Below are 72,089 nucleotides of genomic sequence, written 5' to 3' on the forward strand. Positions count from 1 at the left end.
TTCGAAGGATGTGAAGGAATGACCTAGAACTCACACATGTAAGTAGGGCTGTAAACGAACCGAACGAACACGAACAAGGCCTTGTTCATGTTCGTTCGTTAAGGAAATAAATGTGTTCACGAACGGCTCATGAACACTTACCGAACGAGATTTTATGTTCGTGTTCGTTCATTAAGGAAATGAGCGTGTTCGCGAACGGTTCACGAACACAAATGAACATAAATAAATTTGGCGAACTCGGCGAAGGATAAAGATAGATGGCCCAGAGAGTAGCACTCGAACTTGAATCCCTTATTGTGGAACGGAGGTCCATCGTATTCGTGGATGTAAATAATGCGAAATGAAAGAGAAATGATGCATAAACAAGGTGAAAGTGGGTTTCCTAGTTTAATTGTTAGGGAAATAAAACAAATAAAAGTTTAATAATATAAAAAGTACAAATAAAATATAAGAAAGTACAAAGATCTTCAATTAAAACACAAACATACGAACATAAACGAATGCAAATCAACGAATGTTCACGAACACGTTCACAAACACCTTACCGAACGTTCACGAACACAATCAAACGAACGAGACCTCTGTTCATGTTCGTTCATTTAACTAATCGAACGAAATTTCTTGTTCATGTTCGTTCGTTTATTAAACGAACGAACATAAACGAACTTCCCGCCGAACGGTTCACGAAGTGTTCGCTGAACGTTCGTTTCGTTTACGGCCCTACATGTAAGCACAACTCGAGTAGATATGTCCTTCACATCTGACCCGTCACAATAAACCACTATACCTTTGACTTTATTCTATTATATGAGATTTCATCATCATTTGTTTTAGTTACCTAAAGTTTTTCAATTAGGTTTAGGGCTGGATTTGAAAATTTGTAATTATATGTTATGGAATAATACTATTGAAAGGTATGAAACTTGTCTCACGTCGATTGTATGAGCAACCAATGTGGGGTATGGGCTCTCTCACCCACCAGAGTAGTCTTTTGGGTTGAGTTCTCTTGTTTGGTATGTAATATTGGTATTAGAGCCAGAACTCGAAGTAGTGGCCTGGAGAGAGCCAGCCGTGACCAACGTGGCTATGATCAACGGGCTTGGAGTGATGGCCCATATCGCTTGTATGGACAATATAGACTCTAGTAATGTATTTAGAGTTGAGTTTAAACTTAATTATTATTTTATCTTTCATAGTATGGTTTATACTTTATAGCAAATGACCTAAATCAGTTAAAAAGCAATTTTAATCAAATTCAAATCAAATTAGTATACGGTTTTGGATTGGTTTCAAGAGTTTTAATTCAAATTTAAGTTGGTTTTCGAACAACATATGAAACTTTTTCGAGAAACAAAAAACCTACTCAACAAACAATCCTAGTAAACATGCATTAGATTTCAATAATATCCCTTGGTTTCTTTTCCTAAAAACTCTAAACTTATCTTTGTTAATTGTTTCTATTAAAAAATGTAGAATTAAAAATCAACCCTACCCTGATCTTCTTTACCAATTTAATCACCTTTGAAACTTAAAACCACGTGAATGCTTTTAGTCCTCATTTCGAAAGGGAGAATCCAAGAGTGGACCACGTGACCCCCACACAAAGCTTTCCTAGTGCCTTCAATAAGAGGTAAAAAATGTATAAAATATGTTAGTGTTACTTATGCTAACTTTAAATAACTACAACAATCATAATCGTAAAAAGTTTTTGCCAAACTCATGTCGTAATAGTTATGTGAAGTATTGTTTTTGCAAAACATTTGGTTGTTTATATAGTGTTTCGGGAGGCCGAAGGGGTATTTATTATAATTAATATAATAAAAATAGCATATAAACTTTAGAAAAAAAAAAAGAAAAGAAAAAGTTCTATCCAAGTCCTTAGTTTTATACACATTGGATGTCATATTGGTATAAAGCGTCTAGTTTGACCGGTTTCAAGTTAAAATTGTCAAAAAGAAATTATAGATTTTAGTAAAAATAAATAAAATTAATTTTTCACGTATTCTTTATGTTTTAAATTGATAAACTATTTAATCCATTGAAGACGATTAGAATTTGATTGGACTAATGTAGTTATGTGGCATAATAATATTCATCCATATTTTGCTTGTTAACCATTAAAGTTGGTTACCGATGTGAGGATGTTTTCATCAAACAGTGCAAGAATTAAGATTTGGAAATTTGGTTGGTGTGAACTTATTAATCGTATTCTACTTTGTGTAATGATTAATTCAAATCTTACGACTTTAGTCGGCCAAAAGTTAAACATGACACTGTATTATAAAACTTTAGTAATTTGTTTATCTATTTAATTTAGTTTTTAGCCCATGTTAATTTTTTTCTATTGAAAATAATGGTTGACTAAAACTACATCAAATTTCCTAAGGGGATATGTGGTGTATTTACTTATTTAGGGTGGACGGGGTGACCCATTGAAACCCACTCAACAACCAATTATTGGTGTACACCTAATATTTCTGATTTGAACCCGTCGAAACTCGCATCCACTGAAGCCGGTGTTGCCCAGCTACCCCCTCCCCCTGCGCCGTCTTCAAGGCTCAACAATCACAAACACACACAACACACACTCCTACCCGTATCGGTGAGTAGTACCCGTGGAGTGAAACCAAACGAATGGGAGTGGAGGGTGGCAATGGTGTTGTCGTCGGTACCCAAGAATCCGCGAGGGGTACCCAAAGGCGTCCCGTCCACCCTTATACTAGAAAATCCAGGAATTGATGTTTAAGAAAAAAGAAAGGACACCAAAATTTTACCTTCCTTTCGATATGATCATAAGCGAACCTAAGCAATCAAGACCACTGCCACACCATGTGACATCTAAACTTTACATGTTATATTCTATCTTTTTTTGACAGGCAAACAGAGCAAGCTTTATTCCAAACAAACAAAAGCCAACATAGCAAAGCACTACATCGGGGACGAAACAAAGCACAAACAAACAAAACATAATAGAAATTAACATCGTAAACTGAATTTTCTACAATCGCTCCATGTTATACCTGTAAGATTTGCTCTTATAGAAATCCATTCATACGATCTTTCTTTTATCTCCTCAACCACTTTGTAGGCGATTACTTCCTTCCCCTTGAAGACCTCTTCGTTCCTTGCAAACCACATACTCCATAACGTTTGTGAATAATTTGCATGTATCACTTTCTTCCGTTTTTTAGACACCTTCAACTCTTTAATGCCTTGTAGAGCCTCCTTTATCGTGACCGCGCAAGTGTTTGTCAATACACCCATCCACAAGTTAATTCGTGCCCAGATATCTTTAGCTTTTGACAATTTATCAAATATGTTGTATACTATCTAATACTCGTTTTTAGGGGTGCAAACAAGCTAAGCCGAGCCCGAGCTCAACCATGCTCGAGCTCGAGCTCGTTTAACATATGAAAGCTCGAGCTCGGCTCGAAGGTAATTTTTCAAGCTCGAACTTGGCTCGGGCTCGACTCGTTTAGTATTTATTAATTGTAATTACTGTTATACATATAATTTAGTTATTTTTTATATTTATATAAATGGTAAATATTATTATTTAAATATATGTTTAATATATTAATAAAAAAATATATAAAAAGAAAGCTCGTTAAGGCTCGCGAGCCGGTTCGAGCTCGATAAGCGAAGCTCGGGCTCGGGCTCGTTTACTAAACGAGCTTGTTTTTAGGCTCGGACTCGAGCTCGTTTAAGCTCGGCTCGTTCAAGCTTTTTTTCGAACCGAGCTCAAGTAGCTGGTCTCGTTTGCACCCTTACTCGTTTTCCATGTGTAATACGTATCACACAATTAAACTACACTGTTTTAACCTTATGTTTCCTAAGAGTTAAATCATTAGAAAAACCATAGCCATGATAGTCCTAACATAATTTCACAACAATGAGAAAAAAAAAAACTTACAACTATTCTAAAAAATACTTCAAAAACATTGTTTACTAACTAGCAATTGGTTATCTCCAAGATTTGGTTTTACAAATACAACCGCACACATGGGTTCAGAAAAGTTCCCAAATTGATTTGTCCAAGATAAAGTTCCATAATTTGGAATCAAGTAAGTACAAGAAAAGGGGGTCGAAGATAAAATAAAGGATGCGAGTTGTGGTGCTGATTCTAAAGGGATGAATAACAGCTAAGAGCCAAGCAATTTCACTGTGGGAAGTGCGAACATTCTGATCTAACATTGGCTTTTTGCGATAACACACTGTTGCTTTAGTGGCTGGCAAAGATTACCGACCACTCATCTTTTTTCTTCTTGTCTCTATTCTGTTCTTTGTTTTCCCCCTATTTTGTGCCATTTCTTTTCCTTTTTTCTTCATTTTTGGTCTCAGCTTTTGTATAAAGATAAGACAGTTAAGTGGAGGGTGGGGTTCCCGTTGTTTGTGTTTTGTCGCTTAACTTCTTTTTCCCCTTTTCCAATCGTTAAAAGATTGCACACCAACTGTTTGTGTTTATGCCTCTGAGACCCTTCAACTGTTTGATTTCATCTTTGCTGCTGTTGGTTCTCTTATTGGGTCTGTTTGTTTTGGTTATATATTCAACTTCTCTCTCAACTGGGGTTTGAACTTTGAAGATAACTAAGGTATGTGTTATATATGTGTATGGATATATGGACATATGCATGTGTTTGCATTGTTGTTTGTATTCTTTACTGCATTATTGATAATATTTTAAGTTTGATACTGAAATCAAGTAAACTTGTGAAGGAAATTTGTTGTTTTGTAATTAGTTTAAAGTACCAAAGCAAGTTGATGTCTACTAATGTGGTGGTGTATTTTAACTGATACCAAGGTTATGTTGGGTGTGTGCTGTAAATTCCCATTGGTAAGAGAAAGATTTTATGGAGGAATGTGGATTTGATTGTTGAAGTTTGAGGAGAGAGAAAGAGATAAAGAAATATATAAGGCAGAGAGTGGTGGATGTCAGTGGTGGTGGTGGTGGTGTATTAAAAAGTCTGAAAGTGTGTTTCATTTGTACCAGTGTCTCCTTGCTTACCCCATTTTTAGGCTTATGATAGCAATTCCAAGGTACACAAATCTCATTTGGCTTCTGTTGATTAACAATAAATCTTGAATCACTCTCTATTTCCATTTTTGGGCTTACTTTTGATTGTCTTGAAGGTGAACTAAGTAAGTTCCAGCTGTTCAAGATGAAGTTCATGAAACTTGGATCAAAACCGGATTTGTTTCAGTCCAATGGCGAAAATACTCGGTCAGTATGTCATCATTTTCTTGTGAACTTATGCAAATATGTTGTTTTAGCACTTTGTTAAACGTGTTTTGAACTTTACCATTTGAATCGTTTTGTTCTTGTTCATGTTCAGATATGTTGCAACTGATCTGGCTGCTGATATGATTGTAAGCGTTGGAGACGTTAAATTTTACGTCCACAAGGTTTGCTACTTTCTACTATGTTAACAAATCACAAAACTTTCCTTAAATGGTCAAATGAAACATTACTTTCTGTTGTTTTTAGTTTCCGTTGCTGTCCAAGAGCGCCCGTTTGCAGAAACTGGTTGCCGTTTCAGAAAATGGAAACAATGAAGAAATCGAAATCAACGATATCCCCGGTGGGCCCACTGCATTTGAAATCTGTGCTAAGTTTTGCTACGGCATGACTGTCACACTCAACGCATACAACGTGGTCATGGCTCGATGTGCAGCCGAGTATCTAGAAATGTACGAAACTGTCGACAAAGGAAATCTTGTTTACAAAATCGAAGTGTTTCTGAATTCAAGCGTTTTCAGAACATGGAAAGATTCGATTATTGTTTTCCAATCAACAAAGGGTCTTGTTCCATGGTCTGACGAACTAAAAGTGGTCAGCCATTGTTTAGAGTCGATAGCTTCAAAAGTTTCGGTTGATACGTCTAAAGTCGAATGGTCGTATACTTATAATAGAAAAAAACAACAAGTTATGGTTCCAAAAGATTGGTGGGTGGAAGATTTATGTGATCTTTCAAGTGATTTGTATAAACGAGTTATGATCGCGATTAAGGCGAAGGGGAAAACGAGTTCAGATGTTGTCGGTGAATGTTTAAGATTTTACGTGCAAAAAAGATTACCTTGGTTTGGGAAAAGAAACCGTAAAAACGACGGGGATGGTGTAAAAGCCCGTTCGTTGATTGAAATGATAACCGAACTTTTACCGGATGAAAATGAAAGTGTTTCTTGCGGGTTTTTGGTTCATTTATTGCACGCATGTGTGCGTTTAGAGTGTGGAGGAACACGCAAGAAGGAATTGATGAGAAGGATTGGGAATCAGCTGCAGAATGCAACGATTTCCGATATTGTGATTCTAGATGTTGATTTGGTTCAAGAACTGGTTGCTATATTTATGATGCGGGATCAAAACAATGAAATTGAGTTATCGGAAGTCAGACATGTTGACTCAGATGCGAAAGTCAGCGTTGCCAAGATTATCGATGGTTACCTTGCTGAAATCGCAAAGGAGCCGAATACCTCGTTGCTAAAGTTTGCCGATCTTGGGGATATGGTGTCAAGTTTACCAAGATCGACGCATGATGGGATTTATCGTGCAATCGACATGTATCTTAAGGTCGGTTTAAGTACCAGTATTTCATTTCTTTTGTCGGGTTTGCCTAATCAAACAACTGATTTTATATTCACAATATTTACAGGAACACCCTGGGATAGGAAAGAGCGAAAAGAAACGAATATGCAGGCTAATGGATTGCAGAAAATTGTCACCGGATGCTTGCAAGCACGCGGTTCAAAACGAGCGGCTCCCTTTACGGGTGGTGGTGCAAGTCCTCTTTTTTGAGCAGTTAAGAGTCACATCAAGCGGTGGGATGGCGGCGGAAGCCGCCATGGGTCTGGCGCCAGGTGGAAGCTCGAGAACTAATACGGAAGAAGAATGGGGATCGGTTCCTACAAGTGAGGAGCTCAAGGCACTTAAAGGAGAGGTGGAGAAAGATGGCGAAAAGATGAATAAAGCGAAGGGGGCGGTGATATCGAAACGAATATTTATGAAGGTGTTTTCTAGCAAGGACAAGGATAGTGATAACGGGAGTTCGGATACATCGGAGAGTCGTTCGACAAATGCTGAGGAGACAAAGTCGGGCACGCCGACATCGAGGAGCCAGAGGCATTCTTTGTCGTAGATGTCTTGTGTAAATTGGTTGTCTTTTAGGATGTTTTGTAAGGGAGAAAGGGAGTTTTGAGGGGTTCGTATGTTTGGAGAAGTACCAGTCAACAACTGATTTTTTTTACTATAAAGTGGTCCAATTCTTAAGTTTTCAATAATAATGAAAATGTTAAAATGGAGTGCAAGTGATTATATAAAATGCAATTTACATTTGGGTTACATCACAACTGAACTGAACACATCTTTCAAATTGTGCAAGGTGTAAATATAGAAGTGTTTAGGAGTATGTTATTTGCTCTTCAATAAGAAAAACCCAACTAAACACATCTATGTCATAGTCGGAAAGTATTACTTTTGAGGCATGCCTACGTAAATTGACTATTATGCAAGGCTAAACAACCCATGGTGACAACGATGGTGTATCTAGAAATTATTTGCTGGCGGTGTGGATGAGTGGTTCAAGCGTATTTTCAGGGGGTGCGGTCGGGTTTTTTGCCTAAAAGATATACTAACTTTATTTTTTCAAGGGGTGCGCCCGCCTACCCTGGGCTTCACCTAGGTCCGCCCCTACCAGGCGGACAACTCGACTTATGAGTTATGATCACTTGCTAAATTGAACTGGGTTGTAATTATTCTCCATATGAATGTATTTATGTATATACTTCTTGCATTGTTTGAAACATTTTCCACTATTTGCTTCATTGAGAGTTACATGAGATACATTTATTATACACAAACAAACTTAATTGTGATCACTTCTTTCTTGTCATTTTCGCGTGTAGTTTAGTACATGTTACTTACTTTAATTGCAAATTAGTTAACTTTAGTTAATTTCAACAATAATCAGCTTCTTGGCTTTTTTATTTTTACAACAAACAAATCATGTAATACTAACCACATATTTATCGTGGATACGATACCCCACTTACCCTAGCTTTGTAGGTTAATGGAATTTTTGTTTGACTTGGTGATGATCATCAGTCTACTACAGCTTTTGGCCAAATTATATGAATTGGGTTTACATAATACTATATTTTGCAGTTTGTACTCACCTTCATCCCAACCAAATTTTCTTTCAAGTTTCGTAAATCCTAAGTTTTGTTCAGAAATCCATTTATATGTTCCAAGTATCCGTTGAGTATTCTGAATGTGTTATTCAACAAATTTGACCCACACAACCTATTACAAAGTTTAAGTTTTAGTTAGGAGTAAAATGCCAAAATGGTCCCTTAGTTTATGTCACTTCACTTTAAAAATAAAACTTTTTGTATTGTGATCCATAAGGTTTCAATTTTGTTTCATTTTCAATCCAAATCACTAACTCATTTAATATGTATGGTTAAGTCTATGGATGAGCATGATACCCGTTCGGTACTGAACCGGTACCGGTAACAAAAAACCGGGAAAATTAGTACCGGTACCGAATATACCGGTTTGGTACTGGAACCGGTAGTTATCGGTGTTTTACCCGTAAATACCAGTATCAATACCGAAAAACAAGAAAAATGGGTACCGGTTACCCATTTATTATTTTATTCTTTATATTTTTTTTATCTTTAAATAAAACAAAAAAATTAGTTACAAATATAATATATATATACAGACAACATTTATATAGACACACTTATTTTTTTTTTAATTTTCTTACTTACCTTTAAAATAAAAAATAAAAATTAACCATAATATATATATATATACACACATATATACACACATTGGCGAACTTTTATTGGGGCCAAGGGTTGCCCGGCTCCCACCGGTTTTTCGTTCGTAGTGATAGTTTTACAGAAAATTTATTAATTTTTTTGTAGTGTAAAATATTGGATTTTTTAAGAGTCTGACCCTCACTGAGTTTTCGTTCAAGCTCCGCCATTGTATACACACACCATACACACTCTTTCTCTTCTATCATTATCTCTTCTCCACTTCCATCACCACTACAACCATTGCCGCCACCACAACCACCCCCCTCTATCTCGGCACTCGTACCTTATCTTCCCTCGTCGACCCGTTGTACCAAACATTAGTACCACCCGTCTCTCCTGTTGTAGCAAACATCATTAATTTATTATTATTTTTTATTTAAAGGAAAATAAAAAAAAGTGTGTAAATATATAAATGTGTGTCTATATATTATATTTATAATTATTTTTATTTTTTTATCTAAAGGAAAAAAACAAAATTTATAAAATAAAAAAAACAAAGAATAAATGGGAAAGTGCCAAAATTGTCCATGACGTTTGAAAATTGCCAAAATCGTCTATAAGAATAAAATTTTAATGAAAATGAGAATAAAAATGAAACCTCGGAGACCTGGATACAAAAAGTTTCATTTTTGGATTGGAATGCCAAAAATGATCTAAACTTAGGGACCATTTTGGCATTTTACTCATTAAATTTAAAGAAAATTACTTTTTAAGTCCCTGTGTTTCAGGGGTGTTAACTAGGGGTGTGCAAAAAACTGAATTAACCGAATTATAACCGAATTAACCGACAAAACCGAACCGAAAAACCGAACCAAATAAAAAACCGGTGGGTCGGTTAATGATTTTTTGAAAACCGAAAGTAGCGGGTCGGTTATTGTTATCATTTTTTCCATACCCACCATAACCGAACCGAACCGACATGTAATAAATCTTTGTAGGATTTAGGACTTTTCACCATATTTTCAATATTTGATGTTTTTGACTGAAGATTTTTAGTACTTGTAGGTTTTCCATATCATTTTGTGGTTTTGTTTGAATGTTTATTTGAATTTATGGAATGTATCATATCACTTTATTTGAATATTCGTTAATAATTGGTATTAATATTATAGATTATATGTATTCTTTAATATTATGTAATATACCAATATATACAAATATGCAATAACAATTTATTCCATGTTAAAAAAATAAGGTATTTTTAGCTAAGCTAAATACACGGTTAACCACCCATAACCGACCCGCTATAACCATCAAAACCAAATAACCATAACCACCATAACCGATCGGTTATGGTTATCCAATAACCGACATCGCGGTTATGGTTATGGTTTTTGGTCAAAGCCGACCCAACCCGATCCATGCACACCCCTAGTGTTAACAACTTGAGTCCAAAATCAAATGTTTAACGCTCTTAGTCCCTACAACCACTTTTTATAACCCTTTGAGTACAAATTTCTAACTCCATCCACCAAGATCTGTTAACCTTTTATGAAAAGACTAAAATACCCGTGTCATTTAAAAAAATAAAAAATCATATATAACCCGAAACACACATTTAGACTCTCTCTCCCTCTTTTTCTACACAGGAAACAACCACCACCACCACCATACAAAGATCCAAGCAGCATGAACATCGATTATGTGGTGATGAACATGGACTCAACGTCATTTTCTTTCAGATCTCAGATCTGGTTGGGGTTCAAATTTGAATATGTGGGGGGATGATGGTGGCTTTACAGTGGTTGTTTTAGTGGTGGCCTTGCATGGTTGTTTGGATCTGTTAGTGATGGATGTGGTTGTGGCAAGTAGCGGTGGTGGTTTAGGGTTTTCGGGGGTGTCGTGACGATGGTGGTTTATCTCGGGTGATGGTGGTGGTTCAGGGGTGATAGGATGGTGGTGAAGTCGTCGGGTGGCGTTGGTGGTTCAAGGGTAACGGGATGGTGTGGTTGCAGAAGGAAATGACGAGGGGATGGTGGTGTTGGGGCTTCGAGAGGATGGTGGTGTTGGTGGTTATTCAAAGGTGGGGGTGGTAGGATGGTGGTGTTGGTGGCAGTGGGATGGTGGTGGTAGGAATGATGTGATGGTGGTGGTGGTGGTGGTGCGGTGGGGATGATGGTGGTGCAGCGGTGGGGATGATGCTGTAATTGGGGTGGTGGTGGGGATGATGTGTTAATGAGGGTGGTGGTGATGGTGCAATGCGGTGGTGGTTGTAGGATGTCTAGAGAGAGATTGAAAGTCCTGTGTGTCAAATTGATTTTATATATAATGTTAAAATCATTATGCATCAAAGACTTGTTCATTATACTCGTGTGCATATAAGAGTTGTACTTTGTGTGTAAATGGTTAAATTGTCCTCGTAGTTAACAGACTTGATGGATGGAGTTAAAAATTTGTACTTAAAAGGTTATAAAAAGTGGCTGTAGAGACTCAGGGCGTTAAACGTTTTAATTTTGGAACCCCAACAAGGGACTCTAAAAGTAATTTTCTCTTAAATTTAAGGGTTATTGGATTTTAACATTCTTAAGTTTCACCTGTTATCCGATAATAATCTCAACTTTGAAAATTCTCTCCAACGATCCCAATTTGTAAGAATTTGGCCCACAGTGATCATTTTCTAACATAGGTGCACTTAAATCATTTAAGGAGTCTGCAGGTGCACTTGAATCTATTAATGGGGGTCAAATTTCTTACTAGTTGGGATTGTTGGAGAGAATTTTTAAAGTTGTGATTATTATCGGCCAACAAGTGAAACTTATGATTATTAAAATCCAATAAACCTAAATTTAAAACCAAACTTATCCATCTTGGCACTTTAACCCTCCATCTTTCTTAAGTTTGTGTTTTAGGATTATGCCTTTGCAATCTCTTCAACCCACACGCATGCACTTTAACCCTCCATCTTTCTTAAGTTTGTGTTTTAGGATTATGCCTTTGAAATCTCTTCAACCCACACGCATAGCAATATTTTCATAACTAGATCTATTATCGAATCAACCACCTTATTAGTTTATTAATCGGTTTGGTTTTGAAACCCTGAACACCCACATATCTAATGTAAAAAGTAGAAATATATATAACTAATTTAAAACGGACGATGTTAAGCAAACACTATTAGTGTATACTAACTTATATCTTTTGTATCATACTAGGTTATAACCCGTGAATACTCACGGGTTGTTAATCTATCTTTCTAACCAAATAAATATATAAATATATATTAATAAACGAAAAATTCTATGATGAATAAGGTGTATAAATAAAAGTTATGTTTATACTTATGATATAAATGATTTATGTTAGTTATCAAAAATGGACTGTACGGAAAAAATTATAATGGCAATCTGAGTTTAAAATACTAAGAAAACAAACGCATTGTACCAAAAACGTAAATATAGGGGGATCGAAAAGTAAATGTAAGATATATGTTTTTTCGGGTTTTAAATAAAAACTGAAAGTCTATTACTGTAGTGCTTCTGCTTGCTGGAGTTTCGTAACCAATAACTTGGAATTGCTTTTAGACCAGTTGAAAAAACAATCGTCACCTACGGAAATATGTTCAGCTTCAAGTATATCATGCCATCCAACAACACCGTACCTATGGTTGATAAAATATGAAAAAATTTGTTAGTAATACATAATAAAATAGGGTAATAGATAAATAATAAATAAGATAATAAATTGATTGACAAACCTTGTTTGACCATCAATATTGTGTGTACGAAGATTCTTAACCCAAGTATTTCCTTTAAGAACTTTGATGTTTAGTTCAGAAAACTCATTTAAACCACTTAAGTCAGTAATCAATTTGGGAAGGATCTACATTTTGTAAGAACATTAAAAATATGTAAATGTTATTAAATGTAAAACACTAAAAATAAAGAAAATGATAAACATAAAACAGCATAGTATAATACCAATTCATTAGTTACTGTCATTGCGAAAAAAAGATAGTTAGGATCGTCACTAACTTGTCGATAACCTTCCACATTGCTAATATGTTCATATTCTTGCTCAATCAAAGGAGTGTTCTTTAACAAAACTTGACGACCGTGTTTATTGAATATGGTAATATTAAAATGTTTCACGTCGTTTATTTTAAAACACAAAATATCACCAGGATTTAACCTTAGATCTTCAGTAAATTTAAACCAACCATCAGCAAAACAATAATTTGAACCAATCTTTCTAATACGGACTTCCCATTTATGATTCTCGGATACGTTAAGTATAATCATGTTATCCTTTAAAGGATAATCATAATGTTCTGAAAGAAAAATATCTGGTAGAACCTGTAAAAATGAATTATTACAAATTTATGCTTATTATGTATTTTTTTTAATAAATGGAAATAAAAAAATTAAAATCTATAATAAAATTACGTACCATTGGACTTTGTAAAGGATTTTGAATAATTTTACAAAACGGTTTTCCAAACTCTTTATTTGGATCATGACAGAAGAGCTTGAACTTGAAAGTACGATCACCAAGATAGTTGAAAATAATGAAGAAATATCCATGACCAAAGTAGTTTAAAACCTCAAGCCATCCATCCGTAAAGTAGAATACATCTTCTATTAATTTGATAACAACACACCATGAATGAGTTTCATCAAATTTAAGTCTAACAGTTGAGGATTGTAACTTATTCATCCATATAAATCTACTCATACATATAGGTATAGCCTGAAAAGAAAAAAAAATAAATAAATAAACGCAAAATTTCTATCCAATAAAAGATAAAACAATACAAATCATTAGTTTAAAAAAAATAATACTGAAAGTTATGTACCTGTTGAAGGGATAGTGGATCAAGTATAGTTATGGTAAAATACGGACCACAATGATACATGTTAACCCAAACACGAAAGTTCAGAAAGAAGGTTAACAATCGAATAGTACTGGCAAGACATAGAATGAAAGAAAAAATTATGAGTATGTATTTATAAGACAAAATTAGCAAATTATAATTAAAAATAGAATAGAATTAAAAGCTGTTAAAACTATATATGTAAGTTATTATTCAATTGAATATTCGGAAAAAGTATACAAATTAACGTAAATGTGTAATAAAAATTTAACAGATTTATAAAATCTTGCTATAAATTGAACGGATTTAACAGATTTATAAAATCTTGGTAGTAAAAAGCCTAACATCTATTTATGCATAATATACAAATAACTAATGGATAAAAATAATCAACGTTAATATATTATCATTAAATATACAGATACATACAAACTAAAATAACCAATACTTAAATATTAAAATAAAAATACCTAATACAATCATCACATATCAACTCATATCTCCTTCAACACTCATATTATCTTCAATCAGAAATCACACAGCTCAAGAAAAGTTATAAACGACGGTTGAAGAAAAAATTGGTAAAGTTAATTTACCGACTTATTTTCCGATGATTTTAACGGCAATCTTAGCTTTCATTTACACACTTATTATCCAATCACTTGAACGCCAAATATCGATTTGAGTTACTTTACCGACTTGTTTCCGGCGATTATTGAAAGACTAAAAGTGAAATCAGGTTTTACTTTCTTATGAAATTAAATGTTATGTATCTTATGTGTATCTAAAAGATATTAGATTGTATTGCATGTGTTTCATACTATAGAATTTCTGTTAATTAGATGATTTGGTTGATATATTTTGTGGATCTTGTTGTGAAAATTAAAATTTCTTGATTAACATTGTTATTTGGATGATTGAATACATTTTATGTGTTTTATACATTGTTATTTGTAACCCTAAAACAGATTACAAAACTAAGTAGATGTGAAATCTGAGTTTAAGTATTTGTGAAGAAAATCAATACTTAGTATGTTATGTAAATTAAAAAGGGATTATATGTATTGCATGTATTTGGAACTTTAGTTTTTTGAGTTTATAGTGTGATTTGGTTGAAATATTCTGTTGATAATCTTATGGAAAATTTGATTTTCATGGTTTATAGTTTGATTTGGAATATTAAATGGTTTTCGTTGATGAATAAAATTCTGATTTAAAATATTCTTAAATCACCTATATTGACATACGATTTTATTGAGCTTATGTATATATATTTTTGTTCATGAATTACAATATGTGTATAGCCTAATATTCAACAATGAATGTCATGACAAATGGGTTTGTGTAATTCAGATTGAATAAAAAGTCCTAATAATATTGGATATGTTTAAGTAATACATGAAAGTAAGTCACGTAGAATATAAATGTAACATCAAAAGGAATTACCGTATTTAACGTATGTATGTTTTTGATTACTTTACGGACCAAAAGAAGATTGCATTATATGTTATGACTTGATCTTTTTTGTTTAAATGGTTAAACGTTTTAAATGTTTGTTAGAATAGCTGGAGTTGAAAACGATGTTGTCGTCATATCAGATTCTGAAGACTCTTCGGCTGAATCAGAGGAGTTTGATGATGATGATATTGGTCCGCTTATATTTGTTGTGCCATACACGAAACGCTTTGTAAGTTCCGACATAAATTAAATGTTAATACATGTCAAATATGTTTTTATAATTTGGTTAACTATGGTATTTTTAAAATATCTCAACATCATTAATGGAAATTATTTTTATATTTTGTAACTTATAGCACATACCAGTTGAAGTAGCACGGATCACAGGAATTGACAAAACATTGAAAGTTAAGATCGCCAACAGGCAGAATGTGGAGACAAAACATGATGTTAGGCCGGAGCCAAATAAAAACAATATGAAGTACGTTGTGAAAGGCTGGGCGAAATGGCTAAAAGATAACAACATAAAAGAAGGTGATCATTGCAAGTTCCAGTACTTTCCGGATATATGTGTTTTGTTCCTTACCGGTGTTTTCCGCTAGCGGTGATGTTTCAAACTTTGAAACAGGTTTGACCCATAATATATAGTAATTTTGGCTAATGAAGGAAGCTACAGTAAGTTATGTAGTGTTAAAAGTTGTTTTCTAGTAGGTTAACATGTTTGGTACTTAACATCTTTATGTATTATGGACTTCTAGTATGTAACCGTGTTCATAAATATCAACTTGATATAGTTTTTGTTTATATGTTATATTTAATACATAGAAATATCGTCTTATATTGATATAACAATGAGGTTAAGTATATTCAAATAACAAAATTATATATTATTAACATGAAAATTACGAAATAGAAAAATGACAACATATCTATATATGAAAAAATAATTATTAAAAACAATTACTAAAACATTGATGTTAGGATAAATAAACTTCATAACATAAGTTTAATCTACAATTTCCCAAATATTTCTTTGTAAACAACGTTTGCAGTTTTATTTGTTGGTCTCCCATCTTTGTCGAATATTAAAACCTTAACGCCATCTTTAGTCTTTACTCTCGACAAAGCAACATAAAGCTGACCATGTGAGAACACGGGGTCTCTAAGGTATAGACCAACTCTCGATAGAGGTTGTCCTTGACTTTTGTTAATAGTCATCGCAAAACATACGGTTATTGGAAACTGCCTTCGTTGAAACTTGATGGGTATTTTTTTTGTCAGATGGTATCATGCTAATTCTTGGGATGTAAGTTCTTGAACCAACATTACTTCCCGATAATATCTCAGCCTCGATAACACGTTTACCAAGACGTGTGATTTGAAGACGCGTACCATTACACAAACCGTTTTGCTGATCAATATTCCTCAAAAGCATTACCGGAACACCCAATTTTAATACCAATCTATGATTTGGTAATCCAGATACTTTCACACTGTTTAACACATCTGGATTATATAAATCTTGATGTAACGCATCATTAATTTCCTCAGTCGGACATAAACTATCAGAGCTAAGATACTCTACTTCTTCACCGGGAAACAACGCAAGCAAACGATCATTTATCTCATGAACAACTTCATTCTTAGGAGCGAGTATAGCACTTTCAGAAAAGTAGACACGGTCTTTAAAACGATCCAGAACTGAAGGATATACAAAGTCAATCAAAGCTTGGATTGGATCATTTTCATCAGTTATTAAAAGATGATCAGGTATTTCAATATTTGAATCACCATCGTTAGAATCACCAACATTGCCTTCGCCGATCTCTAGAAGCCATTTACCAAATACATTTATTTCCTCGATGTTTAAGCTACTGGATCCTACCAATAAACGCATGTTGGTTGTCAATTTTAACACCTTGCAACTGGACCAGATGTGGGATGAACATAAAGAGGCGTTTACGATTTCTTGCCTGCTTCCATTTTGTACAACAAGTAGGATTTGTCTAAAGTCACCACCAAAGACAATAGCTTTTCCACCAAATGGAAGTTCTGAATTTCGTGAATCAAATACACTCAAAACATCCTTCATTGTACGATCAAGAGCCTCGAAAGCATGTTTGTGTACCATCGGTGCCTCATCCCAAATAATCAACTTGGCTTCGTTTAGAAGATTAGCGACTTCAGTATTAGGCTTGATATGGCAGACCGAATCTTCATTGAGATTAATAGGAATATGAAATCGTGAGTGAGCAGTACGACCTCGTGATAACAACAAAGATGCAATACCACTTGAAGCAACATTAATAACAATCTGTCCATTGCATCTAATGGATGCACCTAAAGTTTTCCACAAAAAGGTCTTGCCCGTACCACCATAACCGTACACAAAAAACACACCAGCCTTTCCACTTCGAACAGCATCCATAATTTCATTATACACTGCTTTTTGATCATCGTTTAGAGAGCTGTGAAGATTATTGAACTCACCCCTAAGTTCATCTGTGTCAAAAGAAAGTTCCTCATTTATCAAACGGTTGCTCTCGGACATTAGATAGTCATCATCAGGATAAGGCATCGGTGGGAACCTGTGCAAGCTGGATCCATTACGAAGAAGAAATTTTCGATTTTGCTCAATGTTATATTCTTTAAACGTTCGTCTGATACAACGAATCCTACAATGAAAACGAAAATTATTTAATATAACGAAACAATTTGTTAATATAACATCAACAAAATATAACAAAAAGGCTGAAAAACATACCGCTCATGCCAGTATTTTTCCGCATATTGTATAAAATGTCCTCGGACAATAGCTCCCACGTTTTCTCCCAAACAACTTCAGGTCTTGAAAGCGTATTAGACAAAAGTAGTGTTCCAAACAAAGAACGAAGATAATGACCGTTTCCAGTAAAACTGGATTCTTTAATACACTCGATATATTCATTGTCATCATCTAACAGGCCACGTGCATAACAAGCATCCCTAAAAGTAGGATAAACAACACCTTCATATGTTCTGATTTCTTCAAATGATCTTGGTCCTTTAACCTTGGTAAGAAGAATTCTTAGATAATAAGCCTCACCAAGAAAAGGAGACGCAGAATATATTCTCCCAATAACAACATAATTTTGGCGTGGCTGCCAGCAACGATCTTTTAACTTCCATACATATTTTGAAAGAAACTGAACATAAGTAAGTTCTCTTGCTTCAGGCTTAGAATTGTTCATCTTCATCCATTCTAAGAAAATATAGGAATTTACTTGAGGTTTGTGTAAGACATCCTCAATATCGTCGTCACAACTAAATACAACATTTTGTTGTCCTGGAAGATGAAAAGGTAATCTCATAACAGAAGGATACCTATAATGCACATCATTGGCAAATATTCTCCAGCTGGCTTCACATGCGGAAACATATCTAGCTTCGTAATATTCTTTAATTTCATCTTTTGGGATCTCCTCATCTGGACCTCTGTCTGAATCAAAAACAGCAACAGTGGCTCGATCAGGCCCTTTATTAATGTATTTAAACAAATACTTAATTGAACCCGCCTGATTGCTGATTGGAGTGTCGCGCTCCGGTCAAAGATAATATTTATAAGCCCTAAATACCCTTAACAAATAGCTAGTGGTAGTGAGGGGTCGAGCCACGAAGAGTATGTGGTTTGCGAATGGACTTTGAATGAAATGTAGAAATTGTCACTTTTATGAAGCTTGCTAAAATATGTTTTTGTGTTTTTGTTTGATTGGAAGATGTGAATTATAACTACTAAAATGATTAATTAAATTAACTACTCAAGATTACTAGATGCAAGAATTGGAAATGATTGTTTAGACAATAATGAGAAAACAAGGTTTACACCCGGTTCGGTAATTGCATTCCTAGGGTTCCTACACGTTTTAAGATTGATTCAATTGCAAAAACGACTAACGAGTTTAGTGTTACACGGCTTAGGTGCCAAGAGCTATCAACGTTATAAAGAACGGACCACAATGCACTTCGTTACCAAGAACATGTAAACTCTAACCTAGACAAGGCATAATTGCACATAAACATTTCATAAAGTCAAATTTAATCTTCACTCGACGGTTTATGAATTCAATACAAATGCAAGACAATTATCATAAGTTTCAAATCAAGAAGCAATTTGTCACAAAATCAATCCAAGAACAATGTTTTAACCCTAGACTTACAATTAACCTACACCGGGGTGAAACCTCCTAGGAATTAGCCGCTCATGATCGAAGGAACTTGATCACCGGATGTTGTAAACTTGAATTGGATCATCGTGGAGCTTGAAAGTGAAGGAATGGTTAGGGTTCGTGGTGGAGAAATTGAATGGGTGGAAGGTTGAAGAATGATTGGAATGGTGATGAACTAGGGTTTGGATTCGGATGAGAATTCGGGTTGTAGGATTGATGGTAGATGGAATGGAGATGAGATGATAGGTGATAATGGCTCCCCCTTGAAGTTCAAAACTCAAATTAGAGTGTAACCCCCGAATTGATGGCCAACAACCCCTTTTGATTCGTTCCAAACCCCCAAACAAACAAAATTCGCGATCCAACATTTGAGGAGCCGTCGCCGACGGCCTGATGCCCCGTCGGCGACGGTGCCTGTTTCTCCACTTCTGGCCGACGGCCTATCTCCCTGTCTACGGTGAATTTCAGGCGACGGACATATGTGTAGACCGTCGGCGACGGCCCCTATGGGCGTCGGCGACGGTGCTTGGATGTTGGTCTTTCTGTTTTTCGCCTTCCTTGCTTCCGGTTGACCCGTGTCGCTTCCCGGTGTTTCCGTTTTCGCTCCGGTGGCCCGAAAAGCTCCCGAAAAGCTCCTTAAACTCCAATAAACCTGCAAAACACAAATCTAATCAAGAGTAGGCAATTCGAAACTAAAACTTGTGTAAGAACATCAAGTTAAACAATTACAAGCACCGGTTTTCAACCACGTATCACATCCCCACACTTGTCTTTTGCTTGCCCTCAAGCAAATCTGTTTTTCACTTTCACTTGGGTCAAACAACGAATATACATCCCATTCCCGAGACAAAGGTTAAGGTCTAATGTCATGCTAAAGTTCAAACTCTTTACAATATTCAATGTATTTAATGGTAACGTGCTTTAGATACACAAATGGTTACCCAATATTAACACGTCCGTAAAACTAACAACTCATGCATATCCCTCACAATGTGCTCTCCACTCGGCTTAAAAATTTGCTAACATGTATAATGTATTAGCATTTCAACAATTAATCGCTCAAAGCCGATTAGAACACGTACAGGCTTGCAACTCAATCATTCTCCACTATCGAACACAAATACTAAGCACAAGTCAAAAGGTCTTTGAGGGGTTGTAACGGGGCTAGGCGAAGGGTAGGAAAGAGGGTATTTTATTGAAGTGGCTAACGTGATGAAAATTCGACCTTTTATTACAAAAGATTATCCTAAACAAAAGGAAACTATAAACATCCACTATGGGCAAAAACTTTCGCCTTTTATTCAACAAACTACTAGCACATCTTTTTGTGTTTTTCTCAATGCTTTTTCATTCTTTTTCGCAACATTTTCTGATTTTTTTTTTCAATACAAATGAATCACAACTATACAAACTTAAGTTCCTATAATCGAATTTTCATCACACGGGTTTAAAAAGAAAAGGCTTATGGTTATGGGCTAAGTGGGTTGTCAAATGAAAGGTTTAGGCTCAAATTGGGCAACTAGGGGACTTGTTTGGGTAAGGATAGATAAATGGTTTAAAAGGAAAAGGTTTACCTAATGCCTTAATCATTCTCGTGCTTGTATTCGGTCTATAGTCTCAAATGTATCAAAAGTTGCAAGTTCTACAATACGCAACTAATGGCCCACTCAAACAAAGAAACATGTGAATGTGAATCTATGATGTATAAAGGGCTCAAACCTCACGTATAAGGGTATGATATGTGATATGCATACATTGCTAGTTCCTTAGGCGAATTATTCTCAAATAACCACCCGCTAAATACCCGATATGCTTATTAATTTGAACTTGACCATGACAAAAGACCAAATGGGTTGTGACATCCCTCGTTGACTTGGTTACTTGTGCTTTTGAGATTGCTTTGAAAACAAGACATTTTTGAAAAAAAAAATTTTTGAACTTTTCCCCCATCCCCACACTTGAGGTAAACATTGTCCTCAATGTGTAGTATTTAAATGAACGGGTCAAAATCGAAAAAAAAATTTTACTACTCCCCCATCCCCACACTTGAGGTACATATTGTCCTCAATGTGTAAGAACTAGAGTTTTTTAAAGCACAAGGGATGTGACACGGCTAACCTCCCCAAAATTACACCCCGGAAAATAAAATACAATTTACAATCCACTTATTTGCTACTAAAAATCAAAGATAAAAAGAAACGTATGCACCTGGTTTTTTCGCTAGTTCCTCGGGTGCTCTTCATCTTTTCAACAAAGCGGTCGTCTCACGAACATAGTGTACCTACAAATCTTAACCCTTGTGTAGAAGCATGCTTCTCACAACCATCAAAATTTGTTAGTTACCTAGTTCTACCACTTTTATGAAATTATTACCAAGCCATACATTATTTTACTTTTGACTTTATGTGGAAAATATTTTACAACAACAATAAACCTAACTCACTTTCGTAGGAATCACGACGGCATTTAGCATATGCACGCAAGCCCTTTAAACCTCCCGATAGCTCGGGAGGACGAGTCGGTCTCGTGAGGGTTATATAGAGAACACACCCACAAAGTTCATTTAACTAGGCAATAATTTAAATAATCAAAACGAGAAAAATGAAAATAAACAAAATTATACAACAACAACAATAAAACGTACCTCGCCTCTACCGCTGATATCTCTCATTAGGGTTCACTGGCGGGTTCGGCTGGTACGGATAACCAGTAAGGGCCTCGAACATATCCCTATAGTTATCCAACGGGCTTGACTCTTGTTGGGGTGGCGGTTGGTATGGCATGGGAACGAAACTCGAGCCGACTGCTTCGGGCCAGTGAGGGATTGGATCGGCTGGCCCTCGCGGATGAGGAAGGTTGGGGTAATCAGTCCACCCCGAATGTTCAGCATATGGAAGCCCGACTTGATAATCTCGTTGATGGCGTTCTTGGTCATGGAGTACCTTGAAATTATTAATTGCCATCTGGTTGGAGAAAGCCAACGCCCCCCATCGGCGTTGGTCCAACTCTGCCTGTGCATTCCGGCGCCTAGCATTCTCTTCCTCCCACGCTTGTCTGCGGGCCCTTTCCTCTTCTTGCAGATGTATCATGCGTTCCATTTGAGATTGTTGTAACGCATGTTGCAGTTGCTGTTCCTCCAACTGTTTTTCCACCCTCTCGCGGAAAGATGATTGAAAACCCCATTGTTGTTGTGAGTACGCCCCTTGCGCCTCTTCCCATTCTTTCCGACTAGCATGGTACTCTCTTGCTTCACCAATACCCGCCGACACATTGTCGTAGATCGCTTGATCCGCAGGGTTCACAACCGATACGACGGTATTTGTCTTTGATTCACAAAATCTGCCACATTGGCAGAGATTTCCCTATGCTTTTTCCGGTACCTACGCCTCGGTCCCCGTGGACCGGAAGGATCAATGTCCTCCTCAACATCGGGCATCTCCTCATCGCCCCCTTCTCCCTCACCTTCTTCATCAACCTCCTTGTCGTTGAACCGATAGCTATCCCCTTGCTCATCTTCAACCGTGTGCAAATGCCCAAAAGATTTCACGGTTATGTTCCAATGTCGCCTCATAGAGGCAAAGTTGAATTGATCAATGGGTTTGGATACCCATAGTGAGTCTTGAGGTAATGCGTTTTGTTGGAGAATCATGGCGCTGATCAATCTTGGGTAAGGAATCATTTTGCGTTTAAACGATTCCCGTGTATCCCATGTGTTAATCATAACAATTTGACGCCACGAGAGCTTGGGCGTCCCATATAATAATGCATGCACCACCTGACAGTCGGGTGCCTTCACCGTTCCACGGTCTCCAAACCGTACCATAATGTTCTCCAACGAGATACCTTGCAATATCTTTCCCATCAGAGACATATCTGCCCTTGCGTTACCTGAACCCCCAGAACCGGGTAATGTATCCTCCAAGAGAGTCACTGGGTCAGCATCATTCCTCTTGTTATCCAAAAACTGATCATACCCATAATAATCGTATGCGTCGACCCCAAGCGAGTCAAACCTCGCTATAGCATTCATATGCTCGAAGGACATCACCATTTGATTTTTCCCAATGTTCCCAATCAACTTCCACCTATGGGCTGGTCTATCGGAATGTTCAAAACGAAGAGTGGATAGCCACTCACAAACTGCCGCCAACTATACCCGATTGGTGATGTCATCACACCAATCAATCACTCGCTCCCAACCGAGTTTCTCGAACCTCTGCACTATCCCAATCTTCCTAAACTCTTCGACATCCACCGTACGTTCACAAACCGCCCTGTCGGGTACGGGTTTTGAAATGCCCGTAACCATTTTCATCTTCCACATCTTGGCTTCCAACCTCTTATTCTTGTATCTAGAAAGAGCCTTTGTTTTCTCTTCCTTCCATTTCGAAGCCGACCCACTGTTCTTCGCCTCTTCCCAAGCCCAATCTTGTCTTTCAAGTTGACCATCGCCTTCTTCTACATTACTAAGTTGTTCCCATCGTCTTTGATAAACCCCAGAGCCCGAACCGGCTCCTGAAGATGAACCTTGACCGGAGGTCTTTGCCTTCTTGCTTCCACGCAACATGACTACAATCACAAGACAAAAAATAACAACAATTAGTACATTCCAACCTTCAACAATCTCAAACTTTGAACATGATATGTAATGTTGAACTTTAATCCAATTTTGGATGAAAAATCGCTTTTTAAACTTCTAAAGTCGCTCATTTTATCATCTATATTGACTAACACGTTTATTCCTAAGATTTTTCAATAAAAAATCTCGGTTCAACAATGTTCAACATCACTACTATGTTCAATCATGCCAAAATCTTAGTGTAATCATATCACTAAAACTAAGCATGCTCAAATCCCACCCAAATCAAGCAAACACCCTTGAATTTATGCTTAAACATCCTACATTATGATAAACAACCTACTCTTAAACAATAAGTCTAAAATTTCGGAAGAAATCACAACAATTTATGAAAATCATGCATAAATGGAGTGAAAGTTCATACCTTTAGTGAAGATTGACAAGAATAACCAAAGAAAAGTGTAAAAACAAGAACTTGGATGAACACTCTTCAAGAACCCTAACACACACTTCCAGAAATCTTACAATCAAGCAAGAATTGATGGAATTGGTTATGGGGGTTTTGTTCTTCTCTGAAAATCACTCAAGATAGACTCAAGAATCAAGCGATTTGGTGGAGATTTGAGAGAGTTATGGAGAAGAGAAGAATTAGGGTTTTAGAGAGAAGTTGGGGAAGATGAAGTTAGAATGCAAGAGAGAGAAGAAGAAAAACATATGGATCTGCTTTGGTAGTGATATTAAGTTGATTTCGGGTCAAGTATGTGGTCAAAATTCGTCTCGGTTCAAGTTTGAGTACCAAATACTAATTTGGATACAAATAAGAGCCACAAAACACGAAACATCGTCGGCTGCAGATTGAAGCACCGTCGGCGACGGTGAGGATGTCCGTCGGCGACGGTTCCTGGATTTGGACCCTGGTGGCGACGGCTTACTTTGCTATCTACGGACAAATTGAGGCTACGGTGCAATAGAGATACCGTGGGCGACGCCATATCCCACCGTCGGCGACGGCTCCTATTTTTTCCATTTTTTATTTTTATTTTATTTTTTTTTAAGAAAATAGAATTTTAATTAACTTTTATTAAGGGGCTATACATCTATAAAAATCCTAAAAAATATTAAAAATCTTTTTGTGAATTTTTATAAGTTAAAATTTTTCAAAACGGAAATCGTTAATGGCCCTACCAGCCCCCAAAAATTCGTGTATTGTCCTCAATACACATAAACAAGTCTAAAAACATACCTTGTATCTTCATGACCCGTTCGTAGTGTCTAGACTTCACACAATCAAGAAGGATTAGTAGGAATTGAAACGATAATCCGGGAAGCACGCAAACAATTAAACAAGTATACATAACTTTACAAAAAGTGTTACCGGTCCTTTTACTTCACCTCATATGTTGGCACGCTTACCAAGAAACATACCAACTCCGCATTTGTGTCCTTTTTCTCTTCGTTACCATTAAGGAACGGTTTAAGGCGGTGACCATTAACCGTTTGCTTCGACCCATCCTTTGGGTCCTTGATTGTAACATCTCCAAGCCTTCCGACCCGTGTAATCACATACGGGCCCATCCACTTGCTCTTGAGCTTTCCGGGGAAGTATTTAAGCCTCGAATTGTAGAGCCAAACCTTTTGACCCACTTCAAACTCCTTTGGCTTCAATTTCGCGTCATGTGCCCTCTTCATGTCATCCTTGTACTTTGAGGCACACTCGTACGCTTCTTCCCTAAGCTCCTCCAACTCGCAAAGCTTTAACTTTCGCTCCTTTCCTGCATCGTCATATTTCATGTTAACCTCTTTTATAGCCCACCAAGCACGATGCACAAGCTTAACCGGTAAATGGCAATTTCGCCCATAAACTAAGCGATAAGGAGTGGTTCCAATAGGTGTTTTATGAGCCGTTCTATAAGCCCATAAGGCATCATTCAACTTCGTTGACCAATCCTTTCGGTCGGGTCGAACGGTCTTTTGCAAAATTTCTTTTATTTGCCTATTGGAAACCTCAACTTGACCGCTTGTTTGTGGGTGGTAGGGAGTAGCAATTCGATGGTCAACACCATACCGTTTCAAGAGTTTGCCAAAATTAAAGTTCTTGAAATGAGATCCCCCATCACTAATGATCACCCGGGGAACCCCAAATCTAGAAATTATATTCGTTTGAACAAAATTGCAAACAACGGTGTGGTCATTCGTTTTGGTGGCAATCGCTTCGACCCATTTGGATACATAATCGACCGCCACCAAAATGTATAAATTGCCATGCGAATTAGGGAATGGGCCCATGAAATCGATCCCCCATACATCAAAAATATCTACAATAAGGATCGATTGCATGGGCATTTCATCTCTTTTTGATATACTCCCTAACTTTTGACACTCAACACAATTTTTAGCGAAATTAAAAGCATCCTTAAAAATAGTCGGCCAATAAAGGCCACTATTGAGCACTTTGTGCCCGGTTTTGTGACCACTGAAATGGCCCCCACAAGCAAATGAATGCAAGTGCATCAAGACGCTAGGAATCTCCTCGTCGGGTATGCATCTTCGAACGACTTGATCCGGACAAAACTTGAATAAGTCCGGTTCTTCCAACGTGTAATACTTGATTTGAGATAGGAAGTGCAACCTCTTCCTTCTATTCCAATGAGCCGGCAAGTCACCTGTAACCAAATAGTTGACAATATTAGCATACCATGGTAATATTCCCACTTTTAAAATTTGCTCATCTGGAAAAGTCTCATTGATTTCTTCACGGGAAGAATCCTCCACACTCAACCGAGACAAGTGGTCCGCGACCACATTCTCACTCCCTTTCTTATCTCGAATCTCTAGGTCAAACTCTTGTAGCAAGAGAACCCATCGGATTAGCCTCGGCTTCGCATCCTTCTTGTCCATGAGATACCTAACTGCAGAATGGTCAGAATAAACAATGACCTTAGTACCCCATATGTAAGCACGAAACTTATCCAACGCATATACCACCGCAAGTAGCTCTTTCTCGGTAGTTGTGTAATTCAATTGTGCATCCGAGAGAGTCTTACTTGCGTAGTAAATAGCAACCGGTTTCTTATCTACCCTTTGACCCAACACGGCCCCCACCGCATAATCACTTGCATCACACATAATTTCAAATGGTAACGACCAATTCGGTGATTGCAAGATTGGGGCCTCAACCAACTTTTGTTTTAGCACATTAAAGGCATTTTGACAATCTTGGTTAAATTCAAACGGTTGATCTTTTAGCAATAATTTACATAGGGGTTTGGTTATATCACTAAACCCTTTTATAAATCTTCTATAAAACCCCGCGTGACCCAAAAACGATCTAATACCCTTAACATTCGTGGGATAAGGTAAAGTAGAAATAACTTGCACTTTTGCACGGTCAACCTCTATCCCACGACTCGACACTACATGCCCCAACACAATCCCTTCTTGAACCATGAAATGGCTCTTTTCCCAACTCAAAACAAGATTTTTCTCAACACATCTTTTCAAAACTTTTTCGAGTTGGTCAAGGCATGCATCAAATGATGACCCAAATATTGAGAAATCATCCATGAAGATTTCCAAAGACTCCCCCACCATATCTGAAAAGATACTCATCATACACCTTTGAAAGGTGGCGGGGGCATTACAAAGTCCAAATGGCATTCGCCTAAATGCGAAAGTACCATATGGGCAAGTAAAAGTAGTCTTTGCTTGGTCTTCCGGATGTATAGCAATTTGATTGTATCCGGAATAACCATCCAGAAAACAATAAAATTTTTGTCCAGCCAATTTCTCAACTATTTGGTCAATAAATGGCAAAGGGAAATGGTCTTTGGAAGTTGCGGCATTCAACTTCCTATAATCAATACAAATACGCCACCCGGTTACCGGCCGAGTGGCGACCTCTTCACTTGCGTCATTTGTGACGACTTGAATACCCGCCTTTTTTGGAACTGTTTGTGTCGGGCTCACCCATTGGCTATCCGAAATAGGGTATATAATACCCGCATCTAGCCACTTCAATACTTCCTTCTTCACCACTTCTCGCATATTCGGATTTAGTCTTCTTTGTGTGTCGCGAGAAGGATTCATACCATCTTCCGTGATGATCTTGTGCATCACCACCGAGGGACTAATTCCCTTCAAATCCGCAATGGTCCACCCGATAGCGGCTCTATGGGTGACCAATACCTTCATCAACTTCTCTTCTTGTTCCCCGGTTAAGTTGGATGCAATAATGACCGGAAGCGTGCTACCTTCACCCACATAAGCATATTTAAGATGCTTGGGTAGCACCTTCAACTCTAATGCCGGAGGTTCTTCCAATGACGGCTTCAACTTCGTGTCGATGCTTTCCGGAAGACTTTCCACTTGATGTGTCCAAGTGGGCCTTCCTTCTTTTGCCGCCATAATCTCCAACTCTTTCATCCCTTCATCCATGCTACGATTTGTTTCTCCTTGCAACCTGTCAAACATGAAACACTCCTCTATTGTGTTTTCCTCTTCGACACTAGTGTCACATAGAGGTATACACTCGTCAACGATGTCCGCCATGTAACATTCATCGCCAACTAGAGGATCCGTTAATCCTGAAAAGACATTTAACCGCAACCGACGGTTACCAAAAGTCATGTCGACCGTGCCCGATTTGCAATTTATTTGGGCATTCGATGTTGCCAAAAATGGTCGACCAAGGATCACCGTTGGTTGCTTGGTTCGGTCCAAAGAAACATAATCTAACACAAGAAAGTCCACCGGATAGTAAAAGTCCTCGACCTTGACTATTACATCCGTGACTATCCCACGGGGTAGTTTAGGGGTCAAGTCGGCTAACACCACGGTGGTGTTAGACACTTGAAGTGGACCAAAATCATATTGGTCATATAAACTACCCGGCAAGATACTCACACTTGCCCCAAGATCCAAAAGTGCCCGTGTCATTTTGAATTCACCCACTTGTATTGAAATAATGGGCGCCCCCGGATCTTGAAGTTTTGGTGGAAGTGCACCCGAAAGAATCGAACTCACATTTTCGGTTAAATCAAGTTTCTTAGGAAACTTGTGAGTCCTCTTTTGGGTACATAAATCCTTCAAGTATTTAGCATATGAAGGTATTTGTTTGATTGCATCTAAGAGTGGTAAGTTAATTTTAACTTGTTTAAAAATTTCCCACATCTCTTCTTGATGTGGACCTCTTTTGTTTACCACTTTCTTAGATGGTCCCAAAAGAGCTTCGGGAAAAGGGGCGGTATTACCCTCCACACCCTTGTCCTTAGCCTTTGGGACGGGAACGGTCGCAACGGGTGTATCTTTGTTAAGTTTTAATTCATTTTTATTTTGACCCGTTCGACCGTTACTACCTTCATCATCACTCGCATCTTCCACCACCCCTTCAACAAACTTGGGTGATGGTGGCTCAACACCATTATCTATCACTCGACCACTACGTATGGAAATTTTATTTATGGGTACCTCACGTGTGTTTTTCGAACTTGACCCATGATGCTTAGGGTTCACCGTGGTGTCGCTTGGAAGTCCTCCTCCACTTCCGCGAATTTGAGCCATCTCTTGAGCAAGTTGCCCCACTTGCTTCTCCAACGCCTTATGGGATTTATCTCGTACCTCAAACTCTTTCTTCATCTCTTGATTTGAATGATTGATAGCATTCATAATAGCATCAAACTTCGAATTTATTGAGTCATCACCTTGAGAGTTTGAAGCACTACTCCCATTTCCGCCTTGGTTGTAACCTCGTTGATAATTACCTTCACGGTTTTGATACCCTTGGTTACCCCCTTGATTGTAATTCCTTTGGTAACCCCCTTGGTTACCACCTTGACGATTATTGTACGAAGACCCACCTTGACCTCCTTGGTTACCCGATTGAAAATTCGGGTTCATTTGGTTTAAAGCATTACCATACCGGAAATTAGGGTGATTTCTCAAGCCCGGATGGTAAGTGTTGGAGTTCATATCATATTGCTTTCGGTCCCCATACACTTGATTAACTTCTTCGGTGTAGTCATTCGCCCCCGTTGGACATTGTTCCGTCGCATGCCCAATATCCCCACATTCTTCACAAACCGCAAATTGAACCGCATTCACCTCTTTCTTCTTTTTCAATTGAGCGATTTCCCGTTCTAAGGTGGAAATCCGATCCTTGGAATCGAGATCGGGAAGTGACCGGGAAACCGGATGCCTTTTGGCTCTATCGGCCGATTCTTTTTCTTTGGATCGTTTGCTCATCCTCTCCAAAAATTCCCAATCGTCATCCTCATGATTGCTCAAGAGTGTACCATTGCTTGTCGTCTCAAGCCGATTCCAAGTTGCATCATCCAAACCCCGTACGAAGCATTTCACCAATTCCCATTTTTCTATTTGATGATGTGGGCATCTCCTCATGAGTTCTTTGAATCGGGTGAATGCTTCATGTAAAGGCTCACTCGAAAGTTGACGAAATGACCGAATTTCATCTCTAGCATCGTCGGTCTTGGCCATGGAATAGTATTCATCCAAAAACGCTTGTTGCATTTGTTCCCAAGTTCGAATACTATTGGCCGGAAGTGTAAGGAACCACTGTTTTGCTTTATCTTTCAATGAAAATTGAAATAGCCGAAGCTTCACTTCCTCTAGTGCGAAATTGTGCCCTCCAATAGTATCACAAATAGACGAGAACTCCGTTAAATGAGTGTACGGCTCATTATTGGACCTCCCGTTGAAATGAGGAAGGATGTTGATGTAATGCGGCTTACAATCAAACATCCTCCTTTCGCATACTATCGGAGAATTGTTCTCGGTCACTATCGGTCGGAAACAGTCATTTACTCCCCGTGGAGGTTGTTGACGACGTTGTGGCCCATTAACTTCTTGATCGACCGGTCTTCGATTATCCCGTCTTCCACCCCTTCGATCCTCTCTTCGATTATCCCTCGGGTTACCACCTCCCACAAAACGAGGAATCCGGTTAGGGTTTACATTGTTGTTGTTATTATTGTTGTTGTAAAACCCTTCATTCCAGTTCCGTTGGTTATTGTTTTGTGGTTGACGGTTGTTCCCATAGCCATCGTTTCTTCCACCTCCGTACCCATAATCATCTTCCCCAACATAATTGGCGTTTTGATACCCAAACTCCTCATCGTCGTACCTTCGAGCATTGTATACGTTTCCCCTATTCACGTAGCCCCAATCTTCATCATCATTAGCTCGATCATCGTAATACCCCCCATCGTCCGAATTTTCCGTATGAATGCTTACGTGTTCCGGCGATTGATAACCGGGAACACTATACGGTTCGTCATCGGGAATTGCATTCCTTAAATCGTCGATGTTGAAAAACGGGTCTTCATTTACGGGATTGCCGCGATCACGGTTACCTCTTCGATCGGAGTTGACATTCCGATCATCAAGGTTAATAGGTAACGATGCTTGTCGGTGAAGAGGTTGTTGTTGAGGTGTTCGTTGGGTGTTGTTGGTGTTTTGGTTTCGGAAAGGTGGAGTAGGTGGTCTTGCATTGGTGTTACCACCCGGTTGTTCTTGAGCGGGATAAAAGGTTCCTCGGGATTGGAATTGATTTGGGTTGAGGTTTTGGTTTGGGTTAAATTCTTGGTTGGAATTGTGGTTTGCCATTGAATCGGTTTCAATGGTCGGTGTGAGTGGTGGTGTTTGGTTGGTTTGATTAGAAGCAAGAGTTGCTTCTAACCGGCTTGCTAGGTTTCTTCTTGCGAGTCTTTCAATTTCCGGTTCGTAGACTAGAGGTGAAGTCCTCCCGGAATTTCGTGTACGCATGCACTACCTGTAACCTGCACAAGTAACACACCCCGCGTAACAAAGAAAAAGACAATACAAAAAGAAAGCAAAACAAATTAAACAGTTAATCACAATAATTCAAACAATATCCAAACACAAAGCGCACGCACTCCCCGGCAACGGCGCCAAAATTTGATCGGAGTGTCGCGCTCCGGTCAAAGATAATATTTATAAGCCCTAAATACCCTTAACAAATAGCTAGTGGTAGTGAGGGGTCGAGCCACGAAGAGTATGTGGTTTGCGAATGGACTTTGAATGAAATGTAGAAATTGTCACTTTTATGAAGCTTGCTAAAATATGTTTTTGTGTTTTTGTTTGATTGGAAGATGTGAATTATAACTACTAAAATGATTGATTAATTAAATTAACTACTCAAGATTACTAGATGCAAGAATTGGAAATGATTGTTTAGACAATAATGAGAAAACAAGGTTCACACCCGGTTCGGTAATTGCATTCCTAGGGTTCCTACACGTTTTAAGATTGATTCAATTGCAAAAACGACTAACGAGTTTAGTGTTACACGGCTTAGGTGCCAAGAGCTATCAACGTTATAAAGAACGGACCACAATGCACTTCGTTACCAAGAACATGTAAACTCTAACCTAGACAAGGCATAATTGCACATAAACATTTCATAAAGTCAAATTTAATCTTCACTCGACGGTTTATGAATTCAATACAAATGCAAGACAATTATCATAAGTTTCAAATCAAGAAGCAATTTGTCACAAAATCAATCCAAGAACAATGTTTTAACCCTAGACTTACAATTAACCTACACCGGGGTGAAACCTCCTAGGAATTAGCCGCTCATGATCGAAGGAACTTGATCACCGGATGTTGTAAACTTGAATTGGATCATCGTGGAGCTTGAAAGTGAAGGAATGGTTAGGGTTCGTGGTGGAGAAATTGAATGGGTGGAAGGTTGAAGAATGATTGGAATGGTGATGAACTAGGGTTTGGATTCGGATGAGAATTCGGGTTGTAGGATTGATGGTAGATGGAATGGAGATGAGATGATAGGTGATAATGGCTCCCCCTTGAAGTTCAAAACTCAAATTAGAGTGTAACCCCCGAATTGATGGCCAACAACCCCTTTTGATTCGTTCCAAACCCCCAAACAAACAAAATTCGCGATCCAACATTTGAGGAGCCGTCGCCGACGGCCTGATGCCCCGTCGGCGACGGTGCCTGTTTCTCCACTTCTGGCCGACGGCCTATCTCCCTGTCTACGGTGAATTTCAGGCGACGGACATATGTGTAGCCCGTCGGCGACGGCCCCTATGGGCGTCGGCGACGGTGCTTGGATGTTGGTCTTTCTGTTTTTCGCCTTCCTTGCTTCCGGTTGACCCATGTCGCTTCCCGGTGTTTCCGTTTTCGCTCCGGTGGCCCGTAAAGCTCCCGAAAAGCTCCTTAAACTCCAATAAACCTGCAAAACACAAATCTAATCAAGAGTAGGCAATTCGAAACTAAAACTTGTGTAAAAACATCAAGTTAAACAATTACAAGCACCGGTTTTCAACCACGTATCAATTGCACCACTCCACGTTGATGTGCGCCTGGTACCTTTTAAGAAGCTTTTTGTTGTATGGAACTACACTCCTATTGTCCAAAGTAACACCCTTCTTCACAACCGTGTGACCAGAATCTCTTCTCATATAAACGGGAAATCCATCAGAATCAAGGGAAGTGGATTCCAAAAACTTCTTTGGAAAATTCTTAGAACAACGGTTCCCAACCATGCATGGACATTTCATGTTGGCATGTCTGCAAGGACCAAGAATCATAAAGTCACTCACAAGAGAATACAATTCAGGATCCTCGTTTTTATCAGGAATTTCAGCTGAGATAAATGGATCAATGTGTTCAACCGTAGGAAGCTTATGATCAGCTTTCATAAATAAGCAAATATGCGCATGTGGTAAACCACGCTTTTGAAACTCAACTGTGTAAACAACTAAACAAAAAAAAATTAATAAATATGAGTTAAATATAGTAAATAAAATGTATGGGAAGACAAAAAAAAATATAAAAATTTAAAGTGGGTATAGATTTTACATACCTGCATTAATATCGCCAAATATTTTCTTTTGCTTCAAATCATTTATCAATTCGTCAAGTTTCATCTTAAACAGTCGACAAAGTATGTCAGGTCTGTCTTCTGGCTTAATTGATGAGTCACCAATAAATCTTACAATTTCAGGCCATTTCGGATTACATGTGATTGTGATAAAGAAATCAGGATACCCATAACTCCGACATAACGCCATAGCATCCAAATAGTTTTGCATCATGTATCGAGAACCACTAGTAAACGATGACGGTAATATAACAGGTTGTCCTGTATGACTCAAATCACTCTGACCAACCTCTTGAACATTTTTAAGACTGTTAAGCGAGTCAGATCTCAGTTTGATTTGCTGAAAACGTATGAAGTTTAGCCTCTCACTTTCAATCATTGTGTAGGCATCGACTAAAAACTGCTGAAACAACCTTCGTGCATTAAGAATTAGAGAAAACTTGTTATGCCTATCCTGAATTCTATAAGAAAAAAATTCCCTCATAGTACAAGTTGGTCTTGTCTTCTTTGTGTTAGGACCAAAATCCCTATGAGGAATATTAATCCTATAGCCATCGTCTCCGTACGGAAAAAGAATTGGATACTGGAGAGCAAGGTAAGAAGGATGTAACTCGCTAATACGCTTAAGGACTCCTGAACGCTTTTCGACAATAATATCACGACTTTCTATCTTGAGATCAGTTTCATCAACTATTAAAGCAGCAACTTCAGAACACGTAGGTAAATTGTATGTCCTTCCGTCACGATCTCTCTGTGAGATTATCCGTAGCCTAAGGGAAACATTAGGATTCTCATGGAGGTGGTCTCGTACCATTCTGTAAGTTTTTACCAACATATTTGTAGAATCTAACATGTTGGTAAGAAACTTTATAAATTTAACATCAAGTTCCTTTGCCCTTAAAGATGCTTTGCTTGAAGAATCACTGTAAAAAATGATAGGTTGTTAATTACCGTTTTAAACATTGAAATGAAAAAAAATAGTATTATATGTTGTAACGTAATATTAAGAAACATAACAAAAAAAGATACATACCCAAATAACAACTCTCTATTAGCAAGCTCATTCTCAATATCATAGATATAAAGTTGTGAGAATTTTGGCTGGGCTCCGTACTTAGGAAGAAGACTACCCATACTATGTGCATTCTGACCACTGATTCTATAAACATATGGAGCATTACCTTTGTTTATTTTAGTATCTACTTTTCCTTCCATTGAAGTAAAGGAAAACATAGAATTGTAACGTCTTATGTTCTTTAAGAAAAACTTGCTTTCTTGATCTAAAGAGCGAAAAAGCATCTGATAAGATGGATGAGAATCTTTATATTTAGGCAAGTCAACTTTACCATATCCACAACATAAGCTATATGTTTGCTTTTGAAGTGTAATGCGACCCTTTCCACCTTCGGTTGACCATAACTTTGCAAAGCATAAACCACACGTAAGAGTTTGGTCACCATGGTCAACGTAATCTGAACATTAAACACAAATTGAATAATTATGTAGGTAAAATAAAATATGAAACAACAATGAAAAACATTACCCAGTTACCTTTGGATACGCCTTTGGTGGCGTCTACAACAACCTCGTGAATATGATTTTCATCTTCAAAATCAAGAGCAGCCATTGGTATGGGTTCTATTTTAATTGGTTTATGAATAAGTCTACGCTTTCCAGAAGACATCTTATTTAGCGAGCTAACTTCGGAGGTCGAACATCTTGTGTTACGTTTATTGGTTATTAGGGGATTAAGAGAGTAGCAGTCATTCAATGGTAAAGTTGATGAGCTTGCAATATTATCTACATAACAAAGAAAATATAATTTTTCGTTAAGTATATGAATTATAGAAATAATAATGTATGTAAGAATATAACTGTAAAATTTACCATGTGATATAGGATTCAAAGAAGACTATGGTACACTCGGAACTTGCGAACGTATGTTTGTAATACAAGACAGTGGTGTTATGTTTTCCTTGTTTGCCCTCATGATACATCGTACTGGTGTAGAAGAATCTTGCAAAACATTTGTCATTATATTCTGACTTGAAAATGCCCCAGATGAATAAGCTACATTTCTCGAAGAATTACAATTATTTCCTATTCGAAAAAAAAACATAAATATGATAATAAAAATAAGTATTTAAAAAATTATTTGTTCACATATTTTTGGTATAAAAAATAAACAAAATATGAAACATCACCAAGTAGTAAGTGTTTGTTCTTGGTTTACAAACCTTGTGGTATGTTTTCTACATTTGCAAACGGTAGTAAGTGTTTGTTCTTGGTTTACAAACCTTGTGGTATGTTTTCTACATTTGCAAACGGTGTACGGTTGGGTGTTGTATACTGATCTTGTAGTACATTTCCTTTCTTCTTCATTGTAGAAGGTGTAATATTGGAAGATCTTACATTAACGGAGGAATTTAAATGATTACCTAATAGGATATAAAAATCATAATATAATAAGTAATATCACCGAATTGGAGTTGACAAAATAAATCCATAATGTGAAGTCTGTAACATTATATAACTTAAAAGTAAACTTACTTGTCGGTATAACAGTTGATGATTGGGTAGGAAATGTTGGGATTGAAAAATTGGGAGTTAAATTCTCTTTGTTATTCAAATTAAATCGTGTTGATGATGAAGACGTTGAACATCCACTTTTACAAATCAAATTTCTACTAATCCTTGATCTCTTACTATCAAGGTATAGTTTTCTTAACTTCCGCCTGTGTTTAGCCTGAACAGCTGTAATATTAAAATAGAAAAATGAATAAATTTTGACATATGTAACAGTAGACATTAAAATTAATAAAATACTTATAAAATTACTCTCTATATTGACGAAAATGTCAAATCTACAACTTAGACATGATTAAGTATATTAGAAACATTTATGCATATAAAAATGATATAAAATTAGCTCTAACTAAATAATACGTAACAACTGTTGATTTTTGATTTCTTATTAACAACATATAGTTGAAAAATGAATAATTCGCTTTTAGTTATTAGATAAGTTTTATTCATTGTTTAAACAAATATATAGATAAAAATTTAGTTATTAGGTAAGTTTTATTCTTTATTTAAACAAATATAATTTATTTCACAGTTGTTAACATAAATTCATAGTTAAAATCTAATATAAACTTCTAACATTTTTCAAATATAAATTAAAACTTAACAGGTTACAAAATTCGTTAAATATCAAATCAATTATTAAAAATAAAATCTCATTTTGTTTCATAAACTAACAATTTAGGTTCACTTAAATAACTATGGTTGTTCAGTATTTTAATTATAATAATTCTTTGTTACAATCTCGTTAAATAACAAACGAATTATTAAAAATAAAATCTCATTTCATTTCATAAAGAAACAATTTAGGTTGCCTTAAATAAGTATGTTTGTTCAATATTTGACTTATAATGATAAACATATAAAGATTCTACATTAATATTTATAAGGGAATTACCATAATTGAATAAATATTCGTTTTTTATTCAATTAGGCCCAACTACATCTATATTATAAAGGATATACATACCATCTTCATCTATAGGTTTGAAGTTTTTCATAATGGTTTATATTCCTTTCGATATTATACTGTTTGAAATTTTAATTCGGCTCCATGGTAGATCCATTGATCAGTACAAATGTGTATGTCGACAATGGAATGAAGGGCTATCATCATGGCCGTTTATGTCGTTACATGTTAACTATGTTGAAGAGTATCTGGTAAGATATTATAGTTGTCTTTTACTTACATTCATATTTAAATTACTTCTATCAACATTGTTGATTCTTACTTCAAAATTATTTGAAAATTATGGACGCAGGAAAGTTTCTGGGAGGATTGCCCGTCCCTATATAAAGAACTTTATAACGAATATTTTCCTCCTGATTCGAATCACAAGAAAATAGAAGAATATGAGGCAATGGAAAAAGATAACACGATTGGTGAAAAAAAGAATTAGTCTTCTTGGAGCATTTATGTTATGGCTTCTTTGTTCGGAATAATAAATATTTCCTATGTTTGAATAATATGTTCAGTTTTAATATTTTCTTTGATAAAAAAAATATTGAGATATGCAAGTCAATGGTTTTTGGTTATTATAATCTGTTATATGTAATATCCATTTTATAATTATGTGATTTATAACAGTAAACATTATAAATAAATATATTAAAAACATATATGCATATAAAAATGATAGAAAATTACCTCTAACAAAATAACCCGGAAGTGCTGTTGATTTTGATTTCTTATAATCAAGATATAGTTTTCTTAACCAACGTCTATACTTAGCTTCGTCAGCTACAATGAAAAAAAAAAGTAAAGAAGTACAAAGAAATATACAGTTGATATTGCAGGACAATGTAGTTGTTAAACATAAAAAGTGTTCGAAAACGAAATTGAATACTATTTTCTATATTTGAAATAACAATTAAAAAAACACGTACACTTATTACCGAAGCCAGGGTGTGGACGTTCAGAAGAATATGAAGTAACTTGTTGAAACGTATTATGCATTTTTTAACCACCACAAAGAACTACAACAAAAAACATATAAGTTTAAAATGAAAAACAAACGCATGAAGAAATAAAATTTTAACAAAATACCTAAAAACTTGCTGGAAATGTAAGAATTGATGAATAAAATGTGTTCCACCGTATAAGGAATTTGAGAATGCAAATTCACATAACAATGAGAAGGTGTTTGAAAGTCTATGAAGTATTCGAATTTATAGAAATATAACAATGAGAAGGTGTTTGATTAAAATTGCTAAAAATACGATTTTCTATAAATAAGTATAGAAATGTAACTGAATAGTAAAATTTGACATAATTGCCATATTTCTTAAAATAAATTTAGAGGTGTAAGTGAATATTAAATAATATTATGTTTTAAATGGTTAATGTTCAATTCATGAAAAGTAATTTAGTAATGTTAAAAGTAATATTTAAGTTTGATTTAGTTAGTTTTATATTTTCGCATGATTAAATTACAAAAAAACTAAAGTAATCAACGTACTCTGGTAAAATAATGAATATAACCAAACATCATTGAAAATCAAAAATATTATATCAAACCACAAAATGTCATAATAAAATACGGCAAATCAGAATATGTCTTTAAACATAAAAAAAGTCATAGCATACAAATCAAAATTGCAATACTCAAATACCAAATAATTTGTTTTCTAATTAAAACCACCATTTGCCATATCTCCTTTATCAATTGTGGCTTAGATCTTCGTCAATAGCATTCTTCTCAACACACATTCGAGGCTTACTTGCTGACGACCCCAATCCCTCTTCATTCAAATAAACATCATCAAGGTTACGCTTCATATCAGAAGATGATTGCTTCAAGTCACCCACGTAATCCTTTGAAACAGGTGTGGTGTTATCCCCAGTGTAAGAATCAGCATCCTTAAAAAAATAAACAAATTCTACTATGACAACTTTAAACATACATATAAGTTAATTTTTAAAAAAATACCTTAAAGCATTCACCACCAGTAGATTGGAACTCAGACTGAGTCATACCAAAAGAATCAGATACATCAAGCTGTAAAAATATGGAAAACAACAGAAAATTAGTTGAAGATATTTTAAACAGTTATGAAAGTCAATATATCTATATCTATATATCTATATATATATATATATATATATATATATATATATATATAAAACAATCGCTTACTTGGTCAATTTTGAATTTTTTGTTCAGCTTATCCAAGATGTCTTCATCAGTGGTAACAACTGATATTCCATAATTCTCGACAGCATTGACAATATTAAAGTCAGTTACTTTAATCACGAAAGCACACTTTAGGTTAACCAACGATTCAAATTCAACTGGATATTCTACGGGATTCCCATTTGACTTCAATAACTATATATTACAATTTATATATATAGATAGAATAAATATATAAAAATTTATTTATAATTAATATAAAGTATAAATAACAATAACCTCGTCCTGAATTTGTATAAGTTCCTTTGCAGTTTTCCCAACAAACTTCAACGCCTCATGGTCAAACAATGTAAGTGTCACCGTACCGGTTGAATCTTGAACACGAAACGGTATTTTAAACCTTTAAAATAGTGTTTAAATATTTAAAAAAACATATATATATATATATATATATATATATATATATATATATATGAATATATAATGTAAACGACCTAAGTTGTTGTAGATCCGAACAATAAGTAGAAGTATGAATAACAAACATTTTACCTGGACAGCGGGAAAACTTCTTTTCCATTACAATCCTTGTTAGAACATTGATACAACTTCTCATCTTTAACATCACTTGTTCCATCATCCTTATCATAGGTTTCAAACTTTTGCTCAACTTTGGACTTGCAATAGTTACACACATCATAATACCATATCTTATCTGAAACAATTGCAACGATAGTTCCAACAACGACAACTTTCTTTGGCTGTTTACATAATAAAAGACAAAAATTTCATTAAAATTTTGATAAAATTTAAAATATAAAACATGAAATGTTAATGAAAACCTCTATGATTGATCCAAGATAAGCAATTGGTGAAAAAACATCGTTCTTTAAAAATTCATCTTCCATAGAACACATGATATATGACCCAGCATGGCTACTTGACTCAGTTGAAGCAGCAAGTTTTCCAAGAAACCTATTCAACAGTTTCAATAAAAACAAATGTTTAATCAATAAAAAATAAAAACAATTCGAAAACATGATAAAAATTAAAAAATATGTTTACATAATATGACTTACTTTTGCTTGAACAATAGCATGTCATCAAAATTGTCGTTAATGAAAAGTCGTGAACCATTAAAGTTATTAGAAAAACCCCATTTACCTATTGTCAGGTAAAAAAAAAAACTAAACAATAAATAAAATATATGTAAAGTAATAACATCTACATACATTGTACTATGAGGTAAGTAATGTGGTATGAGTTAAATACCTTTGTATGTCTTAACAGCACCAAAATGGACAACAACGACAACATGTGCTTCACGCTTTTCACTAACCATGTAAGAATACATGTCCTTAGCGTAATCATCCTAAAGAGTTTAATCGATCTGAACATCTCTACAATGTAAGATAACAAAAAATTATAAGTTTAACAACATTTTTTTTAATTTATATATTATAAACAAACGCAATACGATTACAAACTAATGACAGGTAGACGAGCAACAAGCTGTGCCGCTACCCCTTTCTGAATAGCAAACCCTACCCTGCTAAACACAAAATTCTGCCCCTTAACATGTGCGGTGTTACTGCTTACCACCTATTGAACCCGCTTTAGGAACCGCACCGCGTCAGGGGCGAGAGCGCCAAATGTATCGAAAGCGAACGGGATGAACACGTGCTGATTCTCGAGGCAAGCTTTTTCGTGTTTAGCTACTTTGCCCGCCTCTGCCTTGGTTATCGCCTGTCCCGCCACAAACCCGTGGTCCCTTAGCCCAACGAGGGAGGACACACCTGTCAAATCGACACACGCGTGTTTCCCTCCTTCCCATCCAAAAACAAGAATGTCAGCGGGCCGTAGCGTAGATCTACCTTCTAATGGATCAGTCAAGAAGTTCACCGGAGCTTCCTTTTTTGCCGAGATCCCTGCTCGCTTAAGGACATCATACAGCACATCTCGAACTAAATCATGTCGATATTTAAAGCCCGGTAATTCTTTGCAATGTACTGCATGCTCCCCAAAAGAATCCAAGCAACACTTCCGACATACAGGACACGGGTCATCAACCGGGAAAAGGGGTATCATTAAACGGTACTTGAGGATAGCCCGGTATTCCACAACCGACATACATTGCCCTAAACCTTCGATGGAAACAACAGACAGGAAATCCTGAGCATGGGGGGCTCGCAAACACTCAAACACGGCTCGCTGGCGAGGGGAAAAGGCATACTTCTCTTCAACTGTCTTAACGATTTCGCCATATAAGGCATTCGCCAGAATTTTCTGAGCTTTAATGGGGGCGGTGTCTTTAATGTAGAAACCGCCAAGATCAAGATCAGGAAGAGAACTATGCAGATTGTCCAACGCACCCTTGTAATCAGAATCCAACAGCTCTCCCCCACATTCGCGAAGGATGTGGTCTTGAAGAACCCAAGATTGGGCCCTTGAAGCCACAAAAGCGTAGGAAGATGCATCCTCAGCTGAGCAAATCCCAAGCCCCCCAAAACGTGTCGGGAGGGAAGCTAACCTCCATTGTAGGTCCCCGAAAAAGGCACCCCCACAAACAACAATTTCCTCAATCGCATTCCGAAGCCCTTTGTCAAAAACAGAGACGGCTTCCCCGACATAAGAAGGCTGACACGTTCTAAGCCCAAACAGCAGTTTAGCAACCCCCATACACGAACGAAGCAGGAGGAGTTCGCTCTAAGGGTCCTTAAGGCTTTTGAGGCATCCCATCAGCTCAACCGCACATTTGGCTCTTTTGAGGGCCAAACCACTAATAAACTGCCCATCTCTACTGATAGCACCACCCAAGAGGTTCACACCATGCACCGGCCTACCAATCTCCCGCGGGAATAAACCCTCCTGCGTCTTCACCCCGTCGCATGTAGGCCAACAAACTTCAGTTTTTTTAATGTTGAGAAGGAGGCCCAAGGAGGGGCCCTCCACTCTAATGATGTCTAAAGCCTTGGCAACCTGAGTAGCATCTCCAATAATGGTCCCATCATCCAGGTACCAGGCGTGAAAAAGAAGCTTACAACGATCTCTGATTCGGAGAACAAGAGGGTGTAAAACAAGGGCAAAAAGAAGAGGCCCTAAAGGATCCCCTTGCTGAACCCCCGTGGAAGACCAAATATAATCATTCCCCACATAAAGCCTAGCTGGTTGCCCGTATAAAAAATCAACCCAAGCAGAGATGGATGGACACATTTTCCTTACCTCATTTAAAAGAGCAGTTCTATCCACAAGGTTAAAGGCATTCGAGAAATCGACGGTAAGCATAGCCAACGACCCGTCTCGGTGGTGCGCATTTAAGAGCCTGTTCGCACTATGAAGAAGCACCTCAGCCGCATTAGGAACCCCGACCCCAAACTGAAAGTCGCCAAGATATTTGACCATATCCTTCCCCACCCCCTTCATCGCTACCTTGGAGACCACTCTCCTCCAGATCGAACCCACTGCAATAGGTCTAATCCCATTATCGGGCTTGAGAAGGGGCGTAAGAGGAGCAGATGCAACAAACTCCGCCAAACTCCTCGGACACCCCCCTCGCAAAAATAGGTTAACCACAGCTGAAATCGCCCTGAGTAGGCTAACCGCAATCACGGACCCTTCACCACAAAGGGCGTCCAAAAGGTGTTGAGTCCTCAAACCATCTCTCCCACATGACGTCCCTTTCGGGAAGGATTTGATACACCCAAGCACACTGTCGGTCTCCGCTACAAGGTGAGGATCTGACGGAAGGAAAGCGGGCATGGTTGGAGGGGGCATGCACGGGTGTTTATCCACGAGAGCCTTCATAGTTTTCTTATCATGTGGCGCGACCCCAGAAGAACAAAGGACCTTAACTGCAGCGGTAAAATGCCCATCGACAACCTTACGTAAACACTGCTTGACATTAGAACTCACATCCTCGCTTTTTTTTTCCAGACATTTTCTTAAAACCCTCCGGACCCTCCTTCACAGGTTGAGCAAACAAAGACTGAATGAGAATGCCAAACCCCTCACGGTCACCCCATTGGGACAACGCCCGTTGTATACTGAGACATTGACCATTTTTCCTGTTGTCCGACCTCTTATCCTGGCGGCTAACCGGCGTAAATACACGCAAGGTACACCGAGGTAATAGCAGAAGTCGAATCCATGCATCAACCGAATCAGGCATAGCCACCACATTATCCAAAGCTATGGTTAAGGCTTGGGCAAACGCCATGCGGCAACTAAAGGGGATGCTCTTAACAGTTTTAATAGGAAGAGAGAAAACTCGTTCAAGTAGAGCAACATCAACACATACCTCTCCAGATGGGGAAACCTCTGATACGGTACACGGCCTAGGGACACCTACAATAAAACCCATTTCACCCACTTCCGTTGGCACAAAGGAACCACCCGATCTTCATGGTGACACCCCCGCCGGAAAGAATGAAGGCACATGCACTCCCAACATAACCATTGTTCAGACAACCTAAGGGCTTCACAAACAGAGGTAAAAAGATTAGGGTCTTCAGCAATGGCACGCCTCAAATTATCTTTCCTATCATCCGAACCAAAATGGTGACATTTAATATGAATCATAAGCCTTGGGATCCCCTTAGACCCAGCAACCCCATCGGGGCAACAATGGAACCCCTTGAAGGGGCAAGGCCAAAAACCATTCGACATGGCCCAAAAGAAAAAGCGAAATGAGAACAACTTCAACAAGACACTTAGGCAATGTCTCCAACCCAAAACAAGAAGAAAAAACGGAACTAGGACTCACACCCGACGGTTCAAAGGTCTTTTGAACCCGGGCTCATTGAAAATTTACTCTGAGCCTTTCATCGAACACCTTGTGGGCGCAAACCCCACAAGGAAACGAGCACCCCACCTCTCTCTATAATACGAAACGAAACTGGGAAAAAAATATCGAAGTGGGATTGTAAAGGAGATTGCAAATGTTATCACTCACTACTGATTAAATCAATCGTGACACAACAAGATCAAAATATATCAATAAAAGCAAGCAATTAATATCATCTGATTACAAAATTGAACGAAAATGACATCGAAATCGGAAAAAAAAGTGGATTTGTGATTGTAGCGATGGAGATCATTATAGCGATTTGGGGAAATCAAAGCAAAGGAATCTTATGGGGAAGACGAAAAGAGAATAGTACCGATTTAAAAAACAAAGACAATTTATGAAAATTTTTTACTCAAGATCTTGAAGCTTAAGATTAAGGCATTTCCCTTTACTACCATCCTTTTTGTTGGTCTCCTCGATATTATAACAAACACCAACTAACCAATGAAATCTAGCAAAAATATAAAATACATGTCAGCCTATATAAGAACATAAAAAAAATAAAAAATCCGAAAACAAATATTATGGTATATAAAGTTTGTAAAAGTAATTAAAAACTAACATACCTACTGTCGTACCCTCTTTTATTTTCTGTGACAGAACAACATTAAAATCAACAAAATTGAAAACATACTGCGAACCTTCTCATTTATTGCACTTTTCCACAAACGTATGATAGTAAAAAGATAGCTTCTGATTGTTAGGAACAATCTTGAAAAATGCAGTGTTCGCAGCAAGAGATGGCCGTTTTATGATAAGGCATTCATTAACATTAAGATGCCTTTCAAACTTTGAAAATAGCTTATGCAAGCAAGATGCTTGAATCTTGGTACCCTGTCGGTAAATACAGAAAAACATTAAAAGGATATCTTAAAATGCAATGAAAATCATTATAATTAAAAATAAAAAGAATAAATCATTAATTTACCATTTCATCCATCAGTATCATATCTATACGATACGTCTCTCTTTCATTAGCTCTCATCTTCTTCCTCCACAAACTAACAATTTTAACCTTGATAGTGTAGTTTGTGCTAAGAGCATCGATATCGTTCAGCAAGGTGATCTGACCTTCGTTTTCCATTGTAGCTAAGATGAAATCAAATAAATGAGTAGGGTGTTGCAAAAATATTAGTCTGCCTTAAACAGAAAACAATTGATCTATTTATATCAAATTATAAAATCGTAATATTTTTAGTAATATAGTATGAATATTTCTAATCAAAATAAACCTCCTTTTTAAAATACAATAAATAAGGAAACTGGATAACTTATAATTAGATAAACCGAATTAACATAAATGAAAATTTTAAAAAATGGAAACTGTACATGTTAATTATATAACATCGGGATTCACTTTACGATTTTAAATATTATCTACAATTATTAACGTAAAAATTTTATATTTGTAATTTTTCTATAATCGACAACCTTTACTAAAATATAAAAAATAGATTTTTCAAATTTTTTTTGAATAATCAGTTTCCATAATTATAAGTTTGAATTTATAAAGGACGAAATAATATGATTAATGACTTGCAAAGTAAGAACGAAATATTGAAATTGCAACAAATTAATTGACAGTAGACTTTCTATAATAAAAATGAATATAAAGTGGGTTATTTATGTTAAATCTTATATAAAAAACTTATAATGTAGCATTTCACAACTATAATGCAAGTTTAAAAATAGACAATCATAGTGTTATATATCTAGATAGAGATTATTGATAAAAAATGGGATACAAATTATTTTAAATCATCTTAAATGCTTAATTGATTAAGATAAAAATGTGTTTTATATACTTTTTGAAGAAATTATTAAAATCATTATAATTAGTTAAGGATTTATAAAATTTAACAAATGACTGTTTAACAAATACATTAAAGTTTGAAGACATGAAAAATGATTGGTTAAAAGGACAATTAATATATAAAAAAATGTAATAAATTAAAATTCATAACCAAAACAAATGTCAATAACGAAGAAAACCATATAAAAAGTTAATAACTAAAAGATGAAAGGCAAAAAACATGCCGTAAATGTCATATATCTAATGACTACGCCTAGCGTAAGGTACAACCAGATCAACACTCAACACCTGGTCATTTTCATCAAAAGAATAGTGAACCGTGTCACGGACCTTAATTCTAGCAGCTTACATGAACTTCTTCCAACCGGTTAACGCGTATCGCCAACCTCCATCGCTTTTTCTTTCACGTCTGGTACCGTTAGTAAATTGTTGTGGCGGATCCAGATGCATAAGCCTAACGGTGATATCTCTTAAACCTTCATCAAGTCTAGCCATTCGTGAAACGGGATCTGGAATCCTCTGTATTGTTGTAAAAATAAAATGAATAATAAATATGAAACTAAAAGAACAATGTTTTGTAAGAAACAAAAAACGATATTAAAACTTACAAAATAACGTTCACCAGCCATACGAACAAAAAGACGAATACCACCATGTATTTGTTCAGCAACTTCATTTTCAACATCGGTAGGTGCAACTTCAGCCTGCAAATTCATAAATTACATAAACAGACTTATAGAAACATTGACTAATTACATAAACAGACTTATAATTTCAAATTCATAAATTATAAATTAAGCTTAATAAAAACATTACTCTATTTCTATTTAAACCATATTTTTAAAAAGAGACATAAAATTATCTTTAAAGCAAAATTGAAAAATTTATAACTGAGAATATTATTAATTAAAAAAACAAAACATAACGGAAAACATAAAAAAAAGTAGATTGTTTTATCTAACCTCTGTTGCTTGAACAATGGTGGAATTCCGATTGTTATGATAGAATTAAGGATTCACATGTAAAAAAAATTCAAGAAAAATCAGTAACTGCGATAAATATGGTCGGATATACAGAAACAAAGACCTTCTTTGAAACAAAAATCAACAAAAACATCAGATCTAGATTTTAGTTTTTAAAAACAGTAAACATGTTCAATCCGTTAGATTAAAGATGAATCCTACATAAACAACAAAGTAAAACAACATACCTTCAAGATTTATGGTCGGATCTTCAAAAATCAGACCAAATAAGAAGTTAATAGAAGCACAAACAATGTTTATAAATTTAACTTTATATAGAAATGAATAACATAAAATCTAAAGCCGATCTTGATTCAGAGCATATAATAACAAATATTTAGATTGAATTTAGTGTATTTACCTGTGATGTTGACCTAATTTTTGTAAGGTTTGTGAGAAGATAACCGATTGTATGTTCTGAAGGAAGAGAGAAGAAGGAAAAGTTGAGGTCGGAATGAATGAGAGATAAGAAAATAAAGTAGGTTATAAATGATCCGAATATATGTAAAAGGTGTATTAGGAAACAAAAAACCTGACCCACAGCATTCCGGATCCCGCGTCCATTTTCTAAAAATCTTGATTGATGAAGGCATTTGAGAATTCCCTCCTAAACTCAATAAAATAAGTTGCCACATCAGCAAAATTGTCCCAAATCCAATGCCACCTAGCCCACATCACATCTCATTTATATATATATATATAGAGATAGAGATGTTACACGTTGCCTATGGTCTCGTGGGCCTAGGCCATTTTTCGTATCCATATTGACATATTGTCGGTGCATAGTGACACAGTGGCCATTGGTCCGAAGGTGGTTAGATGTGAACATAAAAACCTGAAATAAACTCTTTTTGACAGCTACAAACTAAAAAAAAATGTAAAGAAAAATAGTAAATTACATTTGAGTCCCAGAGTTACAAAACTGTTGATACAGTCCCAATGTGACTACAGTTGAGTTTTGCGGAATTGCGGGCCCAAAACCAGTCAAACCTACCTCGTGACTCAACAACTAACTAAACCCGGCCCGGTTTTCACGTGTGGGAAACATGAAATTTCAAAAACGATGGAGTGGGTTACAATCGTCCCCTTCTAGACACTTCACCCTTACCCTGCACCTTCTCTTCATATATCATCATCATCATCATCAATAACCGTTGGTTCTGGTTCATTATCCCTACGCCGCAGCCGCCATGGAAGAAGTTAGGGCTACCTCCGCTTGGGTCGCTTCTCATTCTTCTCACGTCACTGTCGATTCCCAAGGTATCCTTTATTATTTCCTAACGTTTTTATTATTATTATTATTTGGAATATCTGTTGTTGTGTTTATGCATTTGTTTTGTGCAGGCATTGAGAAAGTGGTGGAAAGTGTGGAGAATTCGATTCCGAAAGTGGAATGGAATTACGAAGGGATTCATTACTTTGATAATGGTCCTTTAACTGTTCAGTATTTGTTTGTTTTGGATGCTCTCAATTTCTGCTTTTGGCCAGGTAATAAATATTGCTTCTTTTGCTATTCAGGTTTTAATTTATACCCTAACTATTATTATTATTTTGTATGCCAATAATAATATAGAAGATGTGGTCTTGCATATGACAATAGTTTAGATTATTATTGATGGGAAAAAGTCTTATACGCGAGTAAAAGTAGTCGTGTACACGCGTGATTTATTTCTGACATGACTATATAGCTATAATAGTATGATACAAGTATACAACAAAAAATGATTAGTTTGGTGGTTTTCTCAATTTTTTTATATTTGGTCGAGACAGAGAGATACATGCGATTGCTTTAAAGCGAAAATTCGTGAAGCTATGTGTTGGTGTCAATTGAAAAGCTTTTTTTTTTTTTTTTCAAAAGAAGAATTCACATCGAGATAGTTGGTAAACGGGCAACAAGTTGCGCCGCTACCCCTTTTTGAATAGCAAAACTAAGTCTTTTAAAAACTACGTCCATAGATCTCGGGGTCATAACATTACTATGCATGACCCTTTCAACTCGACTAAGTAGGTCCACAACATCTGGCGCCAGAAAACCAAAAGAAACAAAAGCAAATGGGATAAAAAGCTATTGTAATTATTTGTTCATTACACTTCTTGATATGAAATTTTATCAGCATTAGAGTATATACTTAAATTAACTGATTGTATGTTTTATAGTTTTTGTTATATTTTGTCTTTTGACATTTTTCTTGGTTGCTAATTGGATATTAGACAAGGACTTAAACTATGATGATTTGGCTTCGGGTTTGAAAGAAGCTCTTCAAAATGACAAGACTGTGTTTGATGCTGATCGACTTCAGAAGTACACCGGTAATACTCTTGAATCTTTTGTAATTTCTGAAAACTTGACCAGTTGATTATGTTCTTGAGTATTGACCAAGTTTGTCGCACATACGTCCACTGGTGTTATCTCTGAAAACTACTTCTACATAGCAATGCTTGTTGGTAAAATTGGTATGAAGTGGTTATTTTCTTAAAGAAAGGCAGTAATGATTGTTTAACCTCGTGGTTATTGTCAGGCCCTGAGTTGCGTGAACTGTTGAAATGGCCAAGACCTCTCCCTTTAGAGGATGAACGAGTTCGCTTGATGCACGAGGTATATATTACAGTTTCATCATGATTTGCAGATTCTATACGAACCTGCACTGCACTAGTTGTGTGTATATGTATACTGTATATATGTATATGTGTGTTGTATACCAAAGTAACTACTAACCAAAATTATGGGATTAGGTTGGGTTTGAGCTGGAGAGAAGCTTTGGGGGAAAAGCATCAAACATAGTGGAGAGTTGTGGAAAATCGGCTGTTAAGCTTGTTTCTATTATCGCACGTCATTTTCCTGGTACCCATTTTCATACTTTTTGATCAACTAATATGAATTAACAATGAAATAGACGCTGAATGTGAGTTACTAAAATGGTGTAGGTTTCCGTGACCACACAGTGTACAAAGGTCACCAGGTGTTTTTGTATAAAAGAGCACAAATATTTGCTGCTGATGTATGGGGTGCGTTTAAGGGCGAAGGATATGGAGAATTCAGCGATGTGGGTTCAATCACTATATTTGCAGACTATATTGTCCCTGCAGTGCTTCAGCAGCTTGGAGTATTGAAATATAGTTCAAATTTAGACAGCATTATTAAGGGGAATAAAGAAATTGGTTCAGGGACCGAGGAGGAAGTTGAGTTACGAGCTTGCTCCATATTCGCAGTGGAAAAAATGAGGGATTTGATCCAGAAAAGAACTGGGAAACAGGCAAGTGTTGTTGATTGATAACTATATATGTAGTGTATATATCAAATAAGTAAGACGTCATGTTTACGAAAGTTTTGATGAATGTTTTTGTTTTCAGGTGTTGAGTGTGGAATTGGATCTTTGGTTGTGGGCATATGGCGTTTCAAACCCGTCTCTTCAGCATCATCGTACTTTGTCTATTTATTACTGACGGAGTTAGGTTTTATGCTGCTATAGTTTGTTAGTTGTAATTTACAAAATGTGGCAATTATGTCTAAACTGCGGAGATGCTGAAGTCTAAGCTTTCTTAATTTCATGATATTATGAAATTATGAAACCGTTTCTTTTGCTTATTGTTGTGTTTTTCACTGCAATGAGTGGTTTTGGACAACATGTGGCTGTTATAATGGTTTCCTTTTCATCTTAATGACTTAAAACGTTGGTTTGTGATCCTGATGGTATAGTAAATGGCAGTGTCTGTCAAAAGTTTTCTGGCATTACTAATTTGACACTAATTTTATTAGTTTAAAACCTGTCTACAATCTGCTTGCTACAAGTTTTGACTTCTCAATCCATTTGATATGTTTAGCCTAATGGATTACACTAGCTGTATTTAAATGTTTTTATTAAAATTAGTATTTTTAGCCGTATTTACAAGTTGTGTTAGGATATCAATTTTTAACGTGTTGATCAACGCCACTACACTCTTGCTATCTTAATTCTTTAACTACTTGATATGATATAAAGGTTTTAAAAACCAAATATTTAATTACTCAAATATCACATTTCTAGTTTCAGACCCTTAATTGTGAGAGCTTAGGTGTAATTTTAACATTCGAGATGTAATTGTGTAATTGCTTTTGTTTTGGGTTTCAGATCTTGCTAGACCGCTTTTGTTCTATATTTGTACAGAAGTTTCTTTGTTTAAAAAGAGTTTAACCAACTTTATGTATTAAATAAACAAACAACTATGTAATCCGTGGGGTTGTATGTTATTTTGAGTTTTAGCTTATCTTTATTTTAAAAAGATCTACCTTTAGAGACATTTTTTTCAGATAAATCGATGTAGATTCTCTATCAAATCCGGAAGTTGTATGTTTTTGTTTATTCTAAAGCCTTGCTAGTTTTTTTATAGGAAAGTTGCTATTAAAAAAAATAATAAACAAAACAAGTAAATCTAAGTTTTTGGAAAAATTAAGGTAGAAAGATTGAAGTCAGCACAGCATCTTCATGGTACGTTGACCAGGTACATGTTTGACAGCAGCCAAACATGACCACACCACACCACACCACACCACACAACATACGACTTTGACCCACCTTTCAGGTTCTCACCATTCCACCCAACATCCTTCTTCCGATCTCCATCACTTCCTCCGATCCATCACTTTCCGATCAACCCACTTCCGTCTTTCAGGTAACCCCACTCCCTCTTTCCCCAACATTCTTTTTTATTTCAATCTTCAATTCGCCTTTTTCTTTTTAATAATTAATAACCGTACTTGTTCTGTTCTTTATTATTTTACTCTAAATATGTTTTTAGTTAGTTGTTTTTGATCTTCGTAATGTTTGGTTTGACAGAATCAAGTGACGGAAAGTTTTGTTTGTGTTAACTTCTTCCTAGGGTTTGCTTCATCATTATTCATTTCTGTTTGTTGCAGAAATTCTTAACTCAGTTAAGTCCCGTTGACTATTATTCACAGTATTCAAAAGAATTAATTAAGTTGCAGTGGGAATTTGGATTAGTTTTATTGATGCAGTGGGTGTTGAATACGTTTTGATGATGCTAAGGTATTGAATATTGATAACAGCAATATTATGCCGTCGGTTCGGCGTTTTTCCAGAATCGATACTTTCGAGCTGAAGGTTCAGATCGAAAAGAGGCTCGGTTCACAAAAGGCTGACAAGTACTTCAATCTAGTCACCAGGTATTTAAGTCTTAAGCTCGGGAAATCAGAGTTTGATAAGCTTTGTATCGGTTTAATAGGTCGGGAAAATGTTCGCCTTCACAATGAACTGATCATAGCTATTGTGAAAAATGCTGCTCTTTCGAAAATACCTCCTCAGAAACGTGTGAAGAGTGATGGTCCTTTGCCTTTAAAGGTCCCTAACGGGACCCATCCGGTGACTGATCTTCAGTCTCTATGTGCGTTTCCTCGGTCCCCTAGAAAAGTACGAACACCGAATCTTCGTGAAAGCAAGTTTAAGGACCGAACGGTTCCTTTTTCCCAACATTTGGTAACGACAAAAGTTCAACAACAACAACAACAACAAAGCGCTACTGAGTTGTTTTCTTTGGGTAGCAAACCGCCACTTGAAGTTAATTCTGTTGAAGATGGGGAAGAAGTTGAGCAGGATGCAATAAGTCCCGGTGTTTATAGTAGAAACCCCGTTAGTGCGCCATTTGGCATCACCATCCACTCAAAAGAAAAACGAAAATTACGCATTAATGGTCTAGATTCTGCATACCGTACTGAGACTTGCCATTACAGTGGTCATTTGCCTGCTGCAAATTCTTTAAAGAACAGGTTGAACCACAATTTGCGAGTCGAAGGTTTGGATGTCTCTAGGGATTGTGTTAACTTATTGAATAACGGGTTGGACTGTTTTTTAAAAAGTGTTCTAAAACCGAGTCTGGAGTTAGCCCGCTCAAGATCTTCGCATAGGTCAGGCCCAGGCACACCGTTTTTAGCATCCATGATGGATTTCCGGATGGCAACGGAGGTCAATCCCAAGGTTCTTGGAGAAGCTTCACATATACTTCACAAGAAGTGTTAACATTTGACAGACAGTTCAAGTTGAAGTACTATGTGGTTGGATACTAAGATCATAGTAAAAATTTTGGATGTAGACTGATTAGGTTGTATATACTTGTTTCTGAGACTGGTGAAGTACATGGTTACAAAAAGAGAGCCGTCTGCAGGTAATTCTCGATCTTTAAACCTTTTTTATGGGCAGTCACCTAACCGAGTAACCGTCTTGTGGTGTGCTATCTTGCAGGTTGAAAGTGTGGTTTCTTATATCGTAATCAACCTCAAGTGATATACATATGGGATGCAATCAGATTTTCAGGTAATTAGCCTTGGCCTTAAGCGTTGGCGCTGTACCATACTCTTGTTGTTTAATTTAGTATATGGGTGAAATGTAACTCACCGAAACTAAGTTAAAATATCTGGTTCGACAGGTCTGAAAACCGGACATGCCATTAGTGTGCTCATGGTTGCAGTCTTGCAGAGCAGTGAACCGCTGAAATCTTCATTTAGAGGTTCTTAGCGAGCTTTGGAGAGCATTAGTATGTTTTTTTAGTTTAACATCATACTCGATTTTGGCACGCAAAAGATTATTTACATGCAAGACTTCTGCACTTTCATATGTTTTAGGGTAACAAATGCTTGTTTTGGAACATACTGATTTTTGGTGTTATTAATTATGGTTCATCATATTTTTTGGGGTCAAAGATCATTATGAAGCGTGAGATTTTTAAGCGTAGTTCATATATACATATAGTGCCACTACTTAAAGGTTATGATATTGAACATGACTATGCTATTGAACGATGATGATTATGATATGATTGTATGTTAGAGCTATACATGTTTGTTCATCTCCTGTGTATAGGGGTTATATGATATTCATTCATTAGGTTGGCGGCAATACTTAAAGGTTAAAAGACACTAGTAAGGGAAAAGAAATACTAAGTAGGTTACGAGATGGTCTAAGAAATATCGGATGTCTCGGTAATAACCTTAAAGATTACGCAGCACTAGACATTCTAGGCAAGGTCCTTGCAACAAATACATGGTGGCTATGCAGGTAATTGTAGTATCGACTTGTTGGTTCCTTTGGAGAGCTTGAAACGACAAGATTTTCAACAACATAACACCCTCCAGCTCTAGAATTGTTGAGAAGATATAAGCGAATACGTTCCTCTGGATAAAAAAAAAAATAATAGGACAAATATGGCCTCTTTATAGTGGTCATCTTGGTGTTCTTTTTAATTTATAGTGTTCTTTATTAGCTTTTAGCCTCTTGCTAGGTGCCTTAGTAATAAAATCCTTCGCCGTCTTAAGAAAATAGCCATGTTTGTGGTGGGTACGCGAGGTCACAAGGTTTCTAGTGGTAACACAATGGACCATATAGAATATACTAGGGCGGTAAGCGACAATATTGGTGGTCCTAGACTTGGTACGATGATGAAAATGTTGATCATGGTGTTCCGGATAATATCTAAAGGAAACCATAAACAACAATTGAAACTACAACTTATTGCTTCGAGGCAAGTGATCTCTATCCTTAAAGCAATTTTGCCCTCGCTGTCAATAGAACAATGTGTTTTGGGTTTGTGGTGAATCACTTCCCAAGATACAATGAAGCAACTTGTAATATACCTTATTTATAGGGTATTTGTGAATGGTCACAACCCTTGGAATGAACCAGCACAATGGTTCATTTATAACCATAAATCAACAATCTGTATGAAAACGCTATGCATCATCTAACCGGGACACGATCTGTATGAAACGAATTGCCTGAAGAAAGAAACAATCTTAAAAGAGTATTGTACTATCTTATATGATAACACGTCTCACTTATTTATAGCTAACACTTGAATGTCGACAAGGTTGACATGTATCGTGTGTATATACCAGAGACTTACGCAGTGAGAAGTGGAAAAAGATTATTAAAGAGTAAGGATAAAAGATGACATCTTACTATCTTAGCATTGTCATCTCCTTTTGATGTTTCATTTAAGATATGGTTTTATAACCCCTGATTTTTTTTAGCAAAACAACTAATGATTTGTTATATAATAAATTAATAATGGTTTACTAGCAAACTAAACACTTATAGGCCGCTGCTTATAGGCTCTAAAATCACAACAAACATAAATGATATGGAGTTATGAACATGGATAGTCACAATATATTCATAACATAATATATTCATAACATGATTGAGACTTTTGATATCACGATGAATAAAATTAGCTGCAATATGTCACAATATATTTTCGTGAAAATAACGTTAAAAACGGCGGATGGTTAATCATGCATCATGTGGTGGCGTTGATAGCTGAAAGACACGGGGGTAAATGCACTAATCGGTCTCTGTCCAGATGGTTTGAGTGTTATGTGTCTTAGGTCCAAGGCTTGATACAAAACTACAATCGAGCCGGAGGTCTCTGTCCATATGTTTAGATGTCCTTTTGACTAATCACTAAACCCATGTTTAAGGTTAAAGAAGGAGAGAAATGAAGTTGAGGGACCTTTTGTGATCATAATTAAACTTAATTTGCTTGAGAAATAAGTATCGACTTTGTCAATATACGTACATGATCATTGTGGGTCTTCCAAGTTGAGTGTTCTTGCCAAGATCGAAGGTGTGAGATTGAAGCTTAGCTCATTCTTATCACATTTTGGAGTGTAAGTTAGATTAAACATATCATTTGATAAGTGTTATGGAAATGGTTAACTAGTGTTTTAAAAATGGTCAACTAGTGTTTTGAAAGATTAAAAAGTTCCTTTTGAACCAATGAATCAGGACTGACGATTAAAGTTTTGAAATTGGTAAACGAGCGAACAAATGACGAAGATATGATTTCACGAACTGAAGAATATATGTAAGTTTAGCACGATGCACATTAGTAAGAATTATAAGAATTTCTCTTTAATTAATCGTGGAAAATTTATACAACAATGAAATGATCATCTTCACAGAATCATAGGTTGCTACATAAAGAAGTTTGGGATTTTAGTAATAGAGGACGTTAGTTAAGAATGCGGGGAGTAGGGGCTTGAGTTAGGGGCTTTGTTTAACACGTGACAATTGTGGGCTCCACAAGCTTATGATGAAAAAATGAGAGGTGTGGTGTGGCATGACTTAGCTTGGCGTGGCCAGCTATATGATTTTTTTTTTAAATTAAAGTAGCCAACCAAAGAGGGTCATATTGAACCAGCCAACCAAAGCCAGCCAAGTCACCCTACCCCCCGCCCCCTGCCAGACTGAATAACCACGCCTAAGGGGCCACGCCATGCCCAACTATCACTCGGAGTGAAGCAGCTGGTGTTGAAGGCCTTCCCCCACCCAACCAACGCCCCCACTCCCCACAGTCTAACAAATCCCATGTAATATAAATATGCTGCCATAATAAAAAGTAAAAAAAAAAAAAAACTATGTTTGTTGTATAAATGCTGAATTTGGTGCCAATAAGCTAGGTTAATACTTTTCACCATCTACTATCTTGACATCTCATATAGAAGAAGCAACAAATATGTGATCAGTTCAGCAACCTCTCTTCCACCTCTTGATCAAGGACCAATTCACATGTTACACATGAATTATTTTTCTTATGTCTATTTGATTTTGTAGTAGTAGTTAAGAGTTGTTACAACAAAAATCATTACTTTATGGTAATGACTTTTAAGTATAAAGGCGGAAATCATATATGCTACATGTCCAAGCCTCCAAGGGGTTATCATGAGCGAAAGAGTTCAAAAGTTAAGACACTTCTTTTTAATCCTTGACAACTTAAATTATGTGCTTCCAACAACACATAATTTTCCCAATATCATCCAAGCTTTTGTTACAGCTAATTATTATAATGTTTTGTTTTTACGTTCATATTTTTTTTAATGGCAAGAAACGACGTGTCAACCACCGTGACACCGGGCGCTGTGGCCAAGGTCGACTACTCGACCGCCGCCAGCCCCTTGGCTCTCCCAGATGTGCGGAAACCCGACATCCACCCGCCCGAAGGCACGACAGTGGAATAATCGGTAAAACCTCGCCTCCCATCCAAGTCGAACCGGCGGCACCCGTATTCGTCATTCACCTGGATGCCGCAGAAAATAATGGGGAGAGTGGGAGTCGAACCTTGGTCACAAGGAACACCAAGTCTTTTCCCAACTACTCCACTACTACCCCATTGGCGTTTTTACATTCATATAATCACCTAAGGGTGTAAGGAGTGGTTAAACACCTTAGAGTGGCAAACTAAAAAAATCAACCAATCAGAGTGCGCCACGTCAATCAGTGAAAAGTGTTTAGACTTTGCTGAAAAATGTTGACAATGGTTTAGACACTTGCTGAAGTGGTAAACTTTTTCTTTTTTATTTTCTGTTTTTTTTTTTAATTTAAGATAAAATGGAAAAAACATCAAACTTTTATAAATAAAAATAAAGCATTATATTATAAATAAAATCTAAGTTTAAAAAAACTAAAAATCACAAGGCCATCCATATTTTTTTGCGATCTCACGTTTTCTAGCGAGTATGATTTCCAACATCGCAGGGTGAACATTGTCGGTAGGCCGATTAAACGTCTCCAAGTCCTTGTCGTACATTGTTTGTCGCAACGCCTCTCGTTGCTCATTCGCCAAGGTCAAGTATTTTTCTTCTCATATACGTTTAATTTCCATTATCTCTTTTTTATGGCCTTGTACTCTTGGATCTTCGTTTCTTGAAGATGACCCTTTGTCCTTTTTCTCTTTTATCGTTTGCCTTCTTGGCGAGGGATCCTCGTTTATGTCGGGAATACCGAATCCGCTCGAGACTTCGACATTCGGTGTATCCGCTCTATAATTTCCTGAATCCGAAGGCTTTCTTTTTCGACTCGAGCCGGAGCTTTCTTCACCCAACAAGGGTACCGACTACCACTTTTGATTTGTTCTAACAATCTCCCAAGCCGCAATATGAGCAAAATCAATTTTTTCTTTGCCTTTGTAATCCTCTAGCGTTTGCTTCATTACAAAAGCATCGTCACTCCCGCTAGGACGTAAACGATCATAAAATAATAAATTATCAACAACTTAATCCAAATACTTAATTAAAAAATAAACCGTATATAAATAATAAAGTATACCGCTTGATGATATAGACCGTTGAATGTGTTCAGTTTTGTTTGCATCGTGATCCATTTTGATCGAACTTGGTGGTGGGTTCGGTTACTTCCTCCGACCGTTTGATTGAAGTGGTTTAGAACTTGCTTCCAAAACCCATCCGTCTTTTGTTGATTGCCTTTCTTTTTATTCAAAGTGTAATGAACAAAAGCCTTTGCCAGTGCCTCTTCTTGTTTAGGCGTCCAACTTTCCCGTTTCGCTTTTACTTTTCTTTCCGGTGCGGCTTCATTTTCGTTCACGGGATTTTCTTGAACCGCAACATCTTCATCCTCGTCATAATGTTGTTCTTGGGTATCCGACACGAACTCTTCATCGGAGTCATTTTGTATGTCTCTCGGTGATTGTGAGCTTGGGGTTTGAAAAGTAAACGGGTCAAAAGCATTTTGGGTATCTAGGGAGTAATCATAATAACCGGGTCGAACCATCGTCAGACCGTGTTGCATCCAATTTTGGAGGGGTTGGCTATCATAACCGAAAGGTTGATGCATAGGTTGGTTAAAATAAAATGGAAGTTGGGTTTGATTCGCAAACCCAAGGTGGGGATGAAACGGCACACTAGAACCACCCGAACCACCGCGTTTATCTTGAGCCCTCGCCTTCGAACCGGACCCTACCATTTTTTTCTTGCCTTCACCTTTGTTTGAGTCTTCCATTTTTTTGAAAAGATTTGAAAGAATGAGTGTGAAATGTAGTAAAAATGGATGTTGAGTTTGTTTGGTGAAAATGAAAAAGATTTTGTGTAATTTATAAAGGTAAAAAATGATTTTTTTTATTAATGCCAACGGCATTATAGCCGTTTGAAATGAGATTCCCGAGCGGCATTTGGTCACCGCGTGTGCAACGAAACCGAGCGGCAAAGGGGTCGACGACGATGTTACCGCCCGGCAAAAGCCTTTGCCACTCTCCTTTGCCACTCCCCTTTGCCGCACCACACCAGACACCCTAATTAAGTTATGTGCCAATAACAACCCAAACATACTCATTGAAAATATCATATGGACAACGATATGTTCAATCAATCATTCTCCTTTTTAAGCTATTTTAATTTTTAACTACACATTATCATTATAACAGTCATCATTTATCTTTAAAGACAATCCGAGTGACCTCCATGTGTCTGTTTGGAGCCATGTAAGTAATAAGTTATTACTAACAACGCTTAGAAACATAAACAAAAGCGGTACTTTCATTAAAGATAGTTTAAAATGGAAAAGATGTTACATGGGAATGATAGCATCACGCTTGTAACCTAAACTTATATAAAATTAAAACATTATTTATTTATAGCTAAAGACCAAAATATCCCTATAAATGTATTTAGATTCGAGGTGCCATCCTTTGTCATCATTATCCAAATTAGGGAAATTAAGTAATAGTTAGTCTCTGTCATTTGTTTCATGATATATCCCGTGAATCATGCATATTTTTTATACTTAAAAAGAAAAGAATAATTGAGTGCCATAAAATAATACCATGTGATTTTATCTTTTTATGTCATGATTGATTCATTGTAATAAACTATATTTATATACATCGGTCCTAAAAAATCTATTAGACAAATACATAAAATTCTAGAAAGAGTAAAATGCCAAAATCGTATCTAAGGTTTAGTTATTTTTACTTGTTCCATTCAAAATGAATTTTTTTTTTTTTTTTTTTTTTTTTGTATTTAAATCCTTTAGGTTTGCGTTTTATTGTCATTTTCATCCTTGAATTTGACAATTTATTGTAACTTCCGTCTCTCGAAATCTGGCCATCAGAGATGAAAATAGTAAGATTTCAAACTTTTTAGATGAAAGTGTCACCTTAGGGACGAAAGTCACAAAAGTGATCAAACCTCATAGACGAAAATGACATTTTACTCTTCTAAAAATAAACTATATTTTTCGAAATATGTAACTAATATAATTTAAATAATTATATACCATTTTTTACCTCTATGAAATGCATGTAGATTTAAGAATATGTAAACAGCACATTTACTCATTTAGTGATTAACTATGATAAAAGGGTATCAAGGTATGTTGAGAAGGTGTCCTTTCACATGTATAAGTTAGTCATTAAAAAAATAAAGTATATTAAACGACCTTGATATTCACATTTAAACCTTATTTTCACACCCCTCAAAGCGTCCCGCTTTGATCAAAGTGGGGCATTTAGGCTTTCTTTCCAGACAAAAGGTGATATGATGGTGTACGATGTCCCTGTTCTGTACCTTGAAGCGTACCGCTTTGGCCAAAGCGGGGCGTTTAGGGTTCTTTCTGCAGACAAAGGGTGATGATACTTGATGGGATGTTATATTCTGTACGATGTTGCAGAAAGTGTCACGTTTGAACCCTAAGCGCGGCCTTTGGCCAAAGCGCGGCGTTTCGACCCCCATTTCATGCATTTAAGAGGCAGGCCATGCATTCTGTCTCGTATTCAAAAAATTTTCATCCATTTCAAAAAATTGAGGTTGAGGTTCTGTTGGGTTTTTTGTTTTGAACTATGAAAATTCTATTGAGTAGAGCATTTTTTCAGTGATTACAATGTCGTGGTTTAGCAACTAACTTTTCGGTGAATACTCTTAGGAGTCCGTTGTTCCAGATTCTTACGAGGGAATCGCTATTTCTGACTCGTACGATATACCGATCCCTTCCAACACGAGGGAGGAGGAGGTTGATTCTGTCATTCGTTATCGTGACAATACGGTGCAACTGGACTTGAATGTCCCTGTGGAAGACTCGTACGCACAACACGGCTATTCGGATTACGGATACGAAGGTGAAACGTATCCTCAGACTAAATATCCGTACGGTCAGCCAAACTATCCTGACCACGATTATGGTGGTGAGCAGAGCTATGTACCACAAGACTATCCCGACCACGGTTATGGTGGTGAGCGGAGCTATGTATAGCAAGACTATCCCGACCACGGTTACGGTGGTGAGCGTAGCTATGTACATCAAGTTTATCTCGACCAGGGAGATGGTGGTGAGCAGGATGAGGAATGCTCTTACCCAATTACATTTTCTTTTGATACAAACCAGAAATTTTTATCACGTGATGAGTTGGTGGATTATGGACAGAAGACGGGAAAGGATAATGGCTACGTTATTGTGATTAAAAGGTCGAATAAAAGAGGAAGTAATTTCAAGATTTGGTTTCAATGCAGTCATGGTGGGGAGTACAAGAGTGTAGCTACAGTGAGGAAAACAAGTAGCAAGAAAACATGTTGCCCGTTTGAGTTGATAGGGTTTACGGAAGCAAAGGGAATTGTTTGGAAGATAAAGGTGAAGGACGCAAGGCACAACAACACTCCCATTGAAAACTTGGAGGGTCATGCGTATGCGAGAAGGCTTTTGTCGTGTCTTGGACTCATCATGAGAGCGGCGCCATCCCTTGACTAGTGGTGCATTTGTCGTAGACACGACTAGGCACGTACACTTCTTCATTGACATTGACTCCGTCCCCCAATAAAATCCGGGACTAGTCAGTAACCCAAGCGTTCAAGCTCAGCCCATAACCTTGCGACCTTCAAATATTTGGCCCGTGACACTATGATCGCTTGCAACTTACTGCGCTGATCCTTGCGACCATTAATGGTAATAGTAAAATTTAAGTTGAGAACCATAAGAACTAGTGTAAATACAAACAAAATAAACCCAAAACAAACAATGAACCCCCTCCCCCCCCCTCAAAAAAAAAAAAAAAAAAAATCCTAAACCCTCCCCCACCCCAAAAACCTAAAAAAACCTAAACCTCCTCGCTACTTTTTATTAAAAAAATTTGGAATTATTTTATTAATAAAAAGTTACGATTTTGATGGATTTTCTTTTAAATTTGTATGTTTTTAAGCTTTTTAGGTAGTTTTGGTTGTGTTCACACTAGTTCTCGTGGTTCTCGGCAGAAATGGTAGTTCGTAAATGATCTTCACCCATATATATGTAGGAATCCTTTCGTGCAACATAAATAAAAACTTTTATTAACTTGAATTACAAACTGAAATAAGGAAAGCAGTAAATTTACAGTACAAGTTACAACTGTAAAACAAGATAAAAAGAACGAAATTACAGAAAATAAAGAAGTTCTTGGCTGAGGATCGTGTTAGACACGGGTCCTTTAAAAAAATTTCGAGTTTCCCAAGAGAACTCGTTTGTTTCCAGGATACAACAGCCTAAGCAGTTGCACTGCCGGAATTGATGAAACCCGAAGGTGTACCTCGAAACAAGAAGAAGAAAGATAATTCTGTGGAGAGAAAGTTGCATAAGCAGTTGAATTCGGTGTGTCTTCTACAGCTGGTCTTATTCCTATTTATACTACAGGTCCTAATCGAAACAGAAAAATAAATAAAATGGGAGAATTAAATTGCATTAAACGTTTTCAATGCACTTTAATTCGTCATTTAATTCTCAGTCAAAATCGTTGACTCGTCTGTTTCAAGTGCTGAAATGAAACTGCTCTGTCATTAAAGTCTAGAAACTTCTTTGTGCGCGCGCGCGCCATTTTGACTCACTTCCATGCGCGCGCAGGGGTTTGCACACTCATGCGCCATTTTGGCTCACTTTCATGCGCTTGCAAGTCTGCACGCTCATGCGCGTGTGCGCCACGTCACCAGTGAACCTATACGATCACGCCACACAGTGGCGCTGTATTGGCTCACTTTAGAGCGCCGCGCATGTCACATCAGTGTCCATGCGCCAGTGCGCGCATACCAGTCTGGCCCTGCTCCATGTACCCATGCGCTCGTCTGCCAAATCACACGCCACTGCGCATTTCCATTCGGCTGTCTGCCACGTCACCAACCAAGGTTAACCAGCCACCTGGTCCTTGCAGCCCTTGTGCTTCACCGCGCGTATGCGGCCAAATATACAAAGGCGACTCTCAAGCGGCTCGCGACATTGCGAAGTTCAAAGTGCGCCTTCAAAGCGCCACATTGTGCCCATCGCCCACGCCACGCGCGCGTGCGTGTGCGAGTTAGGGTGCTTCGCACCCTTCGTGAGTACACTAGTGTGTGCTTCAATGTAATAATAAGGATGGAGTGTTCCCACTTAAATACCCCCTTTAGTTTCATCTCTCCTCCTATGTGGGACAAGGTGACACTTTCCCAATTTTTCAGCATTTAATGTTTCAAACACCAAACTTTGAGCATCGATATATCATTCATCTTAGCTCCGTTTTGGACGTGGATTAGTTCGTTGCGAAGCTTTTCCAACATTGAACATAAACCCACAAATAAATATATAAAGACACCTCAGTTTCTTATATTTATTTCTAGTCCAAAATTAGGAAAAATGCATTTCCTATATTTGTGAAAATTGTTATTTTCACAAATTTCCAACAATCCCCCACATGAATAGAAATCGATCTATCACGTTTCAACGATACACATTCAGCAGTTGAGTATTGCAAGATAGGTAGGTATAACCTTTGAACCCTCTTTTGTGAAGCATACTTAGCCTCCTAGGGTCTTGTAGACGCGGTGTCTTTGAACAATCCCCCATTTTTGTAGGCGACAATATACATTCACACAATACTCTCCCTAGTTTAGTCAAGTCCTCTTGGTTGTGTCCATTTATGGTCATGGAACACTTTCCTGGTTCTCCGAGAGCTCTAGGATTTGCGCCTCCCCATAAATCCATTCGAAGCGACCCTGCTTCTCTCTAACATAGGTGATTCCTTTGAATCATTAAAAGCATCATGGTTAGTTTGGATTTTCTCAAAATCCTTAACCTCAACATGCTTAATCTTCCTTCATGTCACTGATTGGAATGGACTAGGAAGTATATAACTCCCTTTATTAATTTTTGGGCACCCCCCACAGTGACTTCCTTTGGGTTTATTATTAAGTTGTCCTGTTGAACCTAGATCTTGGGATCTCCAGTCAACTAGGTTAAGTTTCCCTCATATTCCCTTCTTCTATGGGCTTTAGTCCCATTCCTCTTGATGACTTATAAACTAAATCTCTGCTTAAGACTTTTGTTAACGGGCCTGCAATGTTCTCCTTTGACCTAACATAGTCAACTGAGATAACACCTGTTGAGATTTAGTTGTCATACCGTGTTGTGTCTACGTCGAATGTGCCTTGATTTGCCATTGTACATTGAACTTTGAGCTCTAACAATCGCCGATTGATTGTCACAGTGTATGCAGATCGCCGACAAAGGCTTTGGCTATCTTGGAATATCTTCCACAAATTCACGTAGCCACTCCGCCTCTTCCCCGCTTTTATCCAAAGCGACGAACTCAGATTCCATCATGGATCTAGCTATAACCGTTTGCTTGGAAGACTTCCAAGCTACAGCCGCTCCCGCGAGTGTAAACACATATCCACTTGTCGATCTGTGATCTTTTATATCCGATATCCAGTTCGCATCAGTGTATCCTTCAATCACTGCTGGATCACAGGTATAGTGTAATCCATAATCTCTTGTGTATCTTATGTATCTAAGCACCCTTGTAATAGCTTTCTAGTGATCCGAACTTGGATTCTTGGTGTATCTACTTAGCTTGCTCACAGTATATGCTAAGTCAGGTCTAGTACATGTCATTAGATACATGAGACTACCAATGATCCTTGAGTACTCTAACTGAGCAACACTCTCGCCTCTATTTTTCCTTAGACGTTGGGTGTTATCAATTGCAGTTCGAGCTATAGTCGTATCGTCCAAATTGAATTTCCCAAGGATCTTGTCTACGTAGTGAGATTGACTCAATACAAGACCATTTTGGGTTCTAGTGATTTTTACTCCAAGAATCAAATCCGCTAGGCCCATGTCTTTCATGTCAAATCTCGCTTTCAACATGTCTTTAGTTGAGTTGATCATGTTATCATCACTCCCAATGATAAGCATATCATCTACATAAAGACATAAAATTACATAACCTCTAGGTGTGTCTTTAAAATAGACACACTTGTCACACTCATTTATTTTGAAACCATTGTTAATCATCACATGATCAAACTTTTGGTAACATTGTTTTGGAGCTGGCTTCAAGCCATACAAAGACTTGACAAGTTTACATACTTTGCCCTCTTTTCCTAGGGCGGAAAAACCCTCAGGTTGTTCCATGTAAATTTCTTCTTCTAAATCGCCATTTAGAAATGCGGTTTTTACATCTATTTGGTGAACTTCCAAATTTCTTAGAGCTGCAATTGCAAGAACCAATCGTATAGAGGTTATTCGCGTCACAGGTGAGTAAGTATCAAAGTAGTCTAGACCTTCTTTTTGTCTAAATCCTTTGATTACTAACCTCGCCTTGTATTTACCAATACCTCCGTCTGCTTTCATCTTCCTTTTGAATATCCAACGATATCCAGGTCATTTACAACCGAGTGGAGGATCTACTAACTCCCAAGTATGATTTTGCAATATAGAATCAATTTCAATCTTAATTGCTTCTTACCATTGAGGTCCTTCTGTGGAGGTAACCGCCTCGCGGTAGGTATTGGGCTCACCTTCAACCATATAGCTTATGAAGTCTGGACCAAAAGAATTTTCATACCTTTGTCGTTTACTTCGTCTAAGCTCACCCTCCTCAACATCGGGTCGTTCATGTCTTTCATCTAACCACGTAGATGAACTTGGACTTGCTTCATCAATAGTTGTTGATGAAGTTGTATGTGTTTGTCCTAGCATTGGAAACACATTTTCAAAATATGAGACAATGTTAGGATTTGCCTCCATGATAGTGTGTTTGTGTACATCGGGATTCTTGGACTCATGTACAAGAAAATGATGTGCGCGACTTTGATGTGCATATCCTATGAAAATGCAATCAACAGTTTTGGGTCCTATCCTAAGAGCCTTAGGAGGTGGTACAATCACCTTTGCTAGGCACCCACATTTTCAAGTATTTGTATGAAAGCTTTCTTCCTCTCCATAACTCATATGGAGTTTCGACCCTATTTTTTAGTGGTATCTTGTTCAAAAGATAGTTTGCTAAGAGAATGGCGTCCCCCACATTTCTCGGTTCACTCCCGAACTGATCAACGTGGCGTTCATTATCTCTTTCAATGTGCGGTTCTTTCGTTCCGCCATGCCATTTGATTATGGAGAATAAGGAGGTGTACATTCATGTATAATGCCACTTTTTGCGCATAAATCCGCAAAAGGTGCAACATATTCACCTCCTTGATCACTTCTAACAGCTTTTATCTTCTTTTTAAGTTGATTCTCAACTTCGTTTTTGTACAAGATAAACTTTTCTATTGCTTCGTCTTTATTCTTAAGTAAATACACATAGCAATATTTAGTACAATCATCAATAAACGTGATAAAGTACTTATTTCCTCAACGTGTGGGAATCGCTTTTAAATCACACACATCGGTATGAATTAAATCATGGGGTTCGGTTATTCGTTCAACCGATTTAAACAATGATCTTGTAAGTTTGGATTCTACACATGACTCGCATTTGTAATCGGACTCGATATGGAATGCTGCTATCATATTTAATTTAATCAAACGTCGTAATAAATTAAAATTTACATGTTCTAGTCTACCATGCCAAACATTAGAAGACTCGATCATGTAAGTAGAAGAAGAAGTTTCATTCATAGTTTTGTTTTGATTTACAACCATCACATTCATTTTAAACATTCCATTAAGGGCATAGCCCTTTCCAATAAACGTTCCACGTCTAGATAAAACAAAGTTGTCCAATTCAAACACTAGACGAAAACCAAACTTGTTGAGCATCCATCCCGAAACGAGATTCTTCCGAATCTCTGGGACATAAAGCACTTTGGTCAAGGTAAGCTCCTTTCCAGAAGTCATCTTTTAAACCACAGTGCCTTCACCCTTGATGCTGGCGGTAGCTTTATTCCCCATATAAAGCTTTTCTCCACCCGTAGCTTCCTTGAATGTCGAGAAAAGAGCCTTATCTCCACAAACATGGTGGGTTGCACCCGTGTCAATGAACCATCCTTTTGGGTTTTCATCCATCACGTTGACTTCTTCAATCATAGCCGCTTTTTCGGTTATCATTGCAATCAGAGGCATACCATCCTCATCAACCATGTGCGCACGCTCACGCTTAGGTTTCTTGCATTGGTTAGCACGGTGCCCCGTCTCGTTACAGTTGTAACAAGTACCTTGGAAAGGCACAAGTTTTTTTTCACAGCCCCCTTTTTCGGTCCAAGGTTGTTAACATTTGCTTTCCCTTTGTTGTCCTTCTTACCCCCTTTGCCCTTTGAGGATTCCCCAATTTCCACCATGTTTACTTTTGCCGACGCTTGCAAAATGGTGCCTTCTTGGGGCTACCTTATTACCCTCTTCGATACGAAGACGGACAACAAGTTCCTCCACAGTCATTTCCTTTCGCTTGTGCTTTAGGTAGCTTTTAAATTCTACCCATGAAGGAGGAAATTTCTCAATCATGGTTTCCACTTGAAATGTCTCGCTAAGTACCATGCCCTCAGCATGGATGTCATGTAGTATAATTTGAAACTCTTGGCCTTGGTTCATAACAGTCTTGTTATCAACCATTTTGTAGTCCAAGAAATGGGCGAAAACAAATTTCTTTATTCCCGCATCCTCCATTTTGTACTTTTTATCCAAAGACTCCCATAATTCTTTGGAAGTCTTGATATTGTTGTACACATTATACAGTGCAACCGAGAGACCGTTTAGTACATAGCCTCGACAAATGAAATCCGAATGCTTCCAAGCATCTACCACGCACTGAGCTTGAGCGTCGGTCTCCCCTTCCGCAGGTTGGGGAGCGGTCTTATTCAGGAACCTCGCAAGGTTCATGGTGGTCAAATAGAAGAACATCTTCTGTTGCCACCTTTTGGAGTGGAGACCCGAGAACTTCTCGGGTCGTTCAACATGATTTGCCACTGTGGACACTCCCACAGTGTTGGCTGGGGTTCCGACAACAACATTAGTGTTGGTATTTTCAATCAACATTCTGAAAAAAATTTAACAAAGCCAAGTTAATAAACTGTTTAGAAAATAAATATGCTGATTTATTGTTTTAAACAGAATAGATAAGTACAAAAACCCACCCGTGCAGCTTCTAAGTCCAACTTTGAAGACTACAACAAAAGATTTTAGGACTTAAAGACAGAAAAAGAACAGAAGAAACAGAATCTGTTTTGACAAAGTTGCTGCTTTGAACTAAAGCTAGAAAAAAATTTGTTTTTAAAACACAAACTGTGTGAAGTCAAAACTGGTTCGAAATTACAATAGAATAGTTTATGATTATACACGAACGATGTTTTAAAAATTTGTTTTAAGGTTGTAGGAATCCGTTCGTGCAAAATAAATAAAAACTTTTATTAACTTGAATTACAAACTAAAATGAGGAAAGCAGTAAATTTACAGTACAAGTTACAACTGTAAAACAAGATAAACAAGAACGAAATTACAGAAAATAAAGAAGTTCTTGGTTGAGGATCGTGTTAGTCACGGGTCCCTTAAAATAAATTTCAAGTCTCCCAAGAGAACTCGTTTGTTTCCAGGATACAACAGCCTAATCAGTTGCACTTCCGAAATTGACGAAACCCGAAGGTGTACCTCGAAACAAGAAGAAGAAGAAAGAGAATTCTATGGAGAGAAAGTTGCATAAGCTGTTGAATTTGGTGTGTCTTCTACAACAGGTCTCATTCCTATTTATATTGCAGGTCCTAGTCGAAACATAAAAATAAATTAAATGGGAGAATTAAATTGCATTAAACGTTTTCAATACACTTTAATTCATCATTTAACTTTCAGTCAAAACCGTTGACAGACTGGTGCGCGCGCGCCATTTTGGCTCACTTCCATGCGCGCGCAGGGGTCTGCACACTCATGCGCGCGTGCGCCATTTTGGTTCACTTTCATGCGCTTGCAAGTCTGCACGCTCATGCGTCATGTCACCAGTGAACCTATACGATCACGCCACACAGTTGCGCCATATTGGCTCACTTTGGTGCGCTGCGCACGTCACATCAGTGTCCATGCGCCAGTGCGTGCAGACCAGTCTGGCCCTGCTCCATGTACCCGTGCGCTCGCCTGCCACATCACGCGAAGGGGTAAGGTCCCAAAAACCTTGCTTTAAGTGTTTAGGACCATACCATAACCTCGTCAGTAAACCCTCTTTAGACCTTGCGTGGTAGCGCACTGGTCCTACAAAGAGAACTTAGAAAGAAAATAATGATCAACACCTGTGCGCCAAAAGGAGACTAACAAATCCTTGCGCTTATCTCCATAGAAGATAGGATAAAAATCCTAGCAAACACTTCCGCATAATTAATATCCAGACTTGGATAAAAATAACCTCTCTGATACCATACAATAAAGAGCCACACAGGATTACAACTATATTCTTCTAGAAGGCTCCATCAAGCACCACCAGTCGGTTATAACCGAATAGCCACGTGGCATCATCCCAGGCTATCTTGAAGTCACGATGATGGCATGGAATTGAAGAGAGATCTTCACTTATCCACTTTCCACGTGGCAATACCCTAACAGTTGATCAAGATCACGATCCGTGTGCTCCCACACTCATTAGTGATTAACGGAAAGAAAAAATAACCGCTTACGGAAAAGCATCTTCCGTCAAGTTTTCACCAACAGGTTTTCCCGCCCAAACTTCGGCTATAAATAGAAGGATAATTCAGGTATAATTCTCAAGTTACATTCACTTCACTTTCACTTCTTCTTCTTCATCAAAAACTTGTACTTATTCTCACACCGGAGGGTGGTCACGGAGAGAACATCCATTCTCCCCGTGGCGAGTCTAACGGTGGTTGTTTTGCAGTTATTGTGAGAAGAAGAATATCATTCACCCACGAATCGGACGAGAAGATTTAACCCCTTTTATGCAGATTCAAACCCCCTGGTTCAGTTGATTCCGGTCAATTAAACCAGTGTTTCCTCATTGGCGCCCACCGATTTCTCAGTTTTATTCATTTCTTCTTGTTTCGATTCACATTTTCATCTCCGTTTTTCAAATGGAAGAAACTCCGACGAACCGTCAAACCGGCCCTCGGCCAAATTTCGTGCACAATACCCAAGTCGAAGGGATTGTTGGAGAGGCTTTGGATGATAATGAAGTTCAATACAATGATAATCATCCAAACGATCCTGTCACTCCAGGAATGCAGCCTGAAATTCCAATAAGCTCAATTCTACCTCCCGGAGAAACCCCCATCTCCTGGTATGTCAGATCCCAAGGAAACCTGCATCTCGAACACGAGCACCATATGTGCACAGACTGCTCTTCCCACTCAGTCACGACTACTCTTCCCACCATATGTACAAATGATGTGTATGCACAACTCTGTGCACAGACTGCTCTTCCCACTCAGTCACAAAGACCTGCATCTCGAACACGAGCACCATATGTGCCTCATGTTTCCCATCATGAAGCACCATCACGAGTTCAGGTTGAAGAAACAGAAGTTTACTCTAGATCTCCTGCAAGGTATGAGTTTACTCATTCCGAAAATCGACGAAGAGAGTATAATGATGAATCTCATATCCACCGAAGGCAATCGGTTTACTCCAGGTTAGGCCCGCGTTCTTAACAGAGGCGGGACACCCACACCAACGAGTACGGCAGAACATACCACGAAGGAGACAGTACAAGTGTGTTCAATCGGTTGCAACCAAATTACAAAAGTTGTAAACCTCGCGCGATTTATAACCCAGAAGCAGAACACGATTACAATTTCATCTACCGCCCGGCGGAGGCAGCATAGAACTCCAAGTTTATTAGTGAGATCGCTTTGGCTCCTTTGGAAAAAGCAAAACACCCATCTAATGTTGGCAAGTTCAATGGCATGACAGATCCGGATGACCATCTTCGGGTCTTCACTAGTGCAGGTCTGGTAGGAGGATGGACCATACCAATGTGGTGTCATCTATTCATCCAGACTCTCACGGGTGCCGCGCGACTATAGTTCGATAACCTACCTGTTGGGAAGATAACATCATGGGTAGACCTGCGAGAAAAATTCCTGGTGCATTTAAGCCAACAGAGAAGGTCTATCCGAGATACTGTTGTAACACCTCGAAAATTTACGTCCAATAATGTATTGACACGTGTCATAGACTTTGCATATGCAAAAATATACTTTAGAGGGACTAAAGTTGACAAACGGTGAAAACTATGGAACGTAAGGGTCCAAAGTGTCAACAATGGATAAATAGACTCTATGATAACCCTACATAATGTTTATAACCTTAAACGGATGGATCATGGATCATACGAAGCGGAAATTGCACGAAAGTGAGGAATTACAAACTATAGGGGCTAAAAGTGTCAACATGTTGAATTTATACCTCTGAGTGATCTTTTGGCAGACCCGAAGCTTTGTAATGCTAAAATATACTCACTAGAATATGTGGTAAAAATTTCATGAAGTTTCGTTATCGTATGAGAAAGTTATGGCCAAAACCGTACTTGAGGGGTTAAAAGCGTCAACGTCGAATTTCATGACTTTTCGGGTGAGCGCAAAGTTAACCGAGGACATTACCATGTTGGTAAATGTCCCAAGGTTCTTAAAAACCAAGTTTGAGGGTTTACGAGTCAAAATAAATGGCCAAAACCCCGTATACGAAGACCAAGGACCAAAACTTCAATATTAAAGAGATTTGAGGATCAGATGGGGCTAGGTGTCACACCTAGGACCCTAGGCGTGACGCGAGGCCTGCCCAGGTGCAGCAATTCGCGATCAGGGGCTGTTTAGTCCGATTTTTGAGTGCTTGACAGCTTTCTCCACCTCTAAAACTCACCAATGGATGGCCATGCATGTCTAGGACACCTGTTGCACTCTTGTAACACCTGAATTCCCCATTTAATCAGATCATTTCTTCACAATTGAGGGACTTG

At 37.4% G+C, this 72,089-nt stretch overlaps 5 protein-coding genes across 7 annotated transcripts; 3 read left to right on the top strand and 2 right to left on the bottom strand.

The window, feature by feature from the left end:
• Positions 1-3,945: 3,945 nt before the first annotated feature.
• On the top strand, positions 3,946-7,316 carry LOC110895179 (BTB/POZ domain-containing protein NPY3). The gene is made up of 6 exons (XM_022142458.2): positions 3,946-4,592; positions 4,802-5,037; positions 5,131-5,221; positions 5,334-5,403; positions 5,486-6,568; positions 6,651-7,316. Exons 3-6 carry the CDS (start codon positions 5,160-5,162, stop codon positions 7,131-7,133), a joined length of 1,698 nt encoding a protein of 565 aa, XP_021998150.1. The 5' UTR covers positions 3,946-4,592; positions 4,802-5,037; positions 5,131-5,159; the 3' UTR covers positions 7,134-7,316.
• Positions 7,317-32,410: 25,094 nt separating this feature from the next.
• Positions 32,411-38,127, bottom strand: LOC110895180. Its single transcript, XM_022142459.2, has 8 exons — positions 37,990-38,127; positions 36,309-36,512; positions 36,056-36,196; positions 35,646-35,858; positions 35,310-35,558; positions 34,792-35,230; positions 33,741-34,681; positions 32,411-33,635 (listed from the first exon to the last, which is right to left on the bottom strand). Exons 5-8 carry the CDS (start codon positions 35,440-35,442, stop codon positions 33,208-33,210), a joined length of 1,941 nt encoding a protein of 646 aa, XP_021998151.1. The 5' UTR covers positions 35,443-35,558; positions 35,646-35,858; positions 36,056-36,196; positions 36,309-36,512; positions 37,990-38,127; the 3' UTR covers positions 32,411-33,207.
• A 783-nt stretch (positions 38,128-38,910) lies between these two features.
• Positions 38,911-47,593, bottom strand: LOC110893009. Its single transcript, XM_035977675.1, has 13 exons — positions 47,094-47,593; positions 46,740-46,835; positions 46,462-46,650; positions 45,247-45,407; positions 44,960-45,152; positions 40,745-40,872; positions 40,552-40,636; positions 40,315-40,447; positions 40,025-40,233; positions 39,755-39,849; positions 39,479-39,670; positions 39,272-39,340; positions 38,911-39,201 (listed from the first exon to the last, which is right to left on the bottom strand). Exons 9-13 carry the CDS (start codon positions 40,170-40,172, stop codon positions 39,004-39,006), a joined length of 702 nt encoding a protein of 233 aa, XP_035833568.1. The 5' UTR covers positions 40,173-40,233; positions 40,315-40,447; positions 40,552-40,636; positions 40,745-40,872; positions 44,960-45,152; positions 45,247-45,407; positions 46,462-46,650; positions 46,740-46,835; positions 47,094-47,593; the 3' UTR covers positions 38,911-39,003.
• Positions 47,594-48,201: 608 nt separating this feature from the next.
• On the top strand, positions 48,202-50,838 carry LOC110895181 (queuosine salvage protein). The gene is made up of 7 exons (XM_022142460.2): positions 48,202-48,413; positions 48,498-48,641; positions 49,365-49,463; positions 49,673-49,749; positions 49,887-49,995; positions 50,079-50,407; positions 50,505-50,838. The coding sequence occupies exons 1-7, from the start codon at positions 48,344-48,346 to the stop codon at positions 50,595-50,597; spliced, it is 921 nt and encodes a 306-aa protein (XP_021998152.1). The 5' UTR covers positions 48,202-48,343; the 3' UTR covers positions 50,598-50,838.
• A 787-nt stretch (positions 50,839-51,625) lies between these two features.
• On the top strand, positions 51,626-53,843 carry LOC110895182. 3 transcript variants are annotated; one of them, XM_035977677.1, is made up of 5 exons: positions 51,626-51,803; positions 51,968-52,061; positions 52,198-53,309; positions 53,387-53,458; positions 53,571-53,843. In XM_035977677.1, exon 3 carries the CDS (start codon positions 52,205-52,207, stop codon positions 53,162-53,164), a length of 960 nt encoding a protein of 319 aa, XP_035833570.1. In that variant the 5' UTR covers positions 51,626-51,803; positions 51,968-52,061; positions 52,198-52,204; the 3' UTR covers positions 53,165-53,309; positions 53,387-53,458; positions 53,571-53,843. The 3 variants fall into 3 exon arrangements, with proteins under 3 accessions (XP_035833570.1, XP_021998153.1, XP_035833569.1); XM_022142461.2 differs by having other exon boundaries at positions 51,628-51,803; positions 51,968-53,309; XM_035977676.1 differs by having other exon boundaries at positions 51,628-51,803; positions 52,048-53,309.
• Positions 53,844-72,089: the final 18,246 nt, after the last annotated feature.

Source organism: Helianthus annuus, chromosome 9 (genome assembly GCF_002127325.2).
Source record: "Helianthus annuus cultivar XRQ/B chromosome 9, HanXRQr2.0-SUNRISE, whole genome shotgun sequence".
Classification (NCBI taxonomy): domain Eukaryota; kingdom Viridiplantae; phylum Streptophyta; class Magnoliopsida; order Asterales; family Asteraceae; genus Helianthus; species Helianthus annuus.

What these genes read in the sequence shown, in the direction of transcription:
- LOC110895182 (XM_035977677.1), top strand. Translation starts at nt 52,205, where the DNA reads ATGCCGTCGGTTCGGCGTTTTTCCAGAATCGATACTTTCGAGCTGAAG.
- LOC110895181 (XM_022142460.2), top strand. Translation starts at nt 48,344, where the DNA reads ATGGAAGAAGTTAGGGCTACCTCCGCTTGGGTCGCTTCTCATTCTTCT. An exon ending in CAATTTCTGCTTTTGGCCAG is followed by an intron (nt 48,642 to 49,364) that starts GTAATAAATATT and finishes ATTGGATATTAG; the next exon opens with ACAAGGACTTAAACTATGAT. An exon ending in GAGTTCGCTTGATGCACGAG is followed by an intron (nt 49,750 to 49,886) that starts GTATATATTACA and finishes TTATGGGATTAG; the next exon opens with GTTGGGTTTGAGCTGGAGAG.
- LOC110893009 (XM_035977675.1), bottom strand. Translation starts at nt 40,172, where the DNA reads ATGATGTGTGTAACTATTGCAAGTCCAAAGTTGAGCAAAAGTTTGAAA. An exon ending in GAAGTTTTCCCGCTGTCCAG is followed by an intron (nt 39,850 to 40,024) that starts GTAAAATGTTTG and finishes TTCGTGTTCAAG; the next exon opens with ATTCAACCGGTACGGTGACA. An exon ending in AAAAATTCAAAATTGACCAA is followed by an intron (nt 39,341 to 39,478) that starts GTAAGCGATTGT and finishes ATATTTTTACAG; the next exon opens with CTTGATGTATCTGATTCTTT.
- LOC110895180 (XM_022142459.2), bottom strand. Translation starts at nt 35,442, where the DNA reads ATGTCTTCTGGAAAGCGTAGACTTATTCATAAACCAATTAAAATAGAA. An exon ending in CACCAAAGGCGTATCCAAAG is followed by an intron (nt 35,231 to 35,309) that starts GTAACTGGGTAA and finishes TTTAATGTTCAG; the next exon opens with ATTACGTTGACCATGGTGAC. An exon ending in AATAGAGAGTTGTTATTTGG is followed by an intron (nt 34,682 to 34,791) that starts GTATGTATCTTT and finishes CATTTTTTACAG; the next exon opens with TGATTCTTCAAGCAAAGCAT.
- LOC110895179 (XM_022142458.2), top strand. Translation starts at nt 5,160, where the DNA reads ATGAAGTTCATGAAACTTGGATCAAAACCGGATTTGTTTCAGTCCAAT. An exon ending in TCCAATGGCGAAAATACTCG is followed by an intron (nt 5,222 to 5,333) that starts GTCAGTATGTCA and finishes GTTCATGTTCAG; the next exon opens with ATATGTTGCAACTGATCTGG. An exon ending in CAATCGACATGTATCTTAAG is followed by an intron (nt 6,569 to 6,650) that starts GTCGGTTTAAGT and finishes CAATATTTACAG; the next exon opens with GAACACCCTGGGATAGGAAA.